This window comes from Mustela putorius, unplaced genomic scaffold (assembly GCF_011764305.1).
Source record: "Mustela putorius furo isolate JIRA1106 unplaced genomic scaffold, ASM1176430v1.1 tig00003845_pilon_pilon_pilon, whole genome shotgun sequence".
In the NCBI taxonomy this organism is placed as follows: Eukaryota; Metazoa; Chordata; class Mammalia; order Carnivora; family Mustelidae; genus Mustela; species Mustela putorius.
In genome coordinates, this window is record NW_025421998.1 from 95,048,563 (window position 1) to 95,119,833 (window position 71,271).

The following is a 71,271-nucleotide window of genomic DNA, read 5'->3' on the forward strand; positions in this document are numbered from 1 at the left end:
TGGTAAGTGGTCGACTATAGTCTGAAGTCTACCAAGAGTTCAAGTAAGATTGAGACTACTCAGTGAGCTTACCCAGAGGCAGATAACAGGAGAGATCTCAGTAGCATGAAGAGGCAAGGTCAAATCACAATGGGTTGAGAACTCAGTGTGAGGTCAGTAGACAATGGAGGCTTTTCTAAGAAGTTTGGCCCTGACTCCGGTAGAGAAAAGATAGGGCAGTAGCTAAAAGGAGGGAGAAAGGTTGAGGGAGGGTGTTTGCCATTTCTTTGAAGATGGGAAAGAACAGAGCATGGTTATTTGCTGACCTCCAGAGCTAGTGGAGAGGGAGGGGATGAGATACAGAATTGAGAAGATACACAAAATAGGACAGTGATAGACACAGCAGTCTGAAGAGACAGAAGAAGAAAACTGAATCTGGAACTCAGATGGGAGTTTAGCTTCCATTGTAAGGAAAATAAGAGGAATCACAATGACTGAGCACTTTGAGAAACCTGCCGCCTGTGGCCCAGTGTGTAGGACTCTGCGCCTGTACATTCATGTGATCCCTCACTGTCCCACACTCATCTGTGCTTTGTATGAGTATCTCGAACCTGCCAGTGGTTTTACAAATCCCACTCACCTCTTTGCTATTCCAGACCACAGTCCTCCTAAAAGATATTATGGCTTTTGGGTGAAGGTGGTGATAGGGCTTGGGTGAGGTGCAAAGGACTAGAGACAAGCGGGAGGCTCTCATGAGCCTGGTACTGGGTCCCCTGAACACTATCTCCCCGTTTCCTCCCTGGAGAGGGAGGGCCCATCCTGTATTGTTGCCCCCCCACCCCCCACAACTCGGCACAGGGGCAGAGGGAGGTGGGGGTGGAGGAGGGGCTGCTACAGGAAACATAGCCAGGAGCCTGCTACCTCCATGCACAAGGGTGATTAGCTTCTAATGAGCCACCTGAGGGACAGACTGGGTACGGTCCCATAAAAGAAATGATTGAGCTGTTGAAGCACAGAAAGGCATAATTTACCACACTTACTTAAACATACACCTGCACACAAAGAAGATACTTACTTAAACATACACCTGCACACACACAAACATACACCTGCACCCAAACACTTCGGACTGGGAGCCTCAAAAAGCAAGGGTAAGACAATCAAAAACAACAACAACAACAAAAAAAACCACAACACAATTCAAACATAGATGAAGGACTTGAATAGATATTTCTCAAAAAATAAATATAGAAAGGGCCTAAAAGCTTATGAAAAGATGTTCATTGTCTTTAGTCATTGGGGAAATACAAATCATAACCACAATGAGATGCAAGTTCATAGCCACTAGGATGATGACAAGAAGAAGGAGGAGGAGGAGGGGGAGGAGGAAGAGGGGGAGGAGGAGGAGGGGGAAGAGAGGGAAAGGGACAGAGAAGGAGGAGAAGGAGAAGAAGGAGAACGGTTTGAGGGGAGGAGGAGGAGAGAAAGAAGAAAAAAGTAAAACAACAAACAGTGTGGCAATTCCTCAAAAAATTAAATTATAATTACCATAAGATCCAGCAATTCCACGTCTAGCAATATACCCAAAGGAACTGCAAGCAAGGACTTGAAGAGAATTATACACCAATGTGCACAGCAGTATTACTCACAATAGCCAGAAGGTGGAAACAACCTGAATGTCCACCAGCGGATGAATGAATAAATAAGATGTGGTCTATCCATACAATGAAATATTATTTGGCCTTTAAAAGGAACGAAATTCTGATGCCTGCTACAACAGGGATGAATCTTGAAAATATTACGCTCAGTGAAATAAACCAGGCACAGGAGGACTAATAACGCATGATTCTACTTCCATGAGGTACCTAGAGTAGGCAAATTCATAGACACAAAGTAGAATATTGATTATCAGGGGCTGTGCAGAGGGGATGGTGGGGAGTTCATGTTTAAGGAATGCAAGAATTCCAGTTTGGGATGACAAAATCGTCCTGTGATGGTGATACAAGTGGACTTAGTGCCATTGAATTGTATCCCTGAAAGTGGTTAAAATAGTAAATTTTATGTTATGTGTATCTTCCCACAATAACATTATTAAAAATAAGACAAGAATAAAGGACATTTCGCCTTGCAATTTTCTAGTTGGGGTTTGGTTGCTAGGTAAGGAGAAAGTCCTACAGGGATATAAGAAAAAGGGAGGGGCCACAACCTCAGTGCCAAGCCTGGCTCTGCCCATGGTAAGCTTGTGGAATCGGGCAGGCTTCACAGCTTACTATATTCTAGGCCCTGCATGAGGCAGAAAAAAGTTGATCCACATGTTAGTCTAGCATCTCTACCTCATATCTTTTACGGCCAAATCCAACTTTGCTTGAAGAGATACCTTTTTTCTCATGATATGGAACTTCTAAGAACCCAGGAGGTATGTGGGGCAACAGATGCCCATTGCCTATCTCCAGAAATGCTGATGTGAAGGGTGAGATATGGACTTTAAGAATTATTCTGTTCACCTCCTCCCCATGATTAACAGGCATGAAAATTCGGCACTGTCCTCAACTAGGCCCACCCGTTTGTCAGGCCAACAGTAACAAGGATCCTCATCATAAATGATAGATATTGTCCTCTCCATCCCCCTCACCAAGGTCCAGCCCGAGATTCACATGTCCCAGGGTGTTGCGACGAAGGATCTCCCAGCCCCGGTGGCTGCTGCTGTGAGATGTGGTCCGGGACAGGGAGGGGGTGGGTGGTGTCAGAGAGGCTCTGGCTAGGGTCCCACTTTCAGTCGCCGAAACAGAGGGCTGTTTCTCAGTAAGCTGCTCTTGTCCATCTTCCTTGTCTGAGCCCTTGAAAGCTTCCACGTAGCGAAGTACTCGCAAAGGATTTTGATCCTGGTGGTTCTCAACTCTGAGGAGGGCAAAGGGAAGGGACTCAATCGAGGTGAAGAGCAAAGGAGAGGTAGAAAGAATGCACAGAGGAAACAGGACCAAGAGGACGGGGAAGGAAAGGACCAGAGTCCCAGGATCAAATGAATGGAAGTACAGTACAATGGAGGGTAAAGTGGGATAGAGACCAAAGAGGTGAGCAGTCAGGATTTGGAAAGTAGTGGGACGTGTGTGTGTGTGTGTGTGTGTGTGTGTGTGTGTGTGTTTAGTAGTGAACATGAAAGAGAAAATGGAGAGCGTGGGAAGAACCATGGTCAGGAGCTGAAGGTCGAATATGGAGAAGGTTAGCTTCAAGGCAAAAATATACTAGAATTGGGGGTCGGGGGGAACAAAATAGAACGAGTTGGGTAGCCCATACCCACATCTGAGCGTGCACACATACACAGCCACACACACGTTACTGCCCTGATGTACTCACAACCTGGCATCAGCTATTAGCGGTCTTGTCACCCTCCTCATCAGCTTCACCCACTTCCCCTAAACAGGCTAATGCAGTCTCACTTTATAGAGTGATGACATCTCCTTTTGGTCCAATTGGGGATCTCAGTAATGAAAAGATGTGTGATAAATGTGGAACTGGTCACCCTATTCCTACAGCCTCACACTTGTTGGCACTTTACATATATACAGTGTCACTCACCGCAGGAACCAGCGGTCTCCCAGCCCATACTGGTACCCGCAGATCCCAGAGCGAGGCCACAGGAACCGAGGCAGCTTCCTCTCCAGCATCACCGTGGTAGCCACCACCTGGGAGGAGTAAGAGGTAGAAGAAACTCAGAAAGAGTCATGATGTTTCAGGGGACACTGGAGGCCACTGACATAGGTACCAAAGAAGAACCTGTCAGATGAGGATACCAGAGATTGGAGAGATGGCAGTCCTTTAGCCGTGCTCTAGCCTGTGCCAGGCATCATGCTACCTGCTTTACTCATCATCCATCATAAAAGGAGAGAGAGAATATTTTATGAGCATTTTCAATAAAACCATGATCGCTACATTACTATTCACATTCATAGAAAATGAGCCACTCCAAACTAATTTCATTTGCTTTTTCATAGGAAAGCCATAGACCAGCTATCTTGATTTAAATGAAATGATGAAATAGAATCTCTATGATGGCAGAGATGAAACAATGCTGCTAATGTTCAGGGAATTTATAGCAAATTATATACCCGTATCCTACAAAGAAAAAGAGTGGGTTAATGATTGTAAACTTGGCAGGGAAAATTCTAGTGGCATATCACATGTTCTGTCCTTTGACCAGCCCTCATTAATTACTTAGATGAAACATAGAAGACAAGCTTATCAAATATGCCTGTGACACAAAACTGGGAGGGATATATAATATGTGAGGTGACAGAAGCAATATAAAAATGATCTCATCAGACTGGAATGCTGGTCAAAAATCAAAAATGTGAAATTTAAGAGAACCAAATATAAGGTCCTACACATTTATGTTTAAGACCAAAGTATCTGTATAAGTACAGGAAAATGGCAAAGGGGCTTCACTAATTAAGTTGCATAACAAAGATACAAGAGTTCTAGTTGATCATGATCTTGATAAGGGCAAATTGTATATTTGCTAAAACACCTGGCTCAATTTGAGGTTCCATTTATAGTGTCCAAAGCAAAGAAAGGCATGACCCCTTTTTATACTGCATTCCTCCAATCTTATCAGGACCACTCTAGTTTTGAAAGGACCATGATTTTGGTTAGTTGAAGGCACCAGCAATCATTAAAGTAGACCAATTCCCCATGTCATGTTCTTCCACTTGACTTTCTTAGTTGCACCAAGTTTCCTACAACCTCAGGAATTTTAATCATTTGTTCCCTTTCCCTATAGCACTCTTCTCCTTCTTTATCTTGAAAAGGACATTTATGTGTCCTGTGGTACCATAAGTCAGCCCCTTCTTCTGGTAACAGAACCCCTTTCTCTTAGAGCATTGCCCCTTTACCACTCTGTCCATCAGTTAGGGTAGACTGGACTACACACAGGCCTGGCTAATTAGTCTATTCTCCCCTAAACTCCAGCACCACTATCACCACTCGTCAGTCATTGGCCTTAACCTCAAATTCAGGGATGTGCTTATGGAACTTAGACCGGATGGAACTAAGTTGCAGTGAGATGGAGCTTACACCGGATTCTCATGGGAAAGATGCTCTCTGAGGGGGTACATATTGTACAGCATCAGGAAGCACACAGATTGCTACAGAAAAGGGATCCTTGGAATTGTGCAGTGCAGAACATCTACTCATTCCTTTGGAAGTTTAGAGCTTCTAGAAGACATCTCACCAACATGATGGGAGAGAGTGACTTAGGAGAGTCTGGATAGAAGAACAGAACATAGAAACTAATGTCATGTGGGAAATGGAGATACAGCTCTGGCCAGATATGCCTAAAGCTGGTTTAGTACTTTAAATTTTCCAGTTATAAGGACCAACACAGACTCCTCCCAATGCCTTTTTTTTTTTTTAAGTCTATTTGAGTTTGGTTTTCTGTCCCTGTAGCCAAGAGTTCTGAATGATACAACCCCTACCCTTCATCTCTTTCTTTTATTCTTCTTAACTGGCTAATTCTTACCCAGGTTTAGGGGCTCATCTTAAATGCTACTCCATCAGGAAAGCATTTCCTAACTTTCCCATTAGACTGCTCTGTTGCATCCTGTTCTTAGTATCTTCTACTTCTCTGTGACACTTTTCCTACTGTAATTGTACAGGGTTCCAGGAAGTCCATCATTTAATGGCCATCTTCGGAACCAGACTGTAGACTCCATGAAGACACATATGACATCTGTGTTCATGATGGTGTCCCCAGCTCCTAGACATTTACCAACATATAACAGGCTCTAAGTAATTATTATTAAGTGAATGGAAAGTCTGAGGGGATAAATGATGGTTTTATTCAAATGTCTGAATGGTGTTCATACAGAAGAGTATGTTCTGTGTTGTGTGAGAAGAAAAGGCTGAGCCCAAAGAATGGAATTGTAGAAAGATAGGTTTAAGCTCAATGCAACATGCACATTTCTAGTAACAAAGACTTTTGAAATAAGACTAAAGCTCTCCTCTTCCCAACCATTATCCAAAACCATATGATAATAAGGTCCTAATCAGCAGTAAAGAATATATTAAATGACCTTTTGACTAATGAGTAATTTATCTCTGGTTAGGAGCTCAACCAGAGGACCACTAAAGATACTTCCAACTCTAAAATTGTATTATCCTCAATGATATAAAGAAAAAATCATAGAGAAACAGGGAGAAAAACAGAAGATAAGGTTCAAATTAAAAACTAGAATATATAGGGGCATCTGGCTGGCTCAATCAGTAAAGCATGAGATGCAACTCTTAATCTCAGGGTTGTGAGTTTAAGCCCCATGTTGGGTATAGAGATTGCTTAAAAAAAAAAAAAAACTTTAAAAAATAACTTTTAAACTTTTAAAAAATTAAAAAACTAGAATATATAAGAATAAGACATATTCTAGCTTACTAGACCCAAGGTTGACTATTAGACCTGCTTTTCCCCTGTGACCAATACTTCAGCTCTTGGGTATTGAACCTACTCCTATCATACTATTTTACCCTCCTTTTGTCTCTTCCTCTACCAAATATATCTTTGTTGAGGTGACAACCCCACTGGATTATTCTGTGACTCTCCTAAGAGTCATCTACCATAACTTATCCCACTTTGATTTTTCTCTCCATACTCTTCCCCTAGTAAGACTAACACTGATAAACTCACCTGGGCCCTCCAGAGCTCGTCCCGCTCATGGGCCACCCGCCAGTGTGTGTCACCCATCATGGCGATGAATAGGTTGAGCATAAGCAGTGTGGCGATGATGGTGAAGGCAAAGTAGACAATGCCAAACATGAAGGGCAAGTTCACTTCGTAGTTGGCAGGCCCATCAATGACGGTGAGGAAAAGCTCAAAGGTGCTGAACAGTGCCATGGGATAGTCATAGAATTGCCCCAGATTGGCTGGGTCCTCTGTCTGGAAAATGACATAGAACGCTGCTCCGCCCAGGAAATGGGCATGGAGGTGGGGAAACAGGGAGTTATCACAATAAGTATGGGCCTAGTCATATCTCCACATATTTACACACTTGCAGACACACAGATAAGCCCATAAATGTACATATGTGACTGTATACATGTAAGTAATATTCTACATGTGGATCTGGCAAACCCTGAGATGTCAGATGACCAAGTTCATCACTCTGGACAATGGTAATACTCAGTCATTTAGCAAAATGTATATATAAAGTATGTGCATGTATTATAAATATATATATATATATATATATAGTGAAAGCAGTTAGGTGACTTACTATACACACACAAAATAAGTCATCAACTGCTTTTCACATCTGAGAAAATAGAATATTTAAAAGATGATTGGTTACAAGAATGCATGGACTCTCCAACAGTTTCAAAGAATTGACATAAGAAATGACTAAAAGAAAAGCGCCTATAAAAAAAAAATCTCAGTGACCTTTAAATAACCATCCATCACTCTGAGATTCCCTGGGTGATCTTGGACCCTCATGGAGAAGGTTACCCTGCTCAGTGTGCAGCCTGCTGGATAATACTGCACATCCTGTACTATGGCATTAGAACCTTTAAAAGACTCCTGTCTGTATGAGGAACTGAAGTATAAACTAAGGGATCTCAAGAATGGAAATAGGGTCTATGGCAAAGCATCAAAAAGCAAGTACAACAACCGAGAAGAGATGGTTTGGGAGATTCTGGGTATAAGACATTAACAGAAAGCTACTCCGTCATCATGGCCTCGTTCTGTAGTCACTAAGTCATGATACCATATACTATATGCAACATATGCATACTGTGTAACTACACACACATGTTGTGAGCAGTAATTTAAGATGTGAGCAGATGGGGTGGAGAATGAGGGAGAAGGAATACAGAAGGAATACTCCAAATAGGCAGACTACCACAGTTTTACCCATTCCTAGCTCAGATCTTGGGGTATTTTTTTAGTCTACTATTTGGTGGAAATTCCTGTTAAATGGGAATTCTTAGGATAAGAATAGTGCCCTTTCTAAAAGCCATGGCCTTTTAGAATTGGGGTGGGGGGATGTCTTCAAATACTGCCTAGGACATCCTCTTGTCTTATAGATGTTTAGTTATAGATGTTAGAGACTGGATTTGAGCTGCCAGACTTACTGCTCTTCCATCCTCTTAGCACCTTTCCCTAAGAACTTTCTCCTACTTGTTCACCACGCTCACCCTCCCTCACCTCCCTCACCCAACAGACACTGGCTGTTATTTTCTGACTTTGCTCCTCTCTCTACCCTGATGCTCCCCCTCTCCCCCAACCAGTGGCTTGGGCTGAGACTGAGACCTAGCTCATCCTTTCCTCAAACTCTCTTTACAGTTTTTTTTCTTCTGTTTTCCTCCTTCATTCTCAAACTTTCTAGAATCTCTTTTGGCACCTCCTCCTTGAATTCTTTCTTCTTCTCTCAACTTCAATCACACATAGGAAGAAAAAAGTATGTTTTGTGTTACTGAATTCTTTGTTTCTTCTTCTGAAGTATAAACATAGAGGAGTTAAATATTGTACTGTCTCTGCCCACACAGTTTTCTGAGATCCGCAACTGGCCAGTCTTTCCTGTTGAATGGCCCTCTCTCTCCAAAGCTTTTCTTTTATCTCTTCTTTAAAGATCTCGCAGAGCAGTTAGTCAACATGAATGTTATTGGTCAGAGCACATGGTTACCCTTCTAAGCCAACCTGAGTGACCCTGATCCTATGGATATGAGTGTACTTTTTTAGTCAGTTTCTACCAGGATGGGGGGTGGCGATCAAAACAGAGTACAAATGAGCAAGAGTAAGCCAACTTTCTGAAGAACTGGACCCCATGACCTAGTAGAAGAGGGGAGAGTGCTCTTACCTGAGGCAAATCCCAGAATAACCACAGCCATTAGCCAGCAGAAACGCATGAGGTCTCCAAAAATCATCTACAGGAAACGGAAGGGAAGGGAAGGTGAAGTGGCTGTCTCTCTACAGCCATCCTGCTAGATTGGAGGCCCCCTAGCTCCACCAGATTCACTCAGAGCAGTATTTTGTTTTCCTGTTTGCTCTGACTTCCTCCCTTTGTCCAGAAATGTCCTAAGGCTAAAGCCAGAGGAAGCTTTGGGGAAAGCACTGACCTTCTGGATCATGATGCTGAAGGGACCAAGCATCTGGAATCCTCGAGCGAAATACATAACACTGCACCAGCCCAGCACCAGGGCGATGGACATAGGCACCATCTCTCCATTCATGTTGGAGAGCCGCATCACCATGGTCACCAGCACCATGCAGGCATAGATGATGCTGGGGGGGGGGGCGGGAGGCAGAGAACAATGAATGAGAGAGGAAAAATTCTTGGTCTCCTCTAGCATGGTGAAAACTTGTGGTAGTACCCCCACAGGCTTAGTCCTTACACCCAAAACACACATACAAGCCTGCTGGAGAGAAATCCCTGAAGGTGAGAGTCAACTGAGCTCTAGGTCCCAGAGAGTAAATGGGAGACCTGGAACAATTCTGGCAAGGGAAAGCAGGAGACCGAAAGGAAGGGACACTTACATGATGACATGGAATGGTCCCCCGAGGATAGTCTGTCCAAAATATCGAGAAGCACCAACCCTAAAGATGTCTGGGATCTAGGAAGAGGCCAGTAAAACAAAAGGACAATGTGGACTGCAGCTCAATCTGGGACCCCAGATGGATGGCCTCAGCTTGGACCTTGATGGTACCTCACCTCTAGGAGCAAGATGATCACAGCCCCTATGACGGTCACCAACTCCCCCACCAGACGGATTTTATCCTGCTGAGTCACATAGGCCTCCTGTGGGAGTAGTACAGGGTAAGCACTTTTTGATGGATCAAGAGTCAAATCTTTTTCAGGCAAGTGGTCTAAAGCAACTGAGGTCTGTCTCAGATACAGAAAAGCTCCCATTACCACCATCACTCCTCCCAGCCCCCACTATTGTATTTGTTATTGTGGCTAACTCTGTGATCAGGGCATTAGTCTATGTATCCAAAGCTTAATATGTGTTGTACATGCTAATAACATGAACCACCCCCTAGCAAATCGCTCTAATATATATGGTGAACAGTAATTTATGATGTGTGTACCAAGGGGCTGAGATCACATTTCAGAGCATTGAGTTGAGAAAGCTAAACCAACAGGAAGAAGTATTAGTGGTTTGGGATGGTTTCAACTATGCTGAAAGTCCAGCTTTTCCAATCTCATTGTGGTGTTTGGAAGATTGACTAGGCTGTAAACATATCACAGAACTCAGATTCCAGAATGGACCCAGAACCAACAAATTTTAGCAAAACCTTGAATAAGCCACCAAAATCTCTCCGTGTCTGAGGTTTCTCATCTGTAAAATGGAAACTTGAATGCTTCACCTTCCAGTGTTATTGTGGAGATCATATTAGGTGATGTATCTGGATGTAGTTTATAAACCAGAAAGCACCATAGATATATTAATTGTAGTTTCATTATGATTTGGCAACAGAAAAAATGTCAGAAAAAAGGGTTAGAGATATTGAATGGGTTTTAGTTTTGGAAGGGTTGAAAACTTAACTTTAGTTAAGTTTTATCCTTATCCCTATCCTTTATCCTAGCCTTATCCTGAGCAATGGGTATAGAAGATATAGCCCTAAGGTCAAGGTCAAAGAAGACCATCCTCTTTATGTGCATGTGATTTCACAGTGAAAGTCTTACAACATTACACATATGCAGTGATAGAATTCTACAATAATGATCCTTAACTTTTTTTGGAGTTATGAGTCCATTGGAGAGTATCATTAAGACTGTGGACACTTTTACCGGAAAAATGTGTTCATATATATGTAATCTCCCCCATGAAATTGTACAAATAACTTCAACACATTCAGGTATGCTTTACACTTCGAGGAACTCCCTTCTCTAAGGTCACCTCTCTGAGTGGTGCACCCAAGAAAAGAGTTGAGAGTCCCTGGCTCCAGTGGGAAAGTTGATGATCTAAGCTAGGAAGGATGTGATCCCTCATTAGACGAAAGGAATGCTAATCATCTCTGCTCTGCTGATAAACTGGAACCTCTAAGCATCCCTCAGCAGGATGCTTGGTGAATGGTCCAGTGAGAGGCATAGCTTTGAAATAGGAAGAGATGCTATGTGGTAGGAGGTGATCAATGATATAAAGAAGGTACCACCAGGAGCCCCATGGTTGCTCAGAAAGTGACAGCTCCAAAGCAGCCAAGAATATAGCCTTCATGGAAGAGTAGGACCAGACTTACCAGCAGAGGGTGGAAATGTTTCAGGTAAATCCAAGGGCCCAAGAGAGATCAGAAAAAGAGCTGGTGTCTATGTTCCTGGTAAACAATGTGATCTAACCACCTGTGGCTAGACTTCGGTGACTTTGTTGTTGTTGTTTAAAGAATTGATATTCTTCTGACAAACTGGTCAATTTTATGTTATCATCTAATGGACAATTTTCCTTGTGCCTTGCTTCCAAGGAGGCTCCGAGGTTGCGTGTTTGTTCTGTTCTCTTTTGTTTTGTTTTTTATACTCAGGTCTAACTGAATTCCTCCACCTCTGTCCTGAAATTCAATTCATGAGCCTTGTTCTTTTTCTTTATTTTAATGTTCCTATAGCATCTCTCTTTAGTTGTAAAACATTCCAACTCCTTTTGAGGTCAGGTAGTGAGTGGGATAAATAATAAGTACATTAACTATCGAAATAAAATATCGGCATCTGTGCCAAATATGTGTCTGTACAAAAATTTTGAATTTTTTTTACAAGTTTGTATCTTGGTTAAATATGTCTGGAAAACTGCCACCAACCTTTCTTTCTTGGCTCAACTAAGTAAAAAAACTGCACAAGTTGGCTCTGCGCATTTTGGGGGGAATCACAGCGCCCCTAGAGGACAGTGGGAGATGGGCAGTGGCTAGTCAGTCCCTCAGGAGATGAAAAGGTGAAACTCCCAACCCATGGAGAGGGTTGGGTACAGTCACCACACTCTTCTTCTGGGGCTTCCCCTCACCTCCACACCTCGGCTTGTTTAACAGATTCCTTTACAAGTAGGAGTTCTGGGGTGCCTGAGTTAGACGGTTAAGAGACAAACTTTTGGTTTTAGCTCAGGTCCTGATCTCAGGATGGGGAGATCAAGCCCCACTATGGGGCTTCTGTGCTCAGCAGGGAATCTGTTTGAGATTCTCTCTTTCCTTCTCCCTCTGTCCTCCACCCCAACCCTGCATTCTCTCTCTCAAATAAAACAAAAACAAACCAAGTAGGAGTTCTGCACAAGTTCACGTGAGTAACAGGTGTCCCGAGCTTTGTCACAGCTCCACCGGGGATCTGACTGTCCTAAAGTAGCTGCCTCCACAACTCTGTCCCCAAAGTCCTCTCCCCTAAACCAGGCCAGACAGTGCCACAGTCTCCTGTGGGCCCCCTTCCTCACTGCTGTCCAAGGTCACCACACAAGACCTTCACATAGGGGTTTTATTTGTCTTTAATTGCTCTCTCTAGAAAGTAAAAAGTAATATATATGTGTGAAAATTGCAATAAAAATAATGGCAGTTCATACAACACAATAGCACAAAATAACAAACAATCTAATTAAAAACTGGTCAGAGGAACTTAATAAATATTTTTTCCCAAAGACATATAAAGTTGCTCGACATCACCAATGACCAGGGAAATGCTAATGAAAACCAAAATGATATTATCACCTCACACCTGATAGAATATCATAAAAAAAAAAAAAACAGGGGATAACAATTTGGTGAAGATATAGAGAAAGAGAACTCTTATGCACTGTAGGAATGCAAATTGATACAGCACCATGGAAAACAGTATGGAGGTTCCTCACAAAATTAAAAACATAACCGCAATATGATCCAGAAATTCCACTTCTAGGCATGCACCCAGAAAAAATAAAAACAGGATCTTGAAGAGATATCTGCACCCCCATATTCATTGTAGCAGTATTCATAATAGCCAAGATATGGAAACAACCTAAGTGACCATCAATGGATGAATGGATAAAAAAAACATGGACACAGTAAAATATTATTCAGCCACAAGAAAAGAAGGAAATGCTGCCATTTGTGACAACATAGATGGATCTTAAGGGCATTATCTTAAGTAAAATAAGCCCAACACAGAAAGACAAACTGCAAGTGCTACCAGTTATATGTGGGACCAAAAAAAAAAAAAAAAAAAGTCAAAATCCTAGAAACAGAGAATAGAAAAGTGGTTGGCAGGGTCTGTGGAGTGGAAGAAATAGGGAGAAGTTGGTAAAAAGGTCTACACTTTTAAAGCTATAAGATAAGTAAGACTTAAGAACCTAACATACAACAGGACTACGGTGGATTACTACACTGTATTATACAACTGAAATGGCGCCTGGGTGGCTCAGGCAGTTTAGAGTCCGACTTTTGGTTTTGGCTCAGGGTCATGAGATCAAGCCCTGCATGGGGCTCTGCCTTTAGCAGGGAGTTTGCATGAGGTTCTCTCTCTCCCTCTGCCCTTCCTGCTTGCACTCTCTCTCTCTAAAATAAATAAATAAATCTTTAAACAAATTTGCTAAGAGAGTAGAATTTAATTGCTCTCATCAAAAACTAGCAAAGAGAATAACTATGTGAGGTGGTGAATGTGTTAATGAACTAGATAGTGGGAACCCTTTCACATTGTACACATACTCCAAGTTACTGCAATGTATACCTTAGGTATCACGCAATTTTCTTAGTCAGTTATACCCCAATAAAGATGAAAAAATAATGGAGCCATTGGGCTTTTAGAACACTTTGCTTTTCCTTTTGTTTTAAGGGAGAATTCTAGTGTTTCACACTTATACGTATAAGTCTGGCTCTCAATTTGGAATAGATAACTTTTCAAAGTTGAGATTTTCATGTTTAAAAAATGGACAGGAGCACTGAATTTTGATGAATGACTTATTGATGTCTATTGAACTGATAATAAGAATTCTCCCTTCATTAACCACCTCCATTAGTTAAGCCTAAACTCAAGCTGGGAATGAGCTTTCCTTTGAATTTCTGAGAATTTTATTCTTTGGAGATTGAATTCAAAATTTTCTGTCTAACATGAAAAAGTGCTCAATATCACTCGGCATCAGAGAAATACAAATCAAAACCACAGTGAGATACCACCTCACACCAGTCAGAATGGCTAAAATTAATAAGTCATGAAATGACAGATGTTGGCAAGGATGCAGAGAAAGGGGAACCCTCCTACATTTTCGGCGGGAATGCAAGCTGGTGCAGCCACTCCGGAAAATAGTGTGGAGGTTCCTCAAAAAGTTGAAAATAGGGCTAACCTATGACCCAGCAATCACACTACTGGGTATTTACCGTAAAGATACAAATGCATTGGGGCGCCTGGGTGGCTCAGTGGGTTAAGCCACTGCCTTTGGCTTAGGTCATGATCCCAGGATCCTGGGATCAAGTCCTGAATTGGGCTCTCTGCTCAGCAGGGAGCCTGCTTCTCTTTCTGCCTCTCCCTGCCACTCTGCCTGCTTGTGATCTCTCTCTCTCTCTCTCTGACAAATAAAAAAATAAAATCTTAAAAAAAGAAAAAAATACAAATGTAGTGATCCAAAGGGGCACATGCACCCAAATGTTTATAGCAGCAATGTCCACAATAGCCAAACTATGGAAAGAACCTAGATGTCCATCAACAGATGAATGGATAAAGAAGAAATGATACACACACACACACATACACACTGGAATGTTATGCAGCCATAAAAAAGTTGAAATCTTGCCATTTGCAACACCATGGATGGAACTAGAGGGTATTATGTTAAGCGAAACAAGTCAATCAGAAAAAGACAATTATCATATGATCTCTCTGATATAAGGAATTTCAGAGGCAGAGCAGGGGTTCGTGGAGGGAAGGGAGGGAAAAATGAAACAAGATGGGACCAGGAAAGGAGACAAGCCAAAAGAGACTCCTAATCTCAGGAAACAAGCGGAGGGTTCCTGGAGGGGAGGGCGGTGGGAGAGATAAGATGGCTGGGTGATGGACATTGGGGAGGGTATGTGCTATGGTGAGTGTTGTGAATTGTGTAAAAATGATGAGTCACAGACCTGTACCCTGGAAACAAATAATACATTATGTGATAATTTTTTAAAAAAAGATTTTCTGTCTATATCCAGAAGCTGACCCACAGCTTTCGGGATTTGTGGTCTTCGTAAAATGGTTTTGGGATCAGGTTGTGTTTGACAAAGTAAAGTAGAAGACATACTCATTCTTGAGGCCCTGTTCATTCAATCTCCCAGTTCTCTCTCAAACGCTACCCTTTCCCTCAATTCACAGCACTTTTCCCTTAATGCAAACCCGTGGCATCTGTCATCTGGTTTGCCATGAAGCCATGTCCCTCATTTGGCCCACTCCCCACCGTGCTTCTGGACTGGTCTTTCTAAAATGCTTATGTCATGACATGGCATCCCTGTTCACTACATTTCCTTGTTGCCTTAAGTCTTCAGAATAGAAATGAAAGGGAGAGGGGTGCTGGGGTCACTCAGTCAGTGAAGCATTAACTCTTGGTGTGGACTAAGATCATGATCCAAGGGCTGTGGGCTCAAGCCCCACGTTGGGCTCTGCGCTGAGTAGGGAGTCTGCGGGAGAGGTTCTTTCCCTCTGCCCCTCCCCTTGCTTGCATGCTCTCTCTCTTTCTCTCTCTCAGTCTCTCTCTCAGGTAGATAGAGAGATAAATAAATAAATAAATAATTTTAAAAAAGAATTGGAGGGAAGACGTGAATGGAGGGTGCTCTAAGGTCTTTATCGTAGCAGAAATCCCATTGATAATGTCTAAATTTAATTAAGGAATAAAGACACAAGCGTATTGTTCAGCAGGGTGGCGATAACAACCGGAATGAAAAGCTTAAAGAGGTAAAACCTCGTTGTCTTCATGGAACAAGACATATGTCAGGAGGGGCCGGCCCCCATGCTCTTCATTATGCCTGCCCTCTGATTTTTAAATCATGGGCCTATATTCTTTTAATTAGGAGTGCCACCGGAAGGGGTGAATTTAAGAAAATAAGATCTGGACTACCGTATGTCGTGATGTACAGAACCCTTGCTGGTCTGGTTCCTCCTCTGTGTCCCCATGTTCTGTGTGATGCTCTAGCCACACGGAACTATTGGGGTTCTTGAGTGTTAATCCAGGCCTTTTTGTAGACTGTGCCCTCTTCTTAAAATGCCCTCCTTCATCACAGTTCCTGGTGCACCTTAAGCCTTAAAAGTCAGGTGATAGCATTCCTCCTAGGGCTCCTCTCCTGCTGCTCCACCCCAGCTCGGGGGTTCTCCCCCAGGCACCTGGCACCACTCTGCTTACAGACCTTACCCAGCACACTATAATTATCAGGGTACTCCATGCCTCACCTGTAATCTCAGAGCTCCCTAAGAGCAGGAGCATCTCACTGCTTTTCAGCCACAATGCACAGCGCACCGTGTAGAGGATGCTCTATTCGTTTGAAAGAAGGATGGGGTAAGCAGGCAGGTGCAAGCTGAGCATGATCTGAGAGTTGCAGAAGGGAGATAAAGATGGAATCCGGAAGAGGGACTGGAGGAAACCCATCTGGAAGCAAATGGGGAGAAGGTCACAAAGAATTGGGCTTTTCCAGGATTCTGAGATTTGTAGCTCAAGGTCACCTAAGAGGGCCTGGCTAATAATGCACTGAGAAAATACCCTACCCCGCTCCTCTAAAAATAAATGTCTCTCATTAATGACTGGAATTCTTCACATCATCATATGCTTGGAATTTCAGTTGTCAACAACCAAATCCCCTGAGGAGGCTGATCATTCATACTTCATGGAAGTGAGCCTAATGACCTTGCTCTCATTTACCAGCTGGCTGAGCTCACTGCCTGGAAGGAAATGCCCAGAGTGGGTGGGCATAGCAGAGTCAGAGTCACCTGCACCATGCGGAGAAGGGCAGAGAGCGTGAGCAACCCAGAAGAAGTGAGAAGACAGCAGAAACAATGCTCCATTTCCAGTCCTAGACCTTCTTTTCCTCCCCAAGACCCCAACTTGCAAAGGAAGTTCCCAGAAAAAGTCCTGCTGGGTCGTAATGAGGGGCTACTCTGATCCTCTAGAGTGTGCAGGGGTTCCTAACCAGAGCTGCTCCTAACCCTCGGTGTCCCCCATCCAGACAGTGAGAGATGAGGCATAGCTAGACCAAGTGGAGCATGTGGCAGGCCCCAGGAGGCCCTCAAAGCCTGGAGCCGTGAGTTTCTCTGTGGGACCACAGAGAAAGAAGACTGGGACCCAGCATATCACTCCGGAGAGACAAATGGCCTAGCTCAGTGGTTAAAAGCGAAGTTCTTAAGTGAAGCAGACCAAAATCCTGGTCCCAGGGCTGCCCTTACCAGCTGAGTGTCTTTGCCAAAGTACTTAACCTCTCCTGACCTCAGATTCATCATCTTTAAAATGGTGACACTTTTCCTTAGTAATTAGGGTATCTATATGGATTAAATGATATGAGGCTTTGTCATCCGAAATGTGGCCCACGGAATCAAAACATCAGCATCCCCTGCAGCTAGTTGGAGATCTCGGGTCCCAAAGGAGCTTTATTGTCAGAATCTGCATTTTAATCAGCTCCCACAAGCACTGGTAAATGCGTGTCAAGTGCACAAAGCAAGCACTTAGCACATGTTATTTTTACCTACCAAACTCCCTACTTCTGTTCATCTCTTTTCCTTTTTAATTTGCTGTGCTTGTCCCCAATAAGGTGCTTAGGATTCCTGAACCATGTTGTGCAGAGCTGGCTATCAGTTGGGTTTTCAAATAGCTGCGGTGTTTTGGGTTGTTCAGAGCTTGTGAGGAATAATGATGTGTAGACAAATCAATCGCACTGACCAGGACAGCGGGAGGACAACATTTGTTTTTTCTTTTTCTTCTTCTTCTTCTTTTTTTTTTTTTTTTTTGCCCAAAGCAAATATTTAATAAATGATTCCTGAATTATTCAGTTTGTTGTTGCTTTCGTAGTTATTCTTAGGACAGTGTTCTTTCTATTCCTTTTTAAAATTTTAATTTTAAAAATTAAAAAATTAAAAAATAACTATAGTTCATAGACGGTGTTAAGTTAGTTTCGGGAGTATAATACAGTGATTCGACAATATCATACTTATATCACCCAGGGTCTGAGATAAGCAAGTGTACTCTGTATCCCTCTCCTGTATTTCACTCTTCTTCTCAGATAATCGTGTTTGTTTTCCATTGTTAAGAGTAGGGTTTTGTTTGTTGTTGTTGTTGTTCGTCTCTTTTCTTTGCTTTGTTTGTTTTGTTTCTTAAATTCCACATGGAAGTGAAATCCTAAGGTAATTATCTCTCTAACTGACTTACTTCACTTAGCATTATACTCTCTAGCTCCATCCACGTCCTTGCAAAATCATTTAAATGAATGGAAACCTATGAGTCATTCCGGCCACGGTCTGTGCACTTCTCTGCTGATCTAATCCATTGTGCCATAGCGATGCCAAACCCTGCCCCCAGCACATCCCTAGGCCAACCCACCATTATCTCTTGCTTGCTGAACCATAACAGCCTCTTAACTGGTCTCCCCACATCCACCCTGGTGTCCTCAAATCTGCTCTCCACCTTACGAACAGAGATGTTTTTCTAAATCAAAGGTCTTGTTAAGTTCCTCCCCTATTTAAAATCCTTCTGAGCTTCCCATTACCTTTGGCATAGAAAGTACAATCTTCAAGATGGCCTGCAAGGCCCTTCATGATTTGAGCATGATTTGAGCTGCCTGGACAACCTCATCTGGCAGCTTCCGCCCTGCCCAGCTCCTGTGCTCTAGCTCTTCTTTTGGTTCTCAGATGTTGGCAAAATTCTTCCTAAGGCAGGGGTTTTTTGGGTGCATGCTTTCCACCTAAGACTAACTGCACCTTTAACCGGTGTGCAGCTCTCGGCTTAGGTATATCCCTCAGGGAAGCTGCCTCTGGCTTTTCAGCATGTCTAGGCCCCTCTTTTAAACTCTCATAATATCCTGTCTTTTTTCTTGTCATACGAAACCATAATGTGAATTGTAACAATCACAGGTCGTGATGAAATTTCTATTCATTCACTTAACATCAACCAGTCTGTAGACTCCAAAAGGGCAGAGATCATGTGTGTTTTGCTCAGACCGTGATAAATTCCTAATGCCTACAACAATGTCCAGGCTCTACAGGCTCTCCATGATTATTTGCTTAATGAACAAATTAGTGAAATGCTTTTGGGAAAAGGGCAGGAGAGAGATCGAAGAAGTCTTCAGGAGACAAAGAGGAATTTCAATGAGAGAGCAATGCCCTCTTGCTGAACAGCACATCAGGAAACTAAAAGATCAGAGGGATTGACTTAAGACTGGAAAGTTGTAGATGAATAGGTTTCAGAAACAGAAGCCAGTAAGTAGTTCTCAGCCCCAGGTGAATATTAGGATCACTCAAAGAGTTCTTAAAAATACCATCGACGGGGGGCTGCATCTTCACATATTCTGTTGTATTAGAAACAAATACTGTTACTGTCTTCCCATGTTGGTTAAAAGCCACTGATCTAGTAAGAGTTAGGATCTATGCAAGGTCGAACAACTACTTCAGAGTTAGGACTAAAACCCAAGCTGCTCGACTCCTATGCTTGGCGCCTTCCTCTCGTCTGGAAACCCAAGAGAACTAGCATTACAGTGTATGTCGTTCTGCCTAAACCAAGTAGAATTGAATGGAGGTAGGAAATCAACTCAATTAATAGAGTTCTTGGGAAACTCTGGAAATGCACAACTTTTATAGCTGAACAATGAGGCATCTTAGAGTGCAGTAACCCCCAAAGATATCTCGAAAACTGGACAGAGACATTCACTCCATCCTCATTTCTGTCTGCTTCTGTGGCATTTGCACCACCACATATAGACAGATGAGTTTTTCTTCTCCTTTCAAATGTCCTGAGAAGGTGATGCTGGGCTGCTCTTGTGGATCCCATGAGATCCACAGGGGAAATCCGTCAGTGACTGAGAGAGCCTTGCATGCACAGATTTATTGTATAATTAGATAGTAAAGTATTCATTTGTCTAAGATAAAGCTCCATGGACTAACCAACATGTCAACAATTACATTAATTAAATCATGACATTATTGGTGCATTTTCATTTTTCTAAGACTCTTAAGTAATGGAAAGCAAAAAAAAAGAGAGAGAGAGGGAGAGAGAGAGAGAGAATTTCCTAATATTAACAAGCCTGGTACATTGAGAAAGCAGGATCTTTCAGACCATAGTGATAAATTTAGGAGCCCCTGATATTATCCAGATGGGCTTACTAATGAGTAAGAGGACACAGATAAACCAGAAACTCAGGACACCCATCAAGGAGGAACACGAAACAATAGCAACCTTCCATTGTTGGTCTTTGCTACCTGAACGCCTTACAGAAGCATTCCTAATCTCTGAGCCCCTCCCTCCCACCAAGAAAGGAACATTTAAAAGTTAATAGTCTTCTATTTGGCCTAAAGAATCTATTATCTAGGTGGAAGACAAAAGGGTAACGATGATAAGAGTGGGGGAGGAAAGAAGAGGAAAGAAAAAAAGAGGGAGTGGGAGGTGTTCTCAGCTATAATTATGCTCCCCTTAGTCCTGTGGTAAGGGGGGAGGGATCTTCTAACTAGAGACCATCTGGATCAAAGGAAGAGATTAGTCCTGTGCCAAAGAGAAAGGGGCACATAGAGAAGACTCCAAGTAATCAATCGTTCAGCATCACACAACTCTTAGGCCAGAATGCTATCTACATTCTAAATCCAGAAAAATCCCAGGTAAGCTTGGGACTAAGGAGGACCAGGAAAACAAGATGACTGATAAATAGGGTCTAGAATGTTGGGAAAGCCCAGCTGCCCTCAACTCATTCATGTGTATACGTTTTCCCCATTTCTAGTCCCACTGGGCCATGTCTTCAAAATCCGTATTTCCCCTTCTGTGGGTTCCATGTTGGGGCCAGCCCTCATGCCCACTTTGAGATGCATGGGACACAACCTCCCCCAACGCATGAGTGCCCACTCTAACAAGGCAGCCCCACCACAATCAGGATAGTCCTCTCCAGGGAGAACACTTGACTCAGTCAGAGACTGGCTCTGGATCCATGAGCACACTTTATACTGAGAAGTGGTTAAGAAGCAAGAGAGATGGAGTGTCTTGCCCTACTCTAGGGTTTGATGAGGCTTTAGTCTGCTGCTTCTCTGTGCCTCCCACTAAGCTGACTCAGAGATTTTTCTCATTGACTGGGCAAACGGCTTATGTTCCCCTTCTGACCCAAATGATCCCTCTTCCTAGCTTAGGCTGCATCCTACCTGTGGCTGGCCCAGCCTGCATACAACATCAACCTCCAGTCACCTAGCTCTTACTTACTAGGGAAAATTCTTTCTTCCTCTGTCTTCTGCTTCCTGCCCATACATGTGCACGCATTTTTGGCTATTTCAGGTCAGCAGGACAACAATTTTGGTTACCCGTGAACAGGAAACCAATGCAATGCAGCCATACTTGCTGACTACATATGCTTGGGAGCACTCACTAGAGTCTACTCATTCTGTCACCCATGAAGGAGAGTTTGCTCCCTTCAACAGCTGACTCTCAGAGCTCCTCTAGACCTCTACTGAGCCATCCTTACCTCCCTGGGTCTCTGAAGGACACTACAGAATGGCAAGCCCACAGGTGTCAACGGAACCTCAAAAATTATTGACTGCAATCTGCTACTTAATCCAGGCCCCCTTCTTCAGCAGACCAGGCAGGTGGTCAGACAGAGAACACATGATTGTCAACACCCTTATATTGACAGCATACAGGAGAGAACGTAGGCCAGGGGGGATGCCTGTGTTGCCCTCGCACACCAGAAATCGACTCAGAAATGTACCCGGAGCACAGGTTTCCTCCTTTTAGAACAACAGGCTTTGCAGATTATAAGAAGTTGACAAATGCATGGTGTTCGTAATACCAAGTGTTCTTTCAGGGTTAGTGAGAAAAACTACAGCTCCTTGGACAAGTGCGCTTTTGCTTATTAGGTCACCTTTTTGGTCTCCTATCTCATGCCTAATTTGCGTCTGGGTGATCAGGAGCCTGCAGCTTCTGGAGACCAGTGCGTGGTGCCTTTCCCAGGTTCCCCTCCACTCTCCAGCATCAGCATCCCCTGCTACCACTCCCTTCCACCCCCTTCAAAGAGGTGTCACCTGCAGTAGTTTCTGTTCAAGGACGGTATTATCCCGGGGGTCTGTGCGGTTGCCCATGCGGAACTTGAGGGGGCGGTAGATGCAGCAGGTGGTGAAGCAGATCATATACAGGGTATACAAGGCACCCAGAATGTAGAAGTACCGCCGCCCGTATTTCTTCCACTTGAAGCTCACCAGCTGCTTCACTGGGGTCTGCTCCAGGATCTGGCGAGCCTGGCATGGAAGCAGAGTACAGATGGGGGTGGCCAGCCCAGTGAGGCAGGCAGGATTTCCTACCGGGTCCCAGAGGGCTGGGCTCTAACTGTGCTATCATCTTTCATTCAGTTAGCCAGCCATTTCATTTTCAGACAACTAGAAAATTTCCACTCTATGCTGAGCCTCATGTGAGTGCTGCAGGGGAACTATCATAGAAGTAAAACAAGGCATTTGAGCACCAATGAATTTAGAGGGATGAGTAGTACTTAGTGGAATGAAGAAGGAGGAGCTTGAGAAGATCCTTCCATGAAGTAGCAGCAGTTGCCAAGGCAGGGAGGTGAGAGAGGTCATCTGCAAATGAAAGCCGGGGGTGTCTGGGGACATGAGAGGACTGATGGGGAGTGGCAGGCAGGAGTTATAAGGGGTGACATGGATACGAGGCAGACCATTGCACATTGTGAATGCCATAGTCAGGAATTTGAATGATCTTTCTGAATGCAATGGGGAGCATTGGGGGCACAAGCAAGGAAGCAGTCACATTTGCTCTGGAAGTGTTGTGGACCAGAGAGGCGCAATAAAGGCACAGGGGTTGGATGTGGCAATAATCTAAGCCCCCAGGGTGGGGTGGGACTCTGATGTAAGTACATGGTAAGAGGTTAAGCACAAATGAGAGAGAGGGACAGAAGGGATAAGGCATCTGAGAAAGTAAGAAAAGCCTAATTCAAAGCAGAGCTGGAGGAATTAACCATTAGCAAAAATAATATCTTTTCCACTGAACCCAGAGGGAAGAAGAGGAGGTGGGTATTTTCTGACATGTTTGGCAGCTCAGGGCAGGACGTGGAAACATCTCCAGCCAGAGAGCCTGTTTTTGCCATAATGTGGGATTCTGGGCTTCTGGTGGAGCTAAAGGAGAGAGCTGGGAGGAATGTAAACGGGGCTCGGAATTTTGAGGGAAGGGAAAAGTAGTTGATCAAGACAAGAATGAAACTTGGAAAACACAGAGCTCGCTGAAACTGGGAACCTGGGATTTCTGTTGGCACTGTTCATGCAGAAGGATTGGGGTTATTTTTTATTTATTTTTTTTTTTACTTACTTATTTATTTGACATAGCGAAAGAGAGAGAGAGAGCAAGTGCACGCATAAGTCGAGGAGTGACAGGCAGAGGCAGATGGAGAAACAGACTCCCTGCTGAGCAGAGAGCCCAATGCGGGGCTTGATCTCAAGAGCCTGGGATCATGACTTGAGCCAAAGCCAGATGCTTAACCAACTGAGCCATCCAGGCACCACTAAGAGATTGGGATTCTAATTCCTAAAAATTCCTGCTTGAAGTTTATTTGTTTCCAGGAATATTCTGCAAGCAAAATCACACAAACAGGCCTTTCAGGTTTTCTTCTATCTGTCACTACTAACAACTATCCAAGACTTACAGTCCTAGAGGGGTTCTTAGGATGGTCGTGTCGCAGATAAACAACAGAAATTATATCTTGTCACCATTTTGGAGGTTCCTGAGGGCTTGAAGCATGTTCTCCTCTCTACGACAGTCTTCAACAATTTTCCTTTCCCACCTATTAACTCAATTCAGTCCTATCTGAATAGTATCGCTGTTTCCCCCTCTCTGGAAAGCTTTCTTTTTCTTCACCTTTCTGGTGCTTTCAAACTCCCCATTGAAGACTCAGCTCAAGCCCTTCCTCTGTGACATCTTCTGTGGCCCATCCAGGACAAGTTACTTGACATCCATTTTGCTGCCACTTTTCATAATCCAGACCCCTCTAATGGCATAAGTGGTACCCACTGCAGTTACTAAGGACAGTGACCAGAATTTGAGGAGCAGACTGACAGGAACTGAGGTTTATTTCTGTAGTCTCAGTTCCTTCTACAGCAGCTGGGACTCAGAAGGTGCTCAATCCAGAATGAATGATAGGAAGTGACTTTGATTTGGAGAGGTCCTCAATTAAAACAATAGTATGACAAACGTAAGCAGAGGGGCTGGATACGGACAGAGGGAAAATGCAGTCAGACTGGACTTTTCTCCCAAAGGCCCCAAGGTTCTGTTCTCATGCCCAACTATTAAAAGGCAGGGAAGTATCTGGAGCTCAGGATCTAAGGAAACGGACAGGCCTTACTTGGATATTTGACAGCCCCAGGTCCACTGTGGCATCCATACCTCTCGCTTCTTGGAAGAAACCACGAGCTCGAGAAAGGACACATCCTCCCCCCAGGAGTCAATCTCCGTGAGGTCATAGAGAGTGGAGGTCAGCGGCCCGTACGTCCACTGGATGTGCTTCCGCTTCTGCATCAGGTGCTGGAACATCTGGAGGGACACGGTGGGGAGTCAGAGGGTCAGCGTGAGGAGCGGCCACGGGAACCACACCTCCCGGAGGGCTGCAGCGGGCTCCTGGGCACTAACGGGCAGTCCGCGAGCCCCACGCCTCTGCTGCGTGAACCTCCTTTGGTTTCTGCTTCTCCCTCTTTCCCACCAACCCTCTCAAGATGGCAAAGAAGAGGACAGGCCAAGGGAACAGCACTTGGGGTCACCAGAGCAGATATTCTAGAGTGCCCTTCTCCAAGCTCCGGATCAGGGAAGCCTGCAGCTGAGCATTTAGCCACGGAGTTGGGAGTAAGGGACTGTGCCCTGTGGGGGGGTGGCTTGGGAGGAAGGGTCTTTAGAAGGAGGCCACAGGGCCCAGGGAGCAAGCGTCCCTCACCACAGTGTTGCCCTCCACGCCGGCCAGCTTGAAGGGGGTGAGGCCCTGGTGATTGGGCACGAGGTCCAGGGACTGCAGGTGGTCCCTGCGCCCATCGTAGGACAGCAGCAGGTTGTACATTTGGCAGGCAAAGGTCTTGTTGGGCTGGAGGATGAGGATGTGCAACACGGTGTTTCCTGCGGGAGACACGGGTGTCGCATGGCCATTGCACCGAAGGCCCTGCTGTTCCCCTGCTCACCCCGAGACAGGCCTGGGGGCTGTCCAGGTCCCTGCCCTCCCAGCCCCCAGCATCCCATTTCCCCTCCTCACCCCAGCTCTTACCCAGGGAGTCCTGGGCCCGGATGTCCGCTCCATGCTCAATGAGCAGCCGCACGATCTCCTCACTGCCCATGCAGGCAGCAAAAGACAAAGGGTGCTCCCCTGCGGACACACAGGGCTCCGTGGCATGAGTGCCCAATGGGATGGGCAGTGTCCCTGAGCGACTACATCTGAGCTCTGGGCTTGGTGACACTTGTCAGCAGAACCAGAGGTAGGGTTGGAGCAAGTGCCATGGGGAGAACTGGCTCTGGCCTTAAGCCCTGTAAGGCCTGACCCCATCCAGCTTTCCCCGGGGTTAGAGCCCTCCTCAGCCTCCCTCCCTTGGCTCTTGTCCACCTCCCCACTCCCCCTTCCTCCCAGTCCTGGCCCTGCTCCCACCAAAGTAGATGAGGTTGCGGGGGCTGCGGTGGAAAGCTGTGCCTGTCGCTCTTGCAGAGACGCTGGCCCCATGGGCAAGCAGGGTTCGCACCAAGTTCACGTTCTGATTCACGATGGCTATGTGCAGTGCAGTCTGACCTGGCCAGAGAGAGCTCTCAGTCATGGGGTCTGTCCCCAGGATCCTGCAGGGACACAGCATCCCACTGGCAGACAGGAGGTCTCTGATAGGTCCTGGCATAGATTTCCGTCCTTGGCTCACCATGGTGGCCTGGGACTGCAGGCGATTAGTCCCATAGACTGTCTACCTCACTGCCCTCACCTCTTGATTATTGTGGGTAGGGTGTACATATGACCACTCTAATGTTGCTATGAGAAAAAGAAACAGAGTTTGTCCTTCAGGGAACATGAGAGGCATTGAAAGGAAATGGAATGGCTGAAGAAAGTCACGGATGCTAAAGGCCAAGACCAGGACTTCTACATTCCTTCCAACTCAAGAGCAGCCCTCCTAAACCCTCTGTCTCTCCTTCCCTGCCCCTCCTTCAGAGGCCCAGGTTAAGAGGTGACATTGGCGCCTCCCGTCCGGTCTCCAACTTGAATTACTATGCGGCTCCTCACCTACAAATGGCTCACACAAGGTGGGCTCCTTGACCAGCTCCGGGGCAGCCTCTACCAGCACCATGGCGGCTTCGAGATTGTCATAGAGTGCGGCTATATGAAGGGCTGTCTCCCCCAGGGCTCCTGCGGCAGAGTATAAGATGGGGTGTCAGGGACTGCTGGGGCCTCTCAAGGAAGGGGCTCCAGCTGGAGGTACTCCCCACCACCCACTGCAGACCTCCTCAGCATCTGGGGGTCAGGCGGGCAGGCGCTTCTGGCCCTCCTCCCGTCACCCCAAGCCACGTCCCACCTCTCTGCCGGAAGTCACAGTTTCGGTCCAGCAGAAGCTTCTTCAGGACACACAGGTCATTTTCCTTGGCTGCCTGGAGCAGAGGAAACTCTTGGATCCTGGGAGCAGATGAACATGGGTCAGATGGAGACAGAATCACAGAGAGGCCAACAGAGAGAGAGGATCAGAGAAGTTTTCTACGTGGAACAGACAGGAGTCAAACAAGGTGTGCAGTGGCATGCTGGAAAGAGTTATTTGTTGGAGTCTAGCTGAGGGTCAGACGGGGATGAGCCTGGCTCTGGGCTCCCCCTGTGGTTGCATCATTGCCAGCTTTTCCCAGGGCGAGGGGTAGAGGGAGTGGGGTGTTACTCAAGCCTTAGGTGGGTAGGAAAGTCTGTGGGGGGCAGAAGGCCTGAGCACCTGAGCAGGCGGCCCTAGGGACACTGACAGGAAGCCATCAGGGCCTGGACTGTCTGAATCCATCTAGGCTGAGTAAATATTTTCACCCCTGCTCCCAGGCCTGCTGAACCGGCTCTCCTTGGGCAAGGGGAACTTTGAGAGACCAGAGGGGCAGAGAGGCCAAGATGGGCCAGTTGTTGGGACTTGGGAAATTTACAAGCTGCCAAAATGCCAAATACCCCTCTGGGCCGCTGAGATACATATCCCTGCTGTCGGTGGGGAGGGGGAGATCTGGAGAGGGGTACAGACTGTCTCATCCTTCTGTGTTTTACCCCATTCCTGATGGAGGAGGAGCATAGCCTCGGGCTTCTCTGGGAACAGAAGCCTGTGGAGATATCCAACCTAAGGTGCCTCTTGTCAATTGATCTTTGTTTCTCCCCTGCCTTGATGAACCAAACGAGAGATAAAACTGAAGCCCATCCTGCTGGGCAAGCACATGTGGGCTCCCAAGCTGAATACAAGGCAAGTGAGGGTCATGAGGGAGAGATGAAAGGCAGACAAACAGAATGACCAGTGGTTCCCATGATGTCCCCAAGCCCCCAGATCTTCACGTCCCATTGCCCTGGGAGCCAGAGCAAGAACTTTTTTACTTAAAGAAGAAGCTTTTTATCTTAAGGTAGAGCTCAAATCTGTCAGTTAGAAAAGTACTCTCAGGAGGGACCAGCAGAGTATGGGCCAGCCCCTCTCCCATCCCACCCAGTGGGAGTCCGCCCAGCTCAGGGCAACCAGGGCCAGAGTTCACCTCTTCTTCTGGGGGCAGCATACACAGCCCTCGCAGCCAGGCCTCTAGCCCACCACCATCTGCAGAGGGGAGGTCCGGAACACAGCTCTCTCTCCAAGACCGCCCTAGTCTCACCCAGGAGTTTGGAGGGAGGTGGGGAGGCCAAAGTTCCCTCCCAGGGGCTGGGGTGGGGGTTGGTGAGCAAGCAGAGAGCCTTTCCCAAATGCGGGCTGAGACTGTCCCCAGGGCCAGCTGCACAATTTGTGAGGCCCAGGGCCAAATGAAAATGCAGGACTCCTACTTCAAAAATGAAGCATTTCGAGTTGACAAGAGCAGCTCATTAAACCAAGGGGTCCCGTGCCACTGGCACTGGAGAGACCGCCCGCACAAGAAGACAGCCCCAGCTAGACCACAGACCTGCTCCTGTCCGCTCCCTGAACCCCTAGGCAGCTCTCTGATGGGCGACCAGGTCCCCAAATGCTCTGAGGCAGAGGCCCACCTGCAGGAGGGGTCCCGGCCCTGGCCACTTGTCCATGAAATGATCTGTCCCCAGGTGTACCAGCCCCACCTGACCTGAAGGCGTCCCAGGAGCAGGTACAGGCCTCATTCAATCTCTGTGTCCTCGGGATATGGCCTGGACACGGTAGACTCCTCAATAAAAGGTAGATAAGCTTGAGTTTCCCTTATCAGCTGGTCAGCTCCAGATGTAATGCAAAGCCAAGCTCCCCTCCCCTCGCACACAGCCCACTTTCATTCATACTAATGGGAATTCCTCAGTCTTTCTCCAGGGGACAAGTCTTTCCCAACCTGTGGGATCTCATGCCTCCCCCCAGTAACTTGCCCTCTATCAGCCTGCACCTTCCTACCTCCCCCGTCAGACTTCTTTGGTCTGGTCCCGTTCTGTCCCCCGCACCCGCCCCATCCACCATGAGGCAGCCAGGTTAGAACTGTGGTGTCATTTTGTCCCTGGCTTGGAACCTACGTTGAGTCTCCTCCTGCCCTACCCACGAAAAGAGGCAGCTGGGGTTTGTAACCAGGGGGCTGGGTACAGCCCAGTGCCTGGCATTGCATTCCAGGTTGCTCCAAGGGGTAGATACACCCGAGTGGCTCAGAGGGCCCTGAGGTCGGGGAGGGGTGGGAGGCAGCATGACTAGGGCAGCCTACCTCTTCTGTTGCAGCATGTGGGCCTCATCCACACGCTGATCCCAGTCCGGCTCTCTGACCAGCCAGGAGGCCAGAAGTTTCTGGAGTTGGACCCAGGGTCCCTCTGTCTTAGGTGGAGGAGCCCCCATATCTTCTCCTTTCAGGCACTGGCAGGTTAGGGAATGTGGTAAAAGGAGCCAGTCTGGGACTCCTTAACGGAGGAAGAGGCGGAGTCTGTTTGGGGTTGGGAGTATCTCCAGTGTGACTTGTGTATGCAGCATGCTGCTTGTGGGTGGGGTGTGTGTGTGTGCGTGTGTATGTGTGTGTACGCATGCGCACGCCTGCACACACTGAGGGTACTCGGGGGGCCTTGTCAGGAGACAGCAGCTTCACCTGGAGGAGGAGGAGCTCTTTCTCCAGAGCCCCTGGGGCACAGAACCCAAGAGCTGGGAGGGGAGAAGCGAGGAAATTCCATTCCTGGCGGTGGGCTGAGGCTGAAGCCGAGGCAGGGGATGTGAGGAAAGGTGAGGCAGTAGAAAATAGAGGGGAAGCAGGATGGAGCCCAGAAGGCGGGCCCCCCAAGCTAGGTGAGCACTTAGTGGGATACAGGACAGGAGGAAAGTGAAGCCTTCCAGCTCAGCCATCAGGCAGGTCCTCGTTTGAATTCAGATCAATTAGGCCAGCTTTCTGGGCCTCAGTCTTCCAATCTGTAGAATTGGGCCAATGATTGTGCTGTCTCATGGAGTCCCTTAAAGCATGATCGGAAGAGCCCGGGGACGGTTGGTTCTCCTTCCCCACACAGGCTCCAAGCCCTAAGGTGCTGCTTCTCTGTGTTGGGGTTGTCTCTGTCCTCAACCCTACAGCCCGCCTCCCAGGGACTTCCTGGCTACCCTCCTCTGCCTTCCCTCACAGCTTCTACCTAGTCAGGGTAGAGCCCAGAGGTAGAACCATAAGAGCTGAGCCACGGTGGTGGATGGAGAAATCTTGGGACTCTCCCCAGGAATGAGTAGGCAAAAGGATTGAAGGCAGATATCCTTTTTGTGTTGCTTTCTGATAGGATGGGTTCTATTTCTCTCCTGATTGTAAATGCATGTTATCAAATTGGAGTTATTCGGGAGGCCAAGGATGTACATGGGGATAGGTTGGGGGCTCTCTTTATATTCTAATGAGGAGACAGAGCTGGGGGTGGTGGTGATGGCCCATGGCTAGTAGCAAAACTAGAACTGGCTTTAAAGTTGGAAATTTAGCTCCAAATCACCTGCCACAACTTATTGTTTCTTGGAAGACTTCTGCCTGTACAGATGTGGGAGATTTAGGCAGCCATGGGCTGGGAACCTCCCCCTTGGGGGTCTTTAGGAGCAGGGGACCCTGCTTCTTTTAGTGTAAGATTGACGGATGGACAAAACGACCTTAAGAGGAGAGTTGAAAGGAAGACAAATAAGGAAAGGAAGAGATGCCGGGAGACAAAGAGGAAGCACACTTCCACCCAGGGAGTGGGGAGGGGCCAGTCAGGACCGGGAGGCGGTGACCTTGTAGGGCAGTTTTCTGTTTTGCTGGGGGCTGGAGCGGTGCGAGATGGTAATGGCTCCTGAAGCCTTGGGACTTCCAGTCTAAGGAGATGGACGGTGAGATAAGGTTGAGGTGGGGGTTGTAGATGCGCTGATAAGCAGGGGGCTGGCAGAGAGAGGAGCGGCGGCCTGCCTAGGCAACACTCAGCCCATAAAGCTAATCCTGGAGGCCATGGGGGTGGGGAGGGGCTTGCCCGGTCAGAGCCGCACAGAGCAGGTGCAGGGGGGCTTGCCACCAAGTGCTCTGTCCTTGGGTCTGGGGTGGGGGGAAGAGGGGGGCCTGGGGAATGGGTCCCTACCTCTGGGTCTCCACCCTCTCACTTGCCCAGGCCCACTGCATGGGGCCACTTCTATGTGAATCGTTTTTGATAAAGACACTACAATACTGTAAACATGTTTTTTCTTCCATATGACTTTCTTAACAACTTTCTCTAGTGTACTTTACTATAAAAATGCAATATACAATACATATAGCATACAAAATATGTGTTAGTTGACAGTTCGTGTTTTTGGTAAGGCTTGCAGTCAGTATTAGGCTATTAGTAGTTAAGTTTGGGGAAATCCAAAATTGCACTGGGATTTTTGACTGTGTGGAGGTCAAGTCTACTACTGCCTAATCTTCGGGGAGTTCCCTGCTTGCCTCTCGCATCCCCCACCACAGCCCTACTTCTCCCTCCTCCTTCCTCATGCTCCCTCAGCCTTCTGTGGACACAAACACCTAGGGCCCCTTTCCCTCAGGTCCCAGCTTCCCTGCAGTCTCGGGAGACTCAATGATGGCCCAAGAGCCCCTCATTACACTGTTAGGTCCCAGAGCCCCTTGTCCCCAAAGCAGTCAGACCTCATGGTTCTGATATGATAAGGAGGAGGAAAAGGAATCATACCTGGACTCTATTTTCTAGGAAATACTCTTCCACTCCCCATCCGCACAGCCATGTAGGGAAAGGATTTAAATACTACACTTTAAAACATTAACAGTGATTTTCACTGGATGGTGAAATTATTAGCCCTTTCTGCTTTTCCTACTTTTTAAATACTTCTGTAATAAAAACAATTAAATTCCTGCAGGACTGGCGGGTGGTGAGGAAATTCGAGGAGTGGTGGTCAGTACAACCCAGTTCTTTCCACACCAGCCTGCACCACCCCCAGCTGCCGCCCCCCCCCCATCCATCAAATCGCACAGAGCCTGAATTGGCTTCTCTTTTTGCTGGGAACCAAGAGGCTCCTCCCTGCAAAGTAACCAGATTAGTGATTTTTTTTTTCCACCCAAGCATTGTTTCCTGGACCTGAAGGTCAATGAGTGCAAGGTAAAGGTGAGCAGGGTCACTTGCTTCCTTGAATCTTTCTTCCCCCACCATCAAGTGACCTCCTGTACCACTCCCCAGTCACCAAGTCGCCTGGCCTGGATCAGCAGGAAGGTGGGGTCCATCTGTGGGAAGGAGTCTCCACTCACACTCCTGTGTCTGTAATTCTCTTCTCCAAAAAGGGCACATGTTTCTGCACATGGCCCAGCCTATGCCTTTGGTGGTTCACTCAGGTATGGGATGCATGGGCCTCAGGAGTGGCGTGAGCTAATTGTGATAGCTCAGGTGTGCCCACAATCTCCTCCCACCTGCCCCAGGGCCCCTCATGTAGCTCATGGCCTTCCCTGATTTGTGGTTGTCCAAGCAGGTCTTCATTCTGACTCCCAAGCTCACCCCACCCCAGCCCACCCCATCCCAACCATCTCTGCTCCAGGAAGTGTTTAGCCACAGCCCATTACTGCCAACATGTCTGTATTCACCAGGTTCATGGGCATGGTGGGCCTGGGGCACTGAGGCAGGTTCCTTGAGATCTGTTCTTTGGGATCCTCACCTCTCTGCCACACTGGTTCTTCTCTAAAGACTCTACTTCTATCGAGCAAGGAGTTTTGAGAATGAGCCTCTAACAACTTTTTCTTTGTGTCTGAGAATTATATAAGAGGCTATATAAAACTAGAGAAGGGGGGTTTAAGTCTACCAGTACAAGAGGGCAAAGACTCAGGGAGAAGAAAATCTAGGGGAAGGTTAGGAGTGAAGGAATGGTTTCTGCTTGGGTACAGGACACCCTGTTCTGTGTCTCATATACACACATACCCCTCATGTACGCTTTCCTCCCCCTCCATCTGTGCCTCTCCACCTCCCTCATGTTTGATGGGCTTGAGTTTCATGTATGGCCCAGGACTTCAGGATTCAGTATTATCACATCTTCTCTGGGCCTCAGCCTCTATAAGCCACTTTCCTTGGAGAAAGGCCACATGGAAGAGAGGAAGAGGTGTTGTCTAGAATGAAAAAAGGTGGTCAAGGGTCCTGCTCTGCCCCTATTGTCTGGGTGATGCTAAGGGCAAGAGTCATGGCTTTTGTGAACCTCAGTTTCCTCATCTGTATAATGGGTATGATGATCCTATGACTTTGAGTCCCACTTGTTATGAGGATCTCCTCATAAAATGGATGTGAAAGTTCACAAACTCTTCATCATTTGGTTGCTCTCGACAGGATGACCCACTATGATCATCCTAGAAGCCTGTGCCATCTGCTGCTAGCTACTCACTACTCTCTTGCTTGGCAATGGAACTCTCTAATGACCTGAATGAGGGGCAGGCCATGGCTGTGATGTCACAAAGCTCATGAAGTCAAAGGTCCTATGGAAGGGAAGGGAAGAAAACGGTGCTGGGAAGTGGTAAGGGCTAGGACAGGGACAAGGGAGGGAGGTGGGGGAGCTGGCTGGGAACTGGGGAGTAGGGAGGGCCAAAAGCAGCTGATGGGCAGGCCCATGAATTCCCTGGGCTCCCAGCTCTGCAGGGCAGCATTCCTGGCCACCATCCTGCTGCTGCTGCGGGTCAAGGGGGTAAAGCCTCAGAAAGGCAACTTGGACCCCAACGAGAAGAGTCAGAATGAGGAGATACCCTCTACAGGTAGGTAGAGGAGAAAGGATGGCGTCTGGAGCTAAGGATTAGATCTCTTTGGAGTCAGTCCCCCACTACTTATCAGGCTGGAATGAAACCCGAGATAGGTTCAGGTTGTGGGAGAGTAGACTCCAGTCCCCTGTTATTGTAGTGTAGAAGGGTTGGGTAAAAGGTTTAGAGCAGGGTTCTTGACAAGGGCCATATACAGGGGTGCACCACAGGCTAGCCAAAAGTGCATGTGTCTTGAGTGTGTGTGTGGGCATAGATGCATTTGTCTGAGAAGAGTCTCTGGTCTCTGTCCTTCTCCAAGGCGGTCCCTCCATCTCTGAATGGTGTAATGCAATTTGGAGGAGACAGTTTGAGGTGGACATGGGATGTGTGTACTGTGGTTGAACACAGATGGGAAGAGACCTCTCGATGGAGCATCACCTCCTTGGTCAAGGATAGGGTCTGCACAACTGGGCTAAAGCCCCAGGCCCTAACCTCTTCCTAGATTCTCTTAACTTTGTCCCATTTCTGGCACAGATTGGGGTCAGGGTGGGGCAGGTTAGGATCAGCCCCTTCAGTGCCTTCCCCTCTCCGCTGTTCCAGACCAGGATCAAGAGTACTTTGAAGAGCACTTTGTGGCCTCCTCAGAGGGTGAGATGTGGCAGAATGTGGATATGACCGAGCAGGAAGATGACAGGACATCAGACACAACAGCTCTTCGTGACCACCTATTGGACCTAGCCTTCTGCTTCAATCTGGCCAGCATCATGGTTTTTTTATGAGGGACGTCGAGGCTGAGGTGGTGGCCTGGTTCCTGGATGAGGACCTGGATATCTACCTCCGCTTCATGATAGCTTACTGACCCTCTCCCCCCACTGGGCTCCAGGTCACTGCTCCCAAAGGAGGCATATGCGTGGCTTCCTGACTCTGGCCCATGACTCTTCACTTCAGGATGCAGCACCTGAGAGAGCCTGGCACTGGCCTTCCAACTACCCATTGCCACAGCCTGACTGCCTCCCCACTCTCTGAGCTCCATCTCCCAGAGCCTGAGACACCAGACCCATGCCCTTCTCTCTCTTGCACCTCTCCTGACTCTGCTTGGGACAGCACATTAGGGGAAGGGAGTAGCAACAATAAAAGTAATAATAAAATCCTGAAAACTCTGGGGGGCAGTTTTCTGAGACTTAGCTGAAGCCCCTTTGTCTCTTACTGGTTCGTTTGATTGCTGGACCCGTGGCCCACTAGTTTAGCAATCATTGGTTCTCTCCTTTTCTTGTGTCTGTGGAACTCTCTTGGCCTTTTCTCCTCTTATTTTTTCTGACTTCTAGGCATAGAACGTATCAAGAAAGAGTCATTAAGAGACAGGCAGATGCCAAGTGCCAGCTTTTATTTTTGGAAGGGAAGGAGAAAGGCGATTGTCACCTGATTCTATGAACGGAGCAGGGAGACGTTGTGTCACCCGATCGAAGTCTCTGTGGTAGCCAGGCTACCAGAGTTGGCAGTGGCTAGAGGGGTTCAAGAGGGTACCGTGTGGACAGTGGAAATGTCTGCCAAAAGCTGGGGTGTTGCTGAGTGGCCCGTGGACTCGAAGGGTGGGTGGGCTGTGAGAATCCTGGGGCTCCTGGGTGCCAGGCTCCCTACACATCACCTGTGGAGAAAGAGAGGTGTGTGGGGGGTAAGGAAAATGGCAGAACCATAGGGTAGATCAGGGTCAGTAGGATGAGGCAGACCAGTGCCAAGGTGATGACTAGGGACGGCAGAGATGAGAGCAGAGATCAAGCCACACACTTCTTGGTCTCTTGATCTGGCAGGAGGCATGTGAGGGGGGCCTGGGCTGTGCAGTCAGACCATCTGTCAGTGACTGAGAGGTGGGGTTTATTGGAAAACCTCTGTGAGAGGGTCTTTCAGTATATTGAGGAATTGGGTGTAGTGTCTTGTTGAGAGAGCATATGGTACTTAGGGGGTGCAGTCAGGTGTGGACCACACCTGGGGTCTCCAAGAAGGACTCGGTTCTGTAGACAGTCTGTTGGAGGCTCATTTTTGAGGAGAAATGAGAGAAGAAAAAGTTGGGCTCATCTCAGAGGGATTTGGCAGTAGAGTTCTTTATTGAAGGGTGTGCTGAATTTGTTAGAAGAATTTATAGCAAAATGAAAAGATGTCCCCAAGTGGTATGTATAAAAGATGACAGTGGGGACTTCAATGGAAGAGGGCAGAGGGGCTGTTTGTTAGAAGGCATTTCAGGGAGGAGCTGTTCTTTAAGCATTAGCAGTAAGGTACTTCTCTGACATGGAGCGAGCCGTGGGGGGAGATGGCAGCTGTCTACCTGGGCATAGCTTCGGAAGAAGAGTTGCTGAGGACTGAGGTCCAGGTTCGGCAGGGTGGTCTCCCCATGGTGCCATAACAGCCTCTTGCTATATGCCTGCATATGGGGGTGAGATGGGGAGTAGCCCTTAGTTAGACTCCAGAACCATGGCCATTTGGAAGTCTGATGCCCTACATACAAAACCTAAAACCAGTTTGTGGCTCTTTTGCCCAAGTTCTTCACAGACACCCTGGTCTAAGCAAGGAAAAAAAAATATGGGTATCCTAGAAAAGAGGGATTTGTGAGGTAGGAAGGGGATCACCATCTCTTCAAGGGGAATATGGAGAGTAAAAGGCTTTCCAGCTGTGTTTGCATGAGGGATGGTAGAAGGAATGGCTATTAACAGCTCCTGGCTCCTGGGATGGGAGTTACCTGCAGTGCAATGGCCAGCCCACCAATGTCTGCAGCATTCTCCAGGAATGTCCGCGATCCATTGAAGGAGGTTCCATTGGGTAAGGGAATGGTCTCATAGTGGTGTTTCATACACAGCAGCGCCCCCTGTAGGGCACGGGTATCACAGGCTGGGCAGCCCCCAGGGAGTACTGTTGAAAATGCAGCCAGGTAAAGAAATAGTGAGGCGCCATGTAAGGATGAGTACAAGGGGGCTACCACAGACTGGGCTGGCCCCCAGACGCATTGCAAAGGGTTCAGAATTGTCCAACCAGGAGCCCACCCTTTTTCCTCACAGCCTCTTTTGGGGCCTTCACCTGGGTTCCCAATGGCCCCACCTCCCAATGGCCCATTGTTACCCACAGAGCTGGTAGAAGATGTGCAACAGCTCATGGGCCATAATGCTGCCAGCAGCGCCAAAGTTCACGGCTCTGGGGAGACAGAGGTTTAGCTTACTCCCAGAATCCTTCCAAGTTTTTGACCCCAATTCTCTGACCACAAGTGCCATCCATCATAACATCTGTCCATCAGGCTTGGGAAGTCCCCCTGCCCACCCTCAGGGAATAGCCCCTACCTGGGGTAGCCAGGGTGGAAGAATGGCGGTTGGAGGAGTCCAGCTGGGAAGACCACCACATGGTCAGGTATTGAATAATAAGCATTGACCCCCCAGGGGGATACCTTCCACCTATGGGAAGAGCGCATATGAACACCATCTCCATCAGTTTTGGTCCCTCCCACCAGACATGAAGTCCCTCTCAACTACTACTGTCACACTGTTCCTGTTTCCCCAAGCCCCCATCTTTCTTGCTAATCTTGGATGGGTATCTCTGAGATGCAGGGTCTATGTCTCCCTTGCTCTTATACCTGTGGTAGGGGAAAGACTGCAAGAAGCTCTGGACAGTTCTAGCTTGGAGGGATCGGAAACAGCTCAGGAAGGACTGCAGGTAGCTGGGTCCAAGCTGTATCTGGGAGGAGGCAGGAAGTGACTCGGATACACAGAGACAAATACAGATGCACACTGACATACACTGATGGGTACATCTGAACACAGACGGATAAGCCCCGGCATATAGACATCCATAGTAAGTGGAAGGCAGCACAGGGACACCGCCACATGTCGGTGCAGACAGGATTTACACAAATCAGAGCACAGATAAACACGCTCAGGCAAGTCACAAGAATGCATGTGTATATGCATGCACACACACTCAGTGTGACCTGAAAAGGTTTCGTTGTTCTGCTGGCAAGACCCACAGTGTGGATATTCACCCATAAAACCCAGGGATCACCAGGGCAAGGAAGGGGTCAGTTAGGATTGCCCAGGATAAACAGATTATCTGCCACTCAGATGGGTCAGGGGGCCGAGGACTAATGAGGAGCTGGCAAGGGCAGGGACCCACATCGTTGTATTCCTGTCTGGCCTGTGATGGCTCCAGGGCCCATTCTGGGGCCCCCATCTTCACCTGCAGTTGGGTGACCTGGGGAGAGACACAAAAGATAGAAGAAACCTAGCTACCCCAAATCGATCAGAGAGAATATCTTGTGCTCACGGCCCTGGTCCCACCTTTTGTGTTGTCACCAGGGTATGTGTGCAGCATATTGGTGTTTACACTTGCCATGTGTCCTTGTGCCTTTGCACTCTCCTCCTACCAGTGTGATCTCGGGGTCCAATACTCAATTCCACCCCTTCCGACTCCTGTATTTCACTCTGAGCTCACCCTGTTCTGGGCCTCTTGCCGGGTCTTCTCATCCATCCAGGGAATCCTCCTGAGGCGGCTGATGAGGGCATTCTTGATTGCAGTGAACAATTCCATAGCCTGTGAAGGGGCCAGGGTAGAGAAACAGAATCAGGGTCAGCTTCAGTCTGGGGTCCTGCCTGCTGGGCCTCTCAGAAGGGCCTTGGCTCCAAGGAGCTACCAGAGAAGGGGGAAGATCTCTGAGAGAGAAAGCAGGAAGTAATATTAACGAGGTGACTGGAAACCCAGAGCACAGAGATCTGGGGAGGACAGAAAGGAGGTGCCACACCCAGAAAGGAAATCTGAGAGCTGGTCCCTCCCGAGGCCAGTAGGGAAGAAAGTCCTTTCCATGGGAGATCCCAGCCTTCCGGGGGAGGGAGATCTCATCCTTACCCTTGGTCAGGTGATCCACTCAGAAAGCAGAGGGAGGAAGAGGACCATCCTTCCCTTCCCTGCTCTTGAGGCCCCTTGTCCTCACACTCTCGTAATTATGGCCGGCATTTCCTCTCTCCAGCTTTCTGGGCATTTCAGCTTTCCAACAAGCTGAAGTCTTCCCAGCTTCACAACTGACTGTGTGGTTACTGCTTCACCATCCATCTACCTTCTTGTTTGTATCCTTTCTTGATAGAGGTAAATGGATGACGATATCAGAAGCCTGAGCTCAAATTCTGACTCTATTAACTGGTAGCTGATCTTGGGCAAGTTACTTAACCTCTCTGTGCTTCAATTCTCTCTTCTCTGAAATCAGGATGATATTAGGCATTAAAGTAGTTCATGCAAAGTGCTTACAAGAGTATCAGCCACATGGTAAGCACTCAAAGACTATTCAGTACTCATTCACTTGAACTTTTTAAGATTATATCATTCCATTTTCCTGTCGTTTCCTGTGTTGTTAAGAAATCATAGAGAAACAGGGTTTCGTTTAGAGGCCACAGAGTTCAATTTTCTCATTTTATGGTTGAAGAAACACAAGTGCAGCAAAGTTAGGTAAGTTGCCCAAATTCCATGCATGTTGTGTGCACCTGTGTCCTGTAGTAAAACTATGCAAACCCTAGGGATGCAGCCTGGCCTCCTTTGACTTCTCTCTCATAGTGTGGTCTCTCTCTCTCTGTGACTGCCTGACTCCCTGACCATCCCCCAACCACAGAGTAGGGCACAGTCAATAGAATTAGGAGAGAATGATTGGGTAGGAAGGGGTGGAGGGACATGGGCTGGGGAAGAGCCCTCACATACAGCACTTTGGGTGCTCGGGCTGAAGGCCTCACGGACAAACAAGGCTGCCAGAGTAGGCTGGAAGAAGGTTCCTGTATCCTCCACACACTTCATCCATCGAGGGCGGGAAGGCTATGGAGACAAATCTGGAATGAATGGCTCCCATCAAGCATTCTTCCTCATCCACCTCCCCGGGCCTATCTCGTCTAGACCTTTATGCACAGGGGAAGCTCTCTTTGTCTTTCTGGGTTTGTCTCACTTTGCTCTATCATCCTTTTTGGTGATACACATGGGGCTATTGCCACTCGGTAATAAAAAAGGCTGTGTCCTCCAGGATTAGTCTCGTGAGTCTGGATTGGGTGAAACAGCCTTATTCATTGACTACCGAATTTGAAAACAAGTTCTTTCAGAGGCACCCTTATGGAGAACCGAAAGGCTCCTGGATAGGAGAGGACTATACACCAAACCTCTCACCTCAGCACGTCTGTTGGCCACCCAGTCCCTGCCTGTCACATGCACCATGCTGGTAGCCCAGTAAAGGCTGCCACCCTCCCATGTTTCTTTGCTTAAAATGGAAACTGGGGAAGGTAATCCCTCTTTCCCTTCTGCCACCTTCCCCAACTCTCCAAATGGTTATTGTGGACTATAAGAACTTTGTCTTAAAAAGAAGAAAATGATCAGAGTGAAAATGGGTTTTAGACACCATATTGTTTGGTAGGAGAAGGAGACAAAAGAAAAGACTAAACATGAATTCAGAAAACCAAGAGACTTTTGGTCAAATCAGGGAAAAGAGGATGAGATGAAAGACATCGTCAACTTCAAAGGCAGACAGGTGGTTGTACAAAAACTCAGTAGGGGCTTGGCAACTGGGGTGTTCTTAGCATGGGGACAGAAAAATTGACCAACATAAGAGAGAGATGCCGGGAAGGTATCTGTGGGGGTGGGGATGGCTTTGAGATGCCTACCACGAATAGGGCCTATAGATGATCTGAGACCAATTGAGAAACATGCTCAACCGGTCAAGGGTGAGAGTGCTGGCCTAGGGGAAGGCTGAGCTGAGACTCTGTAAAAACAGCTAATATGCAAATTTGGGGTAAGCAGGGATGAAGTCACAAGACTCCATTCCTGTAACTTATTTACTCCTCTCAGATCTCCTTGTAGGGAGGGTAGTTAGGTTGCCACTATGCTTTCTGGTACCAAGATTGGAGAGAGAGTTTAAGGGGCTTCCCGCAAGAGAGGAAACAAAAGGGAAGGCCAGTATTGTTGTCCTTGAAGAAGACACTTTGGGGTCTGCCTATTTTGACCTTCACCATTTTGAAGGTTGCCCCAGACCCAGTTGTCCACATTTGTGTGTTCTTGTCCCCTCTTGTGAGGATAAGGACTCAGCCACTCTCTACAGCTATATTGGCTGCAGCTCTAAGACACAAACGTGCACAGTGAAGATGAACTGGAAGAGAACCTGTGTCTGACAGTCATGACTGGGTCCAGGCAGGCTCGGCTGGCTGCCTTCAGTGACTGTCCATCCCCCACTGGCCTCCTGATGACAGGTCTGGATCTGAGACTGACTTTCATCAGGCTGTCGGGGAGCATGGGGGAGGTAGCGGCCACCCCAAGGGCAGCAGCAAGCACATTAGCCTTGAGCTTGGTGGATCTGCCTGCCCTTTCCACACCTCTTCATTCTTGAGTTGTTTCCTGATCCCTTTTGCTAATGCCTGCCCATTTTTCCAATAGATTTTGCCTCCTTCATGCCTGTCCCCATAGCCTAGGCCCCAGCAGGGTCTGGCCTGGTTCCTGGAGGGCATAGATGCCACCGAGACTACCCATCGCGAACCCCTGCAAAACTCTGGAATTCCTTTGGTCACAGTTGTTCTGGGACACATCTCCCATGAGAAGGAAAATAACTTCCAGAATCTATAAATAAATGCAGGTCTTGGGGTGGAAGTTGACAGGTTATATTGGTCTACTGGGGGTTCAGAGTATCTGAGCTATCTCTCAAGACATGGAAGGATAGAGCATACTATATATATTAAAAGAGAGAAAAAGAGGGACAGCTGGGTGGGTCAGTCAGTGGTGTCTGATTCTTGATTTCAGCTCAGGTTCATGAGATCAGACTCCACCCTGAGTGTGAAGCCTACTTGAAACTCTCTCTCTCTGTTCCCATCTCTCTTCCCCTCCCGCCCCCTCATGTGTGCTTCCTCTCTCTAAAAGAGAGAGAGAGAAAGAGAGAGAAATATAGTGGGAACAATCATTGCCAAAATAAAAAAGATGGAAGAAATACTTCAAGCTCATGATAATGAAGCCCAGTACATTAATTTTAGGGAACAGAAGATAAGCTGCAGATATAACCTTAGAACTACAAATAAACACATTTAAGAAATATAGAAATCAGAAGAAAATTCTAGGAATCTGAAGGGAAGCGTAAATTTTCTTAATTTGCCATAGAGGGAAAGTAAATTTTAGAAATTATACACTAGCCAGGAATCCTTAATGTTAATTTCAACACCAAATTCTAGAATAAGTCTTTAAGCCAATCATTTCTGAACACTTGAGAAACTGCATATAACTACTAAGGGATCACTAAAGACAAATAATGCTACAATAATAACAATTTTTTCTGGTTAAAACTTCACCAAACTAGGAAAGCCCAGAAACCAGGAGTCACAGACTAAGGGGGTGGGGGTAACTGAGGTTAAGGGCCAGTGGTGGGGTAACTGAGAAGCAGCCGGCGTCAGACGGAGCATAGAGGGACTAGGGTCAATGGGCAGAGCATACCCAGGCTGAATAGAGCTGCCTTACTCAGCCCCTGTCACTTGTGACCCCTGAGGAACATTAGCTCAGGGCTGCTTCAGCTTCACGCTTACTACACATGCACTCAAAAATGCTAGAGATGTGACTACTATCATGCCATCTCCTAATTTTTGACTGCTGGTGATTAGCTAAAAGATTGTCAAAAGCTTTAAGGCCAAGAAAACACCTTGATTGTCCAGATTCATTTTCAAGGAACCACCACAATACTATCTCTGAACAGAGAATTCAGCATTTACTAAATGTGGATTATTAACCCCTGCACTTTGGTTACACAAACCGTCCCTGGGAGAGTAATACCTGCCTGCCCCGCCCCCCTCCCCCGACCAAATTGCTTGGGAGATCAAATGAAGCACCACATCGAAAGCATTTTGTAAACCTTAATGTGCCCCTTCACTGTGTTGCCATTGGTTTCATGGAGGCCTTTGCGTAAACCATAAACTCAGACCTTGTGAATGAGATGCAGAAATCTGTGTTGGAAAATAATATAATTGCATGGTTTCTTAGTGGGTTGAACCATAATGAAACCTTGGTGACCAGTGACTCCAAGTCCACATGAGCTTCCCCAACATCCTACCAAAAACTGCAACATGCTCCCCACCTAGCATGCCATTTCACCCTTTCCTGAGTTCTTTCTCTGTAATACTAATTGCCACCGAACATATTTTATTTCCTTAGTTTATTGTCTTTCTTCCTTCATCAGAATATCAGTGTCTGAGGGCAAGGGCTTTTGTCTTTTGCCTGTGTGGTATCCCAAGGGCAGAGAGAAGTGTCTGGCACATAGTAGGTGCTCAGGAAATATTTTTGTTGCATAAGTGAATGGATGACTTTATAGCTAGGTCTTCAATGACCTGACCTGCTGCTCTTCCTTCTTTGGTATTTTAATCATAATCTAGATGAAGATACACTAAATAAAGCTGCAAACGACCAACAATGGGAAGGGAAAGGTAATACAATAGAGGACTGGAACAAAGGCTAAAATCATCTGAACAAATCAGGATGTTGGACTGAATATAAAGAGTTCACTCCATAGGTATAAATGTGATGTTCTGCTTTTACTTCCCAAAATTCAGCTTCTCAAGTTTAATAAGAGGAAGACCTGGTCTAATGGCCATTTCATTGATGGTATATTCAAAATCATTCAACAAAATATGGCCAGTTAATAAGACCTCATATTACTGAATTGGGATTTTATAAATTAGAATTCACTCCAAAGAATATGCTTAGAAATCCACAATTAATAACCATTAGATGAAACCATAAATTTTGATCATTTCAAGACCAATGGGTTGGTGGTGTCTGACTCCCTCCTCCTTCTCACAGCTCACATCCATCACAGCACCTGTTGCTTACCTTCTAAATACATTCTTTTGAAACATAAAACAGACCAATCTTTCTGTATGCCTCCATTTCATGCCGAGAAAAGCCAAATCTTTCCAGTGGTCTACTGGGCCCCCTCCATCCCTCTCTGATTTCCTCCCTTTGACTCTTTGTGCCAGCAGCAGCAGGCAGAAACTTCCATGCATGCCTCACCATCTCTTCTCAGCCAGAACCACAGGGGGATCCCTTATGTGGCCCCAAAGCTTAGCCAGCCTGCTCCATACCTTGTCCAATGAAGTAATGTCCATTACTTGTGGACACTTGTGAAAACACTTTCAACTCTCTAGACAACTGCCTCTGTCCTACGTCTAGCAGGGAGATCCCACTGCCAATCCAACCTTCCCTCTGGTCTCCCTCTTGGGAAATCTGAGGGTTTGTCATGTGACTCAGGGTCTTTCTGGAACACAGCTACACCCATTCATTTACTCTGTGTGCAGCTGTTTTTGTGCTACAAGGGCAGAGCTGGGTGGTTGCAACACAGACCGTATGGGCCACAAAACCAAAAGTATTTACTATCTTGACCTTTGTAGAAAGAATTTTCCAACCCATTTTATGTTTTCCTACCCACTGATTTCTCAATCCTGCATAGTATGTAATTAAAAACATGGCCTCATGAGATGGACAGGTCTGTTTTGGGGTCCGTTTCCTCATCAAATGAGCTGTATGGTCTGGGGAAATCTACTTGCCCTTTCTAAGGACCTCAGAGTGTTTGTGAGGGTTAAGTAAAATCACCCACGCTAAGTGTTCCAAGCAGTGCCTGACATACAGTAACACTCACTGTTCATTAGCTATTATTCTTATTCTACTTGTTGGTAAAACTTGAGTCCACTTTTAAGCTCAAGGACAGCTATAATCCTAATGGTATATGAGGATGGACATAATGGATATAAAGGATGTATGTAAGTATATAAAGGATGGCAACTTTAGCAATCTGTAAGCCTTCTAAGTTCTTCAAGTGTGATTTCAGTATTGGCATACCTACATCCTTCAAGGAGTACCATCAGGCCATAGCTCTGGGATTGACAGAAGGCTGTTTGTTGCCAGGGACTTTGTAGCAATGTCAACTAAGAGGAGTTGGAGTTCTGTCTGCTTCATCTGTGTCAAGAGAAAGGCTGAGTAGAAGCTTCTTGGGGACTTGCCCATCTGAGTGAAAGTCCTAAAAAGGAGTGTTTTGTTGTTGTTGTTTTTGTTGCTTTGTTTTGTTTTATTCTTACCACAGTGATCAAGAACAGACCCTCAAGCTAGACTACCAGAATTCAAATCCTAGCTGTACCAACTTACTAGCCATAATATCTTGAGCAAGTTACTTAGATTTTGTGCCTCAATTTCCCCATCATAAAATAGGCATAAATGATGTGTCTACCTCAGGAAATTCTTCAGAGAATTAAATCAGCTCATACATATCTAGAGGGCTTAGAAAAATATCTTACTCCCAATACTCGATAATGACATCACAGTCACTATGAACTTCATACATTTCCCCTCTCTGAATACCACAGATGCTTCAGGTCACCAAAGCAGTGAATTTCTCCAAGCCACAGAAATGGTCCACAAAAGAAAGAGAAAGAAACCCCAGTGATTTTCAAGATTACACTGAGGCCTTGATTGAGGTTGGAGCATATCTAATGTTCTAGACACCTTTGCTTGCATTTGGATGTGTCTGACCTAGGGTTCCAAAGTTCATGGTAAAAGAGTGTCTCCACATATTACGTGACATAGGAGACCTGGATTAGTGTGTTTATGACACAGCCACCACCTCACATATATCAAGATCTGGACCACAAAGCCCATGCTGTGGCCCAGCAGATCCTACTAGATGTCAGAGATGAAATCTTTGTGAAGCTCATTTGAACATCAAACACTGTAATCACCTAGATAGAGGAAAGACCACTGCTTGCTACTCATGTCTAGCATCCCAGTGAATCCTAAGCTTTAGGTCCTTGTCCTCAAATCACAGAGCTCTGGATAACTAGTTTAAAGGTCATGACAAAGGAAAAGCAATTGTTGATCATTTTAGAGTCTTGTATTTGCACCTTAGTATTCTGCCAAAGGCCATAAAAATAGCCAGATGTGTGTAAATGTATGGTACTCAACATCTCAGTCCTCAATATAAGTACCATATGCCAAAACTGTCTGCTTCCATGGAAACACTAGACATTGCATGACACTGCCCTCATGCCCTCGTGCCCTCTCCCTGGGAGAGATATGCCAACATTTATCCCTTAAAATGGCAAATGTTCCTTTTGCCCCCATTATGGGAAAATTCATTCCTTTGTCTCCTCACCATAGGTGGTCTTTCGGTCAGCTCCCCCAGTTTCTGGATCAATGATCTGCGTGCCTCTTGGAATTTACTGTCCAGGGCTGGAGAAAGGGTCCTCACCAGCCCCAAGATCATGTGGCTCTGCAGAAAGTCTCTGAGGAAGGAAAAGAGATGGACACATACACCCATGGCTCTGGGGGTACCTTGAGAACAGCCTCCCTTGTGTAGTCACCTTGATACTCCCAGGGGAAGGCCCTTCTCTTCTGTAGCTATAGAAAATAAAGGCTTGACCTTGGAATAAGTCAAGAAAAGCTTTCCTTGGTGTGAGTTGGAGAATGGTGGTAGAAGGAACTAGATGCAGAGGTGACTTCTCAAGTTGCAGGGAGGGAAGGTTCTGAGCTAGAGGAAGACTGGACTTAAAGAATCATACCAACAGATTCATCTAATTCCACAACCAAGAAATCTCAGTTCACTTTACATCTGATTTGTAATTATATATAAACTTGCTCACATCCACAAGAATGGCCCTTGGCTTCCTTCACAAAGAATTTCTAGAATTTGTTGCCACTGGGTTACTATGAAGAAGGGCCTTAAACCCAAGCCCCCAGAAGGAAGCTGCTATCTTCAGGTAGTGGCCATCCAGGCACTGGGGATGTCAGCCCAACACAGAGCCTTACCCATAAGGTCCTCATAATCCTTCACAGCTGAGAAATAGCCTCTCCTCTAGCCTTTCCCCAAAGAACCCCCAGCCTTCACCTTATCCAACCACTGGCCTCATGTGCCTCTACCTCTTGCCCACACCTCCCAGCTGCTAAGACACACATGCCTTCCCTATCCCTAGTGACCGGTCATCTAGCATCTCCTCTAGCTTAGAGGCTCTTCACAGGATGGGTTCTACTCCCAGTAAATCCTGTATCTTGCTGGGCACCTGTACACCTCATTTCATGTGTGTTTCTGCTTACCCGTGCCCCCCAAGCCTCTCGTATCTCCTGTTCCCTCCATTCACTCTTGGGCCATCAACCCCCAATTATTCTCTGCCCTTTTGTGTCCAAGGGTCCCTTCCAACTTCCTGGGAAGACCTTACCAGCATGCATTTTCTGTAATCTTCCTCGTCCCTGAGGCCTTCTGGCCCTCAGACATTTTTCATTTCCCTTATACTTCCCCAATCCCACCTGAGGCAAACCTGTGATTTGACAGCTGCTCTTCCACCAGTTGAGACATGTTTTTCAAATACTCCAGGTCATGGACCAAGAGAAGCTGGGAGGGGCTCAACGGCATTGGCGTGAATGTTGCTTGCAAGCAGGACAACCAGTCGATGGCAGGAGCCATTTCCTTAGAGGAGGGACACAAAGGCTGAGGGGGATAGGATTGAAGGGGATGGTTCCCCTCCCTCAGGGTTTGACAGGGAGTGGGGAGGTGGATTGTTGGGGGAAGGGATGGAACCAGGAAAGTTATGGATGAGAAGGAATTAAGGAATGAGGAAAAAGGAGATCTGGAGAACAAGAAAGTTTGGGAGAGAAGCCCTCATGGCCACCCTCCTCCAGTCCCTGGTTCAAGGCACCTGCAGTTGGTCAATAGTGACCATGTGGAAGAGCTTTCCCTGTGCCCGCCGCTGCTCCAGGGGCCTCAGAAACTGAAACAGCTGTGAGGTAATGGAGATGGACAGGTAGGCATGTTCTTGTACTTTGTTTGGTTCTCCTCCCAGCAAGGTTCCCAGCTGGTTCAGGTAAGTCACATATTCCCGCACAATCTGGGGAAGGGGCAACCTCAGTCACAGCCATCAGAGGCCCCTGCCTTTTTCTGAACATCAGAGGTCAGAACCTGACCTTTGTCCATGGAGCCATCTTACCTGAGCATAGATCTTCTGTTCCTGCTCTTGCTTGAGGGGAACATCAAACTCTGGCGGGTCTATCTGGACACAAGAGATACTGGAGAGAAGTAGGGAGCATGGAGGAAGGAGAGGACAGGTGTGGGGAGAAGGGGAATATACCACAGAAGATGGCCTCAGGACACAGAGAAGGAGCAGAGAGGACAAAGAAAGGGAGGGGTTTGGGCCAGGAAGCATGAAGGGAAAGAGTCTAGACATAGAAATGTCAAGACAGGGTGGGTATTTCAACCAGTGTAGGGGTGTTCAGCAAGAGAGAAGCATACTAATCCGTGTCCTGAAGGAAGCCACCCCCTGTCCTAGGGCCAGGTCTAGAGTTATGGGAGTGAGAAACTGTCTCAGGCACAAGATTTAAGAGGTACTGAAAATGGTAATCAAGATAAATATTCTAATTGGTGATTTTTTTAAATAAAAATCAATGTTAAAATCTATGCTGACTAAAAGATCAAATCTTTGTTCATCACAGATTTTTTCCTGAAAATCTAAAGTGTGTTTTTTTATCCATTTTGAAGAAAAATTAAGGATTTTTTTTTCATCTGCAATAACATTTTTGGTCCATTTTGTGAATAAATAATCTCTTCAAAAAAATCCGCAATGAACAAAAATTTGATATTTTGTTTATCATGGATTTTTGCATTGGTTTTGATTTTTTTAATTATTAAAATATTTATTTTGATTGCTATTTTTGCTAACCTCTTTGATTTTGTGCACAGGTAAGTGCCTCACTTACTTCATCTGTCCTCACCTTAGTCCTGGCATGTCCTTGATTCTGTTCTGAAGAGCTTTGCTCCCACACTTTGCCTTTTTTTGTGCCAAATTCAATATCCCGCTCCCACTTCAAGCTTCCCCCATCTTGAAAAATCTTTCACATGGCTCCTTTGTCATATTTATGTCCACATTTTGAAGAACTAAAAGTCATCTCTGTCCCTGCTTCAACTCCCTTACCTTCCTTTTAAACTCTGTACAATCTGTCCATTTCTAAAACCCTTTTGATATTCTCTTCTAGAAGCTTCCCAATGGTGTCTTCTCATTCCTCATTCTCTGAGGTCAGAAATCTCTGGAACCCATGATGATCCAACCCTCCTGAGATGCTCCTCCCCTGTCCTCTGTACCTCAGCCATGCTGGTCTGACTCCTCCTCCCTGCCCCCAAGCCCCCATGGGGGTGATCCCTCCGCAGTCAATTCTACCTATTTTTTCCCCTCAGAGTCCATCCAGTCTCCAGTTGATGGTAACCATCCTCCTCCCACTCACAGCACATCAAAACTGTGGGGTAATTTTCCAGTTTCTCCATTTTCTGCATTTATATTCAGTCATTCACCAAGTCCTCTAGAAGCACCAGGGACCATCACCACTGGGATGAAGTTGCCTAAATCTTCATGCCTGGCCTTTCCTTTCCATTTCAATTTCTCACAATCATCTTAGTTCAGAACCTACAAATTGTTCCTCTAGACTCCTCAATATCTCTAAGTTGACCTTCGAAATCACTGCTTCTGCTTAAGTGCAATGCACAGCCCTGGTATTTGAAAGGACCCAGCAGCATTTTTGTTTTTGTTTTTGTTTTTTTTTTTTTCTATTAAGTCAAAGTGATCGCCTCCATCTGACATCTGAGGTCAGGAATCATCAGGCCCAAACTCAAGTCTTCAGTCTTGCTCTTATCTATCCCCCACCACACCTCACCCCTCCCCCAAACCCTCTGTTCCACAAATCAGCCTTCTCACTGACCCCACAGAGGAGTCACACCATTCAGCCTCTTCTCTTAGCTCAGGACTTTCCCAAAACCCTCCTGATGCCCTTAGCTTCACCTTCACCTATGTGATTGAACCATGTTTCAAGTCTCAGCTCACATTCTCCCCTTTTTGGGACATTCCTTAACCACTGCAGATCTTAACTGCTCCTTGAAGGCCACACAGGTTAAAATCCTGAGCATACCCTTTAGAACAGAAATTTAGAATGCCTCATACTGGTTAACGATAGCTTTTCTTATATATTCATCCCCATATAATTCTGTGGAATTTGTGAGAGCAGGAGTCAAATAGATTGCATTGCCCACCACAATACTGATACCTTCAATATTTTTATTTATTTACTTGTTTAGCAAGCACCTGTTGTGGGTCTCTGGCTGCCAGGCCTTCTACTAGATTCTGGGGAACAGAAATGAACAAGTTGTGGTCCTGTTCTTCAGGGGCTCATGGTCTTTAACATGGTATGGTGTTCAATGATGAGAGTTTGGGAAGTGGAAGGACAAAAGGGTCTACCTAACTCATAACTAGGGTGTCAGTGAAGTCTTCCTGGGAGAATAAAGATCAAATCCCGTGTTTTAAAAATATGTGAGTTTTGTAGGCTGAACTTGAGGGTTGGGGAGTAGTGTTGCAAACAAAGGAGTCATCTATTCAAAGAATTGAGGAATAGTACTGAAGCTGTAAGTTAGCATGGCTTGAGGTTTAAGGGGGACAAGAGATGGGGCAGGAGATAAGGCTGGAGAAGTGTGTAAGGGTCAGATCATAAAAGGACTTGTGAGGCTTTGTTATGGATTAAGAACTAGATTGTGATGACCTGGTGAGGCATTGGAGGCATATACACAGAGACAATAGCATAATTAGCTCTTGGTTTAGAAAGGTCCCTCTAGCAAGAATGAAGAGCAGATATGGGGAGAGTGATGCTGAAGATAATGTGGTTAACTAAGAGGCTGTAGGGGTAATCCAGATAAGCAGTAAGAAGATAGGAACTACGTCTGTCTTCTCCCAACTGGCCCTACTACTCCTTTCCCTAATTTCACCTAGTGTCCCTGGTGTCCCATCAATAATTTTCCCTCAAGATAGGGATCTTTCCTACATTGTACATTTGTCCTCTCTCTTTAGCCCACAAACTTCCACTAGGAGATGCTAGGCTAGAATACCAAGTGGGCCCAGGTCTTACTGCATTTTTGCCAATACATCCCTCACCTGGATGACTGGCGAGTATGGAGGGGTGGAACGAGGTTGTAGATAGGCTCTGAAGAATGGAAAATAACCATACTGACTCATCAGAAGTCTCAGAGTTCGGTTAAAGTCTAAGGAAGTCCAATTACCGGAGATTCGCCAGCCTCCAAGCTGGGAAGCAGAGAGACAGGGCTCAGTATAGGGTGATGGCCTGGGAGACCTGCCGCCCCCTTCCTCAGACACCTGCTACTTCTCACCACTACTCTGAGTGCTTGGAGCCCTTGAGGCTCCACCTCTATCCTTCTTTCTCTACCACACCTTCTTTCTCTTCCAAAGGGTTTTGCTATTTCCATCTCCCTCCTGGAACTTGGAGATCCCAAGGAAAGAGACCTCCCCCCTCCCTTTCTTGAAAAAAAAAAAACAAAAAAAAGTGGGGGGCAGCCCGGAGCATACATCGCATACATCGGTCCTATGTGTTTTGTATCTAGAAATGTTAACGTCCTGGGTCTCACCTCCTCAATGACTTGTCTGAGGGGGGCAGCCCCAACAGCTTCGATGGCATCTGTGTCCATGCAGGACCTGTAGAACTGGAAGGCTTTCTCCTCTCCAGAGCCCAGGTGCCAGGAACCTGGGGCTTCTAGAAAGGAAGCATGAGAAAATTCGAGGAGTAGAGAGCTGAGAAGAGGGTCAAGAAAGGGGACTCCCAGGGAAATGGCAGGAAGGGGATAAACATGGGGATGCGGACAGGTGGGACAATGGGAGGGCTGGATTGGCTCGGCGGGAGAGCAAGTGCAGGGAGAGGGAGTGTGGGGAGGACTGAGAAAAATAAAGGAGACACGAGGGAGAATCAGGGAGGAGAAGACACGGGAAGGAAGGAAGAGACAAGAACCCCCAGGAGCACCCATGGGTCCACGAGAAAGGATGCAAGAGGAAAGCAGGAAGGAGGCGAGTGAGGCGATTAGAAAAATTGGGGAAACCAAAGAACATGGAGGGATTGGAGGGAGGGAAATCACCTGGAAAGTTTTAACAAGGAGACGAAACAGAGTCCAGGCCCTCGCTTGGGACCCCAGGAAACAAGCAAACATGTGGCAACAACCCAAAGACATATGTTTTGGACTCAGCCACTCTGTAATACCTGCTGCCTGTCCCTCAGCCCCTGATTCCCTTGACTCTCTTGTGGGCAAGAGCATTCATCCTGAGCGTACATTTTCTGTTCATCTCTGGACCTTAACTGGAAGCATGGCCCCTCTACCAAGGGAAGGTCAGCCTCCATTCTTTCTCCATCAATAGGAGGGCAGAGGGATACATTCACGCGTCCCAAATTGCAGTGGATACAGCCCACACTCCCTCGGCCACCGTACCCTGGAAATGCCTGCTTTTTGCATCCCATCTTGTTCCCCATCCTCACCACCATCCCCCAACTTTCAACCTCCCAGATGGCCACAGCTCCTTTCCCAGACTTCTCCTGTCAGTCTTTTGTCTTCTCCACACACAGCCTCTTCTCTAACCCTAGGGCTTTAGGTGGATCCTCTCCTCTACACACTTTGTACCTGTGTGGATCCACTCCCTGACACACAGCGAGATACTACCCCCCCCCCCACACACACACTTCTCACCCCGCTGGGCCACATCATCCCAACTGGCCAGCCCCAGGATCCCCTTTTATCCAGTCGGGCTTTCACACCAAGGTCCAAGGTTTCCATGGAGAACAGGAGATAATGGTGAGAAGGGGCCAGGAAGTGCAGGGAAGGAGAGGAAGATACTGACCCCTGTGGGGCTCTAGAGGACAGGGTGGGGGGTCTGGTGACTGAGAGTGATGGACACATGAGCTTACGTGCAGCAGGTGGTGAGGGAACGCAGGTGGGGAAGGTCCCAGGTATAGGAGAGAAATCGAACATTTCGGGGCAGTGACAAGGGGAGAGCTTGAAGAGAATGCAGTAGAGGGACGGGAGAGAAGGGGGGAGGTAGTGAGGAGAAAGCTGCGGTGACAGAGAAGCCACCAGCTGTCCCACAAGCACACAGGTTTGGGACAAGATAGTAATAGGCTCAGAGCCACCCACTTGCCCAAAGGGCCTCACCCAGTATTCTCCGAAGTCGGCTCTTATTCTCCTCTGCAAGAGCCTGGAAAGAATGATCGGTCCCTTTGGCCTGTCCACAGGCAAAGCTGAAGAAATCGGTGCAGGGGGCCACACTGGTGTTTCCAGAGGCCAGGTAACGAGCCAGGAGATCCCAACACACAGGAGTCGTACAGGGGCCTGCGGGGAAACGCTCAGAACTGGGAGAGGGAGAAGAGGGAAAGAGAAAGGGACCGGGCTCCCCCAAGGGGCTAGGTAAAGGAATGCCTGGTGAAGAAAGGGGAGAGGGACCCTGTGAGGAAGCCAAGACCAGGAGCAGATGGGGAGGAAGAAGTTGGGAGGTGGGGAGAGAGGAGTGGGTCAAGCAGGGTAAGTGGTGAGTAAGTCCAAGGCACCAAGCCTCGGGGATGTCGGGCAGGCAGAGGCTGCCCCCGATGAGGAAGGGCTGACTAGGTTGGGCGCTCCCAGGATCATGCTTACGAGGGCCACAGCTCCGGAAGATGTACACCAAAAGCACAGAGAAACCAAGGAGCACACTGAAAAGCAGGCCAGCCATTAGCACCCGCTTGACCACGGACCACTGTCCACTGGGTTCAGTGGCAGTGGGCAGCCTTTCTTCTGGAGATCTCTGTACAGGCAACCAGGAAGTGAAAGCCACAAGATGGAGGGCATTAGGAGAGGGGGTGAGGAAGAGAAAGGGGAGAGGAAAGAGAAAGGAAAAGTTAGTGCCAGGGCCCCTGTGTAGAGAGATCCTTCTCCTCACTCTCCCTAAACCCAGCCCTATTCGGACCCCCTGGGAGATGCACAAATGAGGAATGCCACCCGTTCTGGGTAAGAACCAAGTAGGCTGTGAAGGGTTAGAGTTTGTGGGATGTCAGAGCTGGAAGGGACGTCATTCACCTACCCACAAGGGTCAAGCAGGGCACTTACCTCCTGGTTCCGGGGAGGTCTCAGTCCACCTGCCCGGCTCATTCCCCCGGCCCGACTTCTTCCCCACTCTGGTCTCCACCCTCCTGAGCTGAGGAGGATGGAGGGGAGAGAAGCTAGTTCAGGAAGGGGGGCATTAAAGAGAGTTATATCAGGTCGTTTGGACGCTTCCTGTCACACAGGCGCTATCATCCAGGGCAGTGTTCCCAGAAGGGCTTCGGAGCGGGCCCCTCCCCTGGATGCACCCCTGCTTTCCTCCCTCTCCTTTCCAGTCTCTGCTCTCCAAGCCTCACGTTCCTTCCTCTCTCCTGGGGGCACAGCACTCGCACACAGAGCCATCCACCCCCACCCTGGCCATCTGACCCCAGAAGGGAACAGTTTTCTCCGGGGGACTTGCCCTCTCTCAGTCCTCTCTGGCTCCCCGAAGCTTCCTGGTTCTGCTCTAAGTGCTGAGTCTGAAAACAGGTTCAGGAAAATGGCCTCCCTCCTACCCCCACCCCAGTTCATTGGTCCTGGAGAGGGGGAACTTCTGCCACTTGACTCTCCTGTCCCCATATTCATGCTGTTGGCCTCTGGGTGGAGTCTGTTTATCAGCCCAGAGACACCCAGACCTCTCCTCCTCCTTTATCTCAGCTTCTCAGGGGGAGGCGAAGGGAGGGAGTCTTCACTCGAGAAGCCATCTTGCTCTTGGGTGGCTCCTCTTGTCCTGGTCTATGCCTTTGCTCAAGGAGTTTTTTTTATTTCTGGAATATTATTTCTTCACTCCTTTCTCCTATGATTGAAATCTCCTGGATCCTTCAATTCTCAGGTAAATGCCACCTTGGCCAGGAGCTCTCACAGCTCCTGGGAATGTTTGATGGCTCTCAGGGTGTGTCAGAACTCCGCTGTTTGCAGGCAGAGCAGTGCACAGCCAGGAGACCCTGATCTGCTAATTTTTACCCCTGTGACAATAAACAAGCCACTTAAATTCTCAAGCAGGTAAGAAAGTTTTATCATCTAGAAAATGAGTCTAATATTTGCCTTGCCCACCTCACGGGAACTCACACCGTCTGCAAAGAATGAGGCATTACTGAGTCTTTCATTCTCTGTTGTCTCCCACAGGTGTTTGTATCTTCATCTCCCTAGGGATTGAAAATCTTTAGTGGCAGGGACGGTGTTCCTTTTTCTTTCATGGCTACCTAAGATGGTCTCTGGATATTTATAGGAATGAATTGCATTCCAAGCCAGTAACTCTCTCTCCCACATCACATTGAGGTCTTCCCCTGCAGTCACCGTGAGCTCATTTCTGAGAGACGGTATTTCACCTCTGTCCCCTGTTTTCTCATCCCAGGCAAGATAGAATAGTCACACTAATGATCCCTCTGCAGGATTTCCTGCCCACATCAGTGTTGTGTTGTGGAGCATTGGTTGGGATGGAGGGAAGCCTCCCTGTCTGTGGTTAGAGAAGTGGAAAAAGCCAGCATGCCGATGGAGTTAGGAAAGTCATGAAGAAAAGTTAGCGCTTTGGGCACCACAAAAGGAGAGATTGAAGTCTTCTGAGGACAAATCTAATGTGACAAAAATAGTAGCTGTGTCAAGCTGGCGTGGTACTGGGGATCTGGATTGACGAGATGAGAGACTAGAGACACATTGGTACTTGGGTGGTACAGGAATAATGAAGTGAAGGCTTGGCCCAGGTTGATGGTAGAGAGGATGTAAATACATGGACAGAAAAATTTCATGGGAGGGAACAATGTCATGGAAGCTGATGCAGTCAGGGAGGAGGGAGTGGGTGTAACAGTCACAGGTGGGCTTCATAATTTGTTTCTGGATGACCAGGAAAATGGCAATGCCAGTGGTAGAAAGTGGAATGGTGGTTAAGGGCTTCTGTAGGAATCATCTTGAGACCAAAATGACGACTTGGGATTTTAGAGGTTTTCGGTCTGGTTGCATACAAATCAGTTTTACCTTCTTTTTGTACCTTCTTCTCCCCTTCCCTAGATGCTCAACCTTGAACTTCTAGCTTCCCTCACTCCATTCCCCTCCCCATTCCTTTCCTACCCAGTCAAGCCATCTGGGCTGAAGTTTCTCTAAGAAAACGGTAGTAGGGACAATTCAGATTAGATAAGAGCTGGTTGAGGCACAAGTGTGCTGTGTTACATGAGCCCCGTGAACAGGCACTGTGGCCTGGACTTAGTGTCTCTCCTAGAAAAGGTGAGCCAACCAAGGAGATATGGCAACACTGTTGCCAGCCTGCCCCTCCCCACCCTGCTGCCTCCTGCAGGCAAAGTCATCTCTGTTCTGGGAGCTGCCTCAGGAGCATAACCCCCTTATCTCCCACGTCCTACTGTGCAGTGAGTCATCACCACCACCACCACCACCGCCGCCGCCACCGGCAGGGCCCGGCACCCCACACACCTCCAGTGCAGTAGTCACAATTGCTGTAGGCATCCAGAGAGCCCCAGCTAACAAGGGTAGCAACCACAGGCTCTTGGAGCAGGCATATCTTGGCAACTACCACCTCCTGGTTGCCCTCAGTGTGCGGTGAGGTCTATCTGAATTCCAGGATCTTTTGTTTGATACCATAGTAATATCAAATAATAATAATAATAATAATAATAGTATCCACGTTTTACTGAGCACTGCCTATGTGCCAGAGGCTCCAGTAAATGCTTTGCTCACATACATGTTTTCCATTCAGTCTTCAATTCTATGAGCAAAGTAAGAGCTCCTTTCCTTACTCTACAGATGAGAAGACTGGGATACGTGGAAGTATAGTACATTTTCCCCAAGTTATAAAATCAATAACCAGAAGAGGTGAGGCTAAAGCAAAACCTTCACTGTTGAGGTCCTCAGTCATTACATTTCTACTTTTTTGGAAGGCTCTTCCTCGTCAGGATCTTCTTCTGTCTAAACTCTTTCAACTATTCTTCATGGCTTGAACGTGTTATGACTGCATTGGGGCTGTTACTCCTCAGACTCTTAAACATCCATTTCACCTTTTGAAGATCATGTCATTATTGTTGTCCATAACCAGCTCACATCGACAGTGCTAAAAACATCAAAATTAAGGATGGGACATTTACATACATATCATAGCACTCTCAGGTATGTACATAAGTGATAATTTACCTCTCAGACTACTTGATTTCAGTGATAACAATTAAGAAATTTCTTTCTAAGGAGCAATAAATCCCATCCTGAGTGAACCTGAGTAAGCCTTAATGTCACAGACAATGATGAGCGGCCTGACCAGAGGAGAAAGAAACCGATCACTGGGTCAGAGTTGAGGACACTCTAACTGCTTTTTCAAAGGGGGCCACATTGAGAGTTAGGGATCACCTTTAGGAAAGAATAATGTATGGTTTTTGAAACAATTTAAGTGACAAATTAAATTGTCTAGATAGATTGCTTTTAATATTTTAATTTCCATATATACTTTCTCTTTTATAGATCCAAGACTAGAATACTTAATGCCTATTGAATTAGGTTATCAAATAAATAAAAAATATATATATATATATATATATATATATATTTAAAAGATAATAGTTGGGTTAGTGTTGAACATGGCAAAAACTTGAAGGTAATGTAATGCCCCAGTGCCCCAGAGACTGAAGTTTGTGTCAACTGTGTCTCAAAAGGAAGATCCTTGTCCTTTATTTTCTAGTATTTTTCCAAGCCATCACTCCCTTCTTTATATATGTGTAGCAAATCATCCCATTGTATAACTTAAACTTACACAATGTCGTATGCTAATTATATCTCAATGGAGCTCGTGGAGGGTGCTGGGAGAAGATCACCCTTACCGAGGTGGGTGGACATCATCCAATCTGCCATATGCTCAAACAGAACAAAAAGATAGGGGAAGGACAAAGTTGCTGCCTTTGTTTGAGCTGAGACTGGTGCTCCTCGTTCTCAGGCCTTGGACCAAAAGCACAATCATTAAAAGGAAGAATTAACAAATTGGATTTCATCAAAATTAAAAAGTTTCACTGTGCAACAAATCTTGTTAAGGGAACAAAAAGAGAGACTACAGACCAGGAAAAAATATTTGCAAACTGCATATCCAACAAAGGACCAGTATCTAAAACATATATATTTTTTAAAACCTCTCAAAACTCCGTATTAAAATGGCTAACAATCCAACTAGGACATGGGTGGTAGACTGTAAGAGGTAATTCCAAAACTGATATAAAGATGGCAAATAAACACATTGGAAAATGTTCATCATTAGCCATTAGAGAAATGCAAATTAAAACTTGAATGAGATATCACTACTACATATCAGAATGCATTAAAAAAATATTGGCAATCGAGTTCTATGGGGATACTCAGAGAAACTGGATCACTCATACATTGTTTGTGGTAATTAAAATGGTACAACTATTCTGGAAACTTTCTGGCAGTTTCTTAAAAACTAAATAAGCTACTACTGTATTATCCATCAACTATACTCCTGAGTGTGCATCCCAAAGGAATAGTTATGTTTATGTAAAAGCATACACAAATATCTGTAGCAGCTTTATTCATGATAAACAAACTGAAAACAACTCAGACGTCCTTCAGTGGGTGGATAGTTAAACCATGGTAACTGATACCATGGAGTATTACTCAGCAATAGAAAGGAACAAAGTAACAATACACGTGACAACCTGGATGAATCATATGCTGCATGGAAAAAAAGCCAATCCCAAAAGATTACATACTTAATTATTCCTTTTACATAACAAAGTTTACCTGCCAAAATTATAGAAATGGAGAACAAATTAGTGGTTGCCAGGGGATAAGGAAGGGTAGAAATAGGATGGAAGTCAGCATAGCTATTAAAGAGAAACATGAAGGAGTCTTGTAGTGGAAATGTTCTGGATGTTAATCACATCGATATCATTTTAATGCCAATATCCTGAATGTGGGGCACCTGCCTGGCTCAGTTGGAAGAGTATGACTCTTGATCTTGGGTTCATGAGTTTGAACCCCATATTGGGTATAGAGATACCTTAAATAAATAAATATTACAAAAAATATCCTGCTTGTGAAATTGTGCTACAATTTTGCAAGACGTTACCATTAGAGGAAACTGAGTAAAGGGTACATAGGTCTCTCATATTTCTCCTTACAACTGCCTGTGAATCTTCAAGTATCTCCAAATTAAAAATGATTATTAATTTACAAGATAGGTTCTATAATTGTCCCATAGAATGAACTGGATAATGTATTAGTCTAATTCTTTATTACAAGCAACAGAATCTATTCTGGATAATTTACTCGATAAGGGAATCTCTTCAATGATATTTGGAATTTCACAAATTCCAATGGGATGGGCAGAGAGACTGAATCAAAAGCTTTGCAGCAAAACAAAAACAAAAACAAAAACACAGAACCACACCATGCTCTGGCCAATGTAGGTCTCCGGCAGCCACTGCTGTGCAAACCCTGTGGCTCCCGTTGACCATGCTGGCAAATGGACAACAGAAGCACTGGCTCTACATTTGCCCCAGGTAGATCCGCACTATTTCTCCTATTTTTCACTTTGCAGCTGATGTCTGGTGCAGGTGTTTCTGATTGGTAAAACCTAGATCACAGCCCGTGCCAAACTACAGGGGAGTCTGTGAGAGCACCACCTGGCTTCCAGCCTGGAGAAGTGGGATTTATAAAACGGGAAATTCCCCAAATCTAGAAAGGTGTGTTGAAAAGATCTTTTGTCAGCCACAAACATGCCAAATATCCACCAAAAGTGTAATGGCGTATTTTGCAAACAACAAATCATTTACTTTTTGAAAATTTAAAGAAACATTTCATTTTTTGTTGTTTTTGTTTTGTTTTGTTTGTTTTAGAGGGGGGCGGGGAACAGAGGGAGAGAGAGAATCCGGAGCAGGCTAGGCTTCTGCTGAGCCCAGAGACCAGGAGGGGCTCAATCTCATGACCCTGAGATCATGACCTCAGTCGAAATCTAGAGTCAGATGCTTAACGGACTGAGTCACTCAGACACCCTAGGTTCAGTTAGTTAAGCTACTGATTCTTGGTGTTTACCAGGGTCTTGATCTCAGGTTCATGAGATCTGACTGGGCTGACTGGGCTCCCTGCTCATCACGAGCCTGCTTGGGAGTTCCTCTCTCCCTATACCTCTGCCCCTCTCACCACTGGCACGCAAGCACTCTTGCTTGCTCTCTCTCTAAAGTAAATAGATAAAGTCTTAAATTTTTTTTTTCAAATTCTGTATGCCTTTTTGATGACTTACCCATTTCCCCCCTCAGTTCTTGTGATTTTCTATTTCTTTTTTTTTAAGATTTTATTTATTTATTTGACAGACAGAGATCACAAGTAGACAGAAAGGCAGACAGAGAGAGAGGAGGAAGCAGGCTCCCTGGGGAGCAGAGAACCCGATGTGGGGCTCAATCCCAGGACTCTGGGATCATGACTTGAACTGAAGGCAGAGGCTTTAACCCACTGAGCCACCCAGGTGCCCGTGATTTTCTATTTCTTGATCCAATGTTGATATATTGTATTTTTATTAAAAATCATAAAGTTAACTTATCTTTTTGATTGTACTAACTGTGCATAACATTTTAAAATTAGTTTTTTTTTTTTAAAAGCTCACCAGGGTAATTCTTTTTTTTTTTAATTAATTTTTTATTTTTTATAAACATATATTTTTATCCCCAGTTTTAACATTTTCCATTGTTATATATTCTTTTTGTTTCTAATTTTATTTTATTTTACATTCCATTTTTTCATTATAAAAAACATGTTCCTTTATAGCAAATTTGAAAATCAAAACAAAAAACAAACAAGCAAAAACACAAAAAAGAAAACAAAAATCATTTGAAATCCAGAACCTAGTAATAACTCCAGTGAACTCCCCAATAACCATTTCTACTCATACCCCACTGGAAATGCAGTTTAAGTGGGTTGACCCCACCACCATTCTTGGGGCAGGCCCCATCTGACCTAAGGCAATCAGAGTCATTTCACATCCTCACTCCCTACTGCCTCACCAATGCAATTATCTCAGTTATAATCAACCAGTGCCTGGCATCCTCCTGGCCACACTGATTGGTTCAAGAGTGTGTACATGACCTAGGTTCGTCTAGTTTTTAAAAAGTCCAAGACTCCTATCTGTTAGAAGAGAAGCTCCCACCCCCACCTCAATCCAGGTGTAACTAGTATAAAGGGGAAAAATTTAGCCCCAGAGCTTCTGGAAACCTGTGTGGAAGCAGAGTTTATAGTCAAGAGATGGGGTTAACAATGGGGAGAGAAAAACTATGTCCTTATCCCATCATTTGGTTCCTAAAATCAGACTCTCCTAAGTCTAGTCCCCAGTTGTCTTCTCTTCCTAATTGAACAGAATGAGATTTCCAGATTTAAGAAAATGTGTATTTTCCCTCTATCCCTGCTCTAGATCTATTTGTGTCTCTATCTCCATAAGGGGTCTCCAGGACAATTATCTTTTGAGGACTGGAGTTTCCCAAGCAAATCCTATTTTGGAATGATATTTTTTTTCTTTCAGTGCTTTCCAGATTGTCTTGTACATTTTCTACAACCTGCGGTCTGTAAATATATAACTGGAAGATGTCATTTGATTTTAGTCCAGCAATTTGAGTTTTGGTGACAGTGCTGTGTTTGGAGTGTAAGGATGTTATTGGGTTTGTACTATGTATGTTTGAAAGACTGGTGGGTTATTTGATTCTGGAATGCCTAACAGCTCTTGAGTAGGGTCAGAAGGGTCAGAATCACACTTGCGGTTCTCTAAAAAAAAAGAGAGATGATCCAGTGGCTGACTGACTATGAATGTCTGAAACTACAGGACAAGAACCCATGTCCAGGCTAATACTCTTGAGCTTACTGAAACCCACTTAAAAGGGCTGTTCCCCCTGAATGAACCTGGGGGCAGCCAATTCCCTTGAGGGCTTTCAGACTGTCAAGACACTGCCCGACTTCTCTCATAGCATTTCCATGTTCACTATAACTGGAGAAGCTATAAGAAATCTCCCTAATTCTTTCTTTGATTTAAGATTCACCCCTGAGAGGTGGATGAAAGCTAACTTGCTTCATTTCTATATTGAGACTCACCTGAAAAATAAAGAATCCACTCTGACTCCACCCTGGAATTAGAAAGACAGTCTGAGTAAGGCTCTCTTCACCTTCCATTCTCCTATTTATAGATGGCAGGTAGTACTTCTAAACTATATTTATATTTCTAGAGGAAATCAATCTATATCTCTACTGAGGCCATAGCTTCTCTATTTTGTGTGAAAACTCTAATTCCTAGCTTGTATTGAAACTACTGTGTTCGTGGTACCTGCCTCTGACCATACATGACACATGGGAGCTTCCACAGCCTCAGCAAATGCACCACTTTCTCCAAGACTCCATCCACTTCACCTTCTTGCTTAGATTTTTTTTTTTTTTTTTTTTGCTATTTTTGAGTAGATCTTAAAAAAAAAAAGATAATAGAGGTGGGACAAAACAAGGGTATATGAAGTGTTCTGGCATCTGGAAGGAGAGATAGACAAAACAAATCTACAAATGAAAACTGCAATTTGAGGTGGTGAGAAAAAATAAAGCAGAAACAGGGGTGGAGAGAGATGGAGGGTAGTGGTAATGTAGCACCACTTTTGATCATGTGATCTGGCATTTGTACAAAGGAGTGAAGGAGCCAAACAAGTGATGTGAAGGAAGACTTTGAACTTTCCTATATGGGTGGTGAGAAATAATTGGAAATTTTTAAAGTATTAGCCATTCTCCTGGAGAGGTGGGGTTGAAAAGCAGAAAAGCTGGTTAGGAGGCAATTGGAATCATTGCCAAATCCAGGCAAGAAATAAAAATATAAATTAAAGCAATAACAATGGAGGTGGTAAGAAGCAGCTGAATTCTAGATATATTCAAAGGCAATGCCAATAGGATCAGTTGATGGATTCTATGTGAGGTGAGATGAGAGAGATGAGAGAGATGTAGCAAGCATAATGCCTACATTTGATACCTGAAGAACTCTATGTATTCTGGTGCCATTTACTAAGGTAAAGAAAATTGAGGGAGGATAAGTGGGTACATGTAGAGAGTTCTGCCTTGGGTATTTAAAATGAAGGATGCTTTTTAGACATTGAAGTAAAGGTGTTGAGTAAGAAATTAATATGAACATCTAAGATTAACAGAAAGGTCAAAGATAGACATAAAAAACTGAACATTTGAATTTAAATAGATTATCTTTAAAACCAAGGGACTAGGGGCACCTGGGTGGCTCAGTGGGTTAAGCCTCTGCCTTCAGCTCAGGTCATGCATAATCCCAGTGTCCTGGGATCAAGCCCTGCATCGGGCTCTCTGCTCAGCAGGGAGTCTGCTTCCTCCTCTCTCTCTGCCTGCCTCTCTGCCTACTTGTGATCTCTCTCTGTCAAATAAATAAATAAAATCTTTAAAAAAAAAAAAAAAAAAAAAACAAGAAAACAAACCAAGGGACCAGAGGAGATCATGTAGGGATGAATCTAAGAGATCAGAACATAGGTCTTTCCAACATTTGATGGCCAGAAAGAGAAGAAGCCAGGAAAAAGATTGATTTGGGGAATGTTAGGAGTGTGTGTGTGTGTGTGTGTGTGTGTGTGTACTTTGTTGTTGTTTTTTTCATTGTTAAATGTTGCAGATATCCAAGAGATGTATGGGAGATGTATGGGTTTCCCTTCAGATTTCCTTGTGTACTAGAGTTATTCTATAGCTATATCTATTAAATTATATTTATCAGAGATTTATCAATTTTATTCTCTTCAAATAACCAGCTCTTATTTTTACATATGATTTATATCAGTTATTTCCCATGTTATTAATTTATGCTTTAATATTCTTTCCTATTTTGCTTTAGATTAATACTTTATCTTGTTCTAGCATTTTACAATATAATAGTCTTTCCATTAACATCTCTTTTTTATTTCTTCTTATTAAAGACCTTTAAATGAGTACATTTTCTTCTAAACACTATCTTGGCCACATCTCAACAGATTTTGTTATGCAGACTTGTGTTTTATTATTACTTAAAAATAGATTTTTATTGCATCCTTAATTTGTTCCTAAGCCAATGTTTACTTATAAGAAGGTATTTTTTAAATTTATTATTTATTTATTTGAGAGAGAGAGACAGAGAGAGAGAACACAAGAAGAAGAATCCCTGCTGAACGGGGAGCCCAATACGGTGCTCAATCCCAGGATCCCAGGATTACAACTTGAGCCAAAGGCAGATGCTTAATCAACTGAGCCACACAGCTGCCCCTAAAAAAGTATTTTTAATATCCCAAGAAACTCAGCAATTTACTAATGTTTTTATTATTTCTTCTTTAAGTGTGTTATGATTAGAGAATGTGTTGGGAGACTTCTTTCTCTTAGGTTGCGGTTGGTATTTTTAAAATATCTTTATAGCCTTTTTATGATTTTTTTTTTTGGTGACAGATATACACAGTTATGGTTTTTATTTCTCTCATTAAATTTCCCCAAAATTTGTTAAAATTTCCTGAATAAAGCCCAAGGCAGCCCCTGAATGACCAACTAACACCACACAGACCAAACACTGTTCACAACAGGCAAAGAAAGCCACTGCAGATAATTGGACTGAAGTAAAAAGTGGTTCAGCCACAACAGCAGGGCACATACAACACCTGGAGACACTCTGAAGTACGAAGTTCCAGGGATCAGAGGACACTGTACTGTGGGGCATTACAGGACCTCTTCTTCATAAGGCCACTACATTCAAAAGCAGGAATTGTAATTGATTATCATAACACAGAGGAACAGACATCGAGAGTTAGAAGAAATGAGGAGACAGGGGTGCCTGGGTGGCTCAGTGAGTTAAGTCTCTGCCTTCGGCTCAGGTCATGATCCTAGGGTCCTGGGATCGAGCCCCACATTGGACTGTCTGCTCAATGGGAAGCCTGCTTCCCCCCCTCTCTCTGCCTGCTGCTCTGCCTACTTGCGATCTCTGTCTGTCAAATAAATAAATAAAATCTTTTTTAAAAAATTAGGAGACAGAAGAATATGTCCCAAATGAAAGAACAGAACAAAACCAAAGCAAGAGACCTAAGTGAAATGGAGGTAAGTTATGCCTGATAGAGCATTGAAAGTAATGATCAGAAAGATATTCACTGGACTTGAGAAAAGAGTGGAGGACATCAGTGAGACCCTCAACAAAGAAAAAAAAGTCAGAGATGAAAAGCATAATAAACAAAATTAAGAATATTCTAGTTGGAATAAATAGTAGATTAGAGGAAGCAGAAGAACGAATCAGTAACATGGAGGAAATGGTAATTGAAAGTAATCAAGTCAAGCAGGTGAGAGAAAAAAAAACATGCATAATGAGAATAGACTTAGGGAACTCAGCAACACCATAAAGCACAATTACATTAACATTATAGGGATCTCAGAAGAAGAAAGAGTACAGGTGTCAGAAAATTTATCTGAAGAAGTAATAGTTGAAAACTTCCCAAATGTGGGGAAGAAAACAGGAAATTCAGATCCAGGAGGCACAGAAAACCTCCAACAAAATCAACTCAAGGAGGTCCACACCAAGACCCATAGTAATTAAAATGGCAAAGAGTAGTGATAAAGAAAGGGTTTTAAAGCAGCAAGACAAAAGAAAACAGTTATATACAAGGGAAACCCCGTGAGTGTATCAGCTGATTTTTCAGCAAAAATCTTGCCGGCCCAAAAGGAGTAGCATGATATATTCCAAGTACTAAAAGGAAAAAAAAAAATCTATATCCAAGAATACTCTATCCAGCAAGACTATCATTCAGAATAGAAGCAGAGCTAAAGAATTTCACAGCCAAACAAAAATTAAAGGAATTTATGACCACTAAACGAGCTCTACAAGAAACGTCAAAAAGAACTCTTAGAGTGGAAAGGAAAGACAAAAAGTAAAAGTAAGAAGAGTAGGAAGACCCAAATCAGTAAAAATAATTATATCTATAAAAATCAGACAGGAATTCACAAAATAAAAGGATAAAAAGTATAATATCATATACTTAGAACACTGAGGGGAGAGAAGTAAAGAATGGGTTCAAAATTTAAGTGACCATCAAATTAATATTGACTGTTATATGCAGAAAGTTTTTTATACAAACCTAATCATAACCACAAATCAAAAACCTATAAATGTGAAAAATAAAGAGAAAGGAATCCAAGTATATCATGAAAGAAAGCCAACTAATCTTGAGAGAAAAGAGCAAAGGAAGAAAGGAACAGAGATAAACAGCAAAAACAAGTTAAAAAAAAAAAACAAGTAACAAAATGGCAATTAGTACATATGCATCAATAATTACTTTGAACGAATGGACTATGTGCTCCAATCAAAAGATATATGGTGACAGAATGGATAAAATAACAAGACCCATCTATATGCTGCATACAAGAGTTTCATTTCAGACCTAAAGACACATGCACATTGAAAGTAAAGAAATGGAGAAGCATTTACAGGCAAATGGAAGTGAAAAGAAAACAAGGGTAGCAATACTTTTATCAGACAAAATAGACTTTGAAACAAAGACTGTAAAGAAAGACAAAGAACACTATATAATCATAAATAGAAAAACCCAACAAAAAGATATAACAATTGTAAATATTTATGCTCCTAACATGGGAGCATCCATGTACATAAAGCAATTAATAACAAATATAAAAGAAGTAGTCAATAGTAATACAATATTAGTAAGGAACTTTTATACCCCACTTACATCAATGGAGAGGTCATCCACTCAGAAACAGTGGCTTTGAAAGACACATCGGACCAAATGGATCTAACAGATATATTCAGAACATTCTATTTTCAGAACATATTATTTTCAAGTGCAAATGGAACATTCTTCAGAATAGATCACATTAGACCACAAAATTTTCAACAAATTTAAAAAGACTAAGTATTCATGCATCTTTTCCAATCACAATGATCTCAAACTAAAAATCAACCACAAGAAAAACAAGTGTGGAAAGACCTCAAATACGTGGAGGCTAAATAACATCCTATTAAACAATGAATGTGTCAACCAAGAAATCAAAGGGGAAATTTAAAAATACATGGAGATAAATGAAAATAAAAACATAACAGTCCCCGCCCCCCAAAAAAACAAAACAAAACAAACAAACAAAAAAAACCATAACAGTCCCAAATCTTTGGGACGTAGCAAAAGCTGTTCTAAGAGGGAAGTTTTTAACAATATAGGCCTACCTCAAGAAACAAGAAAAACCTAAAATAAACAACTTAACCTTACACCTAAAGGAGATAGGAAAAGAAGAACAAATAAAAACCCAAACCAATAGGAGTAACAAAATAATAAAGATTAGAGTAGAAATAAATAAAATGGAAACAAACAAATGAAAACAAAATAACCCAACAAAACAGATCAATGAAATCAGGATCTGGTTCTTTGAAATGATCAATAAAATTGATAAATCTTAAGCCAAACTCATCAAAAGAGAGAGAGAAAGGACTCAAATAAACAAAACCAGAAACAAAAGAAGAGAAATGACAACCAATGCAGGGATTGTAAGATTATGAAAAATTATATGCTAACAAACTGGACAACCTAGAAGAAATGGGTGAATTATTAGAAGCATATAATTTCCCAAAACTGAATCAGGAAGAAATAGAATATTTGAGCAGACCAACTACCAGCAATGAAATTGAATAACTAATCAAAAAACTCCCAGCTAACCAAAATCCAGAACCAGATGACTTCACAGGGGAATTCTACCAAATATTTAAAGACGAGTTAAACACCTATTTCTCTCAAACTATTCCAAAAAGTAGAAGATGATGGAAAACTTCCAAATTCATCCTATGAAACCAGCATTACCCTGATACCAAAATCAGATAAAGACACTACCAAAAACAGAGAACTGCAGGCCAATATCCCTGATAAAAAATCCTCAAAAAAATATTAGCAAACTGAATCAAACAAAACATTAAAAAAATTATTCACCATGATCAAGTGGGATTTATTCCCAGGATGTAAGAGCTATTGACTGATTACAAATCAATCAACACGACATATCACATCAATAACAGAAAGGATAAAAAACATATGATCATTTCAATAGGTGCAGAAAAAACATTTGACAAAGTACAACAATTCATGAGAAAAACCTTCAACAAAGTAGGTTTAGAAGAAACATACCTCAACTAATAATGGCCATATATGAAAACCCAAAGCTAACATTACACTCAATGGTAAAAAAAACTAAGAGCTTTTCCCCTGTGATAAGGAGCAATCCGGGGAGGGCCAGTCTCACCACTTTTATTCAACATAGTGCTGCATGTTCTAGTCACAACAATCAGAGAAGAAAAAGGAATAAAAGACATCCAGATTGGGGGGGGGGGGAGTAAATCTTTCACTATTTGCAGATAAACTCCAACAAAAAGCTACTAGGACCAATAAACAAATTCCGTAAGGTTGCAAGATACAAAACCAATGTACAGAAAATCATTGCATTTCTATACAGTAAAAATGGAGCAGTAGAAAAAGAAATTAAGAAAACAATCTCATTTACAATTGCAAAAGAATAAAATACCTGGGAATAAAGTTAACCAAGGAAGTGAAAGACCTATACTCTCAAAACTATAAAGCCTTGATGAAAGAAATTGAAGATGACATAAATAAATGGAAGGATATTCCACGCTCATGAATTGGGAGAACAAATATTGTTAAACAGTCCATACTATCCAAAGCAATCTACAGATTTAATGCAATCCCAATCAAAATACCTGTCGGAGGCAGGCCCCTGGCCAGGGCGGCCTCGGCCATTAAAAGATGGCGCCTGGCTAGTTGCCAGGTTAGGATTGCCTCGTCAGACTAAGTGGAACGCCCAAAGAGGAAGTAAACAGCATTGGTTTCTAGCGAAGTTGTTCGTTTAGGTGCACAGCCTGATTCGCTCCCTCCTGTACCCTGCTTGCTGATTGGTCATGTAAACGTATATAAGTGTGTAGACTTGCGGAAATAAAAAGAAAGAAGATGCATCTGAACTGGGGCATCTTGTCATCCTTGTGCGCCGAGGGCGATAATAACAACAGCATTTTCACAGAACTAGACCAAATAATTCTAAAATTTGTATGGAACCACAAAAGACCCAAAGGAATCTTGAAAAAGAAAAATAAAGTTAGAAATATCACAATTACAGATTTCAAATTATACTACAAATCTGTAGTAACCAAAACAGTAATCAAAAATAGACACACAGATCAAGGAAACAGAATAAAAAGCATAGAAATAAACCCATGATTTTATAGCCAATTAATCTTCAATAAAGGAAGCAAGAATATGCAATGAGGAAAAGAGTCTCTTCAATAAATGTTGTTGGAAAACTGGAGAGCTACGTGCAAAACAATGATATTAGACCCCTTTCTTGGGGTGCCTGGGTGGCTCAGTAGGTTAAAGCCTCTGCCTTCCGCTCAGGTCATGATCCCAGTATCCTGGGATGGAGCCCCACATTGGGCTCTCTGCTCAGTGGGGAGCCTGCTTCCCCCCCCACCTCTGCCTGCCTCTCTGCCTACTTGTGATCTCTCTGTTAAACAAATAAATAATAAAAAATCTTTAGGAAAAAAAAACATTTCTTATACGATCCACAAAAATGAACTCAAAATGGAGTAATACCTAAATGTGATACCTGAAACCATAATAATCCTAGAAGAACAGGCAGTCATTTTTCTAACAAGAGCCATAACAACATTTTTACAACAAAGAATTTTTATAACCCAACACCAAAAAAAAAAAAAAGTAATCCAATTAAAAATGGGCAAAATATATGAAGAGATATTTTCCCAAAGAAGACATACAGATGGCGATGGCCAAGGGACACATGGACATCACATCACTCATTATCAGGAAAATGTAAATCAAAACCACAATAAGATACCATCTCGCACCTGTCAGAATGGCTATGATCAAAAACACAAGGAACAACAAGTGTTGGTGAGAAGAAAAAGGAACCTTCTGAAACTGTTGGTGGGCATGCAAACTAGTGCAGCCCATCTGAAAAACACTATGGAGGTTCCTCAAAAATTAAAAATAAAACCACCATATGATTCAGTAATTTCACTACTGGACATTTACCCAAAGAATATGAAAACACTAATTCAAAAGGATATAAGGTATCCCCATGTTAATTGCAGCATTATTTACCATAACAAAACTATGGTAGCAACCCAAGTGTCCATCCATAGATGACTGGATTAAAAAAAGATGTGGCAAATATACACAATGGAATATTATTTAGCCACTATAAAAGAATGAAATCTTGCCTTTTGCAACAACATGAATAGATCTAGAAAATATAATGTTAAGCAAAATAAGCCAGTCAGAGAAAGACACATACCATGTGTGATTTCACTCAATATGTAAAAGAAGCAACCCAAAAAGAGGAGATCAACCAAAAACCAGACTCTTAACTACAGAGCACAAACTGGTGGTTATCAGAAGGGATGAGTGAAGAGGTGAAGGGGTTAACTGTGTGCTTATCTTGATGCGCACTGAGTCATGTATAGAGATGTCGAATCACTGTATTGTACACCTGAAACTAATTTAACACTCTCTGTTAACTATACTGCAATTAAAAATTTTAAAATGGCCTGAATAGTTGGATTATTGTCATTAATTCATTTTATCGTGGTGATGTTGTCAGTCCCTTCCTTTCCCCCACTAAGAGTCACCACTATGTTTGAGGTAATCCTGACCAAGCAGAATTACATTAAGGGTCTTAGTACTACAAGTATGAGGAGTCTGTGATGAGTGCTGTTGCCCGCATCGGATTATTTGTGCTGGTAGGAAGAGGGCAGGGGGCTCTTAGGCCATTGTTTTCCTACCATGACATCTACACTGACTGATGCCATAGAACTGCTTTGTCCATTTCTGGTCTCGATCTCCATCGGCACCGCATCTCAACTCCACCTGACCGTCACTGTTGACTGGGAAGCTTGATCCTGCTCCCAGACCTCTCAGCACTGGATGAAAGAGGAGTCAGCCACAATTATGCACCCAGGTTACTCTCTGGTGCTAATGTGTCCTGCGTTTGAGGCCCTATCTGGAATCTTCTCAAAGTACTGAATTCTGCCAAAATGAAATCCACATTTTTTTCCTGGGATCTACCCACCTTGGGAAGTCACAATATTATTAAGTCTAATTCTAACTTCCTTCTGCCACCTCTCCAATGTTAAAGTCCTAGCATGCCTGCTACCTGAACTGGCTCAGGTACCTCATATTCTGATAATGTGCCTCTCTTACCACAAATGCAGTATTTTGCCACCTTCTCCAGGTGATCTGGGTTATCGGAGAAGCAGATGCCAAGACCAGATCAACTATGCAAAGGTTTCTTAAAGAAATGCTAGGGAGGCAATATGGGGAGGGAACCAGAGAAGGCTGGGACAGTCAGCCTCCAGGTCAATGCAAGTCTGACCTGGAGTGGAGGAATGAGGGAGAAAAGGTGGGTGGGGAGCATTTTAGGCTGTCACAGAGTCTAAGGATGCTTGGAAAATCATTGAGGAGTCTCCAAGCAGGAATCCCTTGTCCCCAAAAATGGCCGGTAGGTGCAAGAGCTTCCCACAGGGATAGATTCCACAGCCCAGCAGCTGGAGCTCTCCTCACTGTACTGGAAGGTCTGCCAGGAGAGTTCTTCTTCTTCTTTTTTTAAAGATTTTTATTTATGTATTTATTTGACACACAGAGAGAGAGAGATCACAGGTAGGCAGAGACGCAGGCCGAGAGAGAGGGGGAAGCAGCATCCTCGCTGAGCAGAGAGCTCGATGCAGGGCTCGAATCCAGGACCCTGGGATCATGACCTGAGCCGAAGGCAGAGGCTTAACCCACTGAGCCACCCAGGCGCCCATGCCGGAAGAGTTCTGCTAACTGCCATACTCTCCTTCATTACAAAGTTTTCATTAATATGTTTTAGTACTACATTGTTTGATTGAATGGAAAATTGTTAAA

At 45.0% G+C, this 71,271-nt stretch overlaps 3 protein-coding genes across 3 annotated transcripts; 1 reads left to right on the forward strand and 2 right to left on the reverse strand.

The window, feature by feature from the left end:
* Nucleotides 1-1,428: 1,428 nt before the first annotated feature.
* On the reverse strand, nt 1,429-29,076 carry TRPV5 (transient receptor potential cation channel subfamily V member 5). Its single transcript, XM_004781418.3, has 15 exons — nt 28,936-29,076; nt 26,613-26,710; nt 26,324-26,446; nt 25,709-25,846; nt 25,334-25,432; nt 25,013-25,188; nt 24,472-24,618; nt 22,113-22,325; nt 9,672-9,758; nt 9,497-9,573; nt 9,079-9,244; nt 8,820-8,886; nt 6,653-6,921; nt 3,556-3,662; nt 1,429-2,877 (listed from the first exon to the last, which is right to left on the reverse strand). The coding sequence occupies exons 1-15, from the start codon at nt 29,061-29,063 to the stop codon at nt 2,574-2,576; spliced, it is 2,199 nt and encodes a 732-aa protein (XP_004781475.1). The 5' UTR covers nt 29,064-29,076; the 3' UTR covers nt 1,429-2,573.
* Nucleotides 29,077-33,182: 4,106 nt separating this feature from the next.
* LLCFC1 (LLLL and CFNLAS motif containing 1) lies at nt 33,183-34,573 on the forward strand. Its single transcript, XM_004781417.3, has 2 exons — nt 33,183-33,411; nt 33,994-34,573. The coding sequence occupies exons 1-2, from the start codon at nt 33,258-33,260 to the stop codon at nt 34,170-34,172; spliced, it is 333 nt and encodes a 110-aa protein (XP_004781474.1). The 5' UTR covers nt 33,183-33,257; the 3' UTR covers nt 34,173-34,573.
* Nucleotides 34,574-34,760: 187 nt separating this feature from the next.
* KEL (Kell metallo-endopeptidase (Kell blood group)) lies at nt 34,761-57,145 on the reverse strand. Its single transcript, XM_045089749.1, is given in 20 exon segments — nt 34,761-35,038; nt 35,714-35,809; nt 36,125-36,294; nt 36,506-36,573; nt 36,717-36,827; nt 37,007-37,107; nt 37,543-37,620; nt 37,861-37,959; nt 39,112-39,222; nt 45,560-45,689; nt 46,719-46,867; nt 47,097-47,285; nt 47,385-47,447; nt 50,364-50,510; nt 50,852-50,976; nt 52,418-52,594; nt 52,895-53,042; nt 53,345-53,385; nt 53,388-53,432; nt 57,130-57,145. Coding segments are annotated over 20 exon segments (2,226 nt in total). The 3' UTR covers nt 34,761-34,876.
* Between the last annotated feature and the right edge of the window lie 14,126 nt (nt 57,146-71,271).

Coding starts and splice junctions, on each gene's coding strand:
- TRPV5 (XM_004781418.3), bottom strand. CDS start 29,063: ATGGGGGCTCCTCCACCTAAGACAGAGGGACCCTGGGTCCAACTCCAG. Junction 26,711..28,935: donor CACATGCTGCAACAGAAGAG/GTAGGCTGCCCT, acceptor ATCTGCTCCCAG/GATCCAAGAGTTTCCTCTGC. Junction 25,847..26,323: donor CTTGTGTGAGCCATTTGTAG/GTGAGGAGCCGC, acceptor CTCTCTGGCCAG/GTCAGACTGCACTGCACATA.
- LLCFC1 (XM_004781417.3), top strand. CDS start 33,258: ATGGGCAGGCCCATGAATTCCCTGGGCTCCCAGCTCTGCAGGGCAGCA. Junction 33,412..33,993: donor TGAGGAGATACCCTCTACAG/GTAGGTAGAGGA, acceptor CCGCTGTTCCAG/ACCAGGATCAAGAGTACTTT.